Here is a 72,089-nt window from a genome sequence, read left to right on the forward strand (position 1 = left end):
ATAGGTTGACCCGTGATCTTATAGCATAATGCTGTGCCATTTTAAGCATCGAATGGGCATTAAAACTTACAAGTTTGGTTTAATATTTATCTCCCAATAACTTAGAATTATCATCTGTACTATACCACTATGTCAATAAGACATTTAAAAATAAGCCTGGAATGTGACAAAAAGAACTGCAAGATAATCTCTCTTGGGAGCAACAGAAAAAGCCCAAAGCCAAGAAGGAACACAAAATAAGGCATCACTAGAGGAATTTAAAGTCAGTATTGGCCATAGGAAAAACAAAGTTTAACTCTGGAAAGCAGAAGAACAACAAACTTTAAATATATTCAAACATCAGACTATATGAAAGCAAATCCCTACAGACAAGACATAGCAGAAGGAAATGCTAGGTCTTCTCCAAACAACACAATGTTTATCTTGGTTTGGTATATACTGCTGTAAAAAACAGGCCCAGGTTTCAACCAAAAATTATAATGCCTACTAAAAGGCAGGAATAACTGTGTCAGGGAAGGTAACAAAAACCCAGAACCAGACTCAAATATGATACGAATATTGGATATATTAGACAGAAAAGTTTTTAAAATAGCAATGGTGAAAAATTTAAAGGTTCTAACAAAAAAGGTAGGCAATATGCAAGATCGAATAGGTAACATCAGTAGAGAGATGGACACTACAAGAAAGAATAAAATGGAAATGTTTCAGAGGGCAGAATTATGAGACACAGAAGCTTAATTTTAGGCATTGAAATTGAATGGAGTTTTCTGGGTTTCAAAATTGCTGAGGACTACTGCCTCTTTTTTTTTTTTTCCCCTTTCATTTTCTTCCTTTTTGAACCAAAACGCCTAAAACCACTATCCTATACTAGTCCCTCCATTTTATTTTTTGGGGAACAGATAATTTTATTTTATTTTTTTAGTTCACAGGTCTACAGATGGAAAAGATTTTGGCCCCAGAATGGATCATACCCAGAGTCCTACCTATATCTATTTTACATGATTTAGAGATAAGATATGACTTTTGACCTTAAAAAATTTTGATAAGAATTTGGACTTTGTGTTGATGGTATGATTGGTTGATAATTAGGGGGTCTGTGGGATGAATGAATGCATTTTACATGAGGGATACAGATGTACTTTTGGGGGCCAGAAGGCAGACCGTGATAGGCAGATTAATGGCCCTAGAATTATATCGATTTCCCAATCCCTGGAACTTCTGCATGTACTTTATATGGCAAAGGTGAATTAAAGCTTCAGATAAAATTAAGGTGCTAATCAGCTGGCATTCATATAGACAGATTATTCTGGATTACTCAGGTGGACCCAATGTAATCATTAAAAATGGAAAGAGGACACAGATGAGAAAGCAAGAGTGAGATAAAATGCGAGAAGGATTGGGCCCACTATTGCTGGTTTTGAAGTTGGGGAAAGGGGATCATGAACCAAGGAATATAATCAGTGTCATGCAGGGACTCTGGTCCCGCTCCCTACACCAGAACACAGGATATGGTGAGGCCAAAAAGGAACACCAACGGAGCTATAAATAGAGGAGTCATACCATTATAGTCTTGCTGGTGGCTGGGTTGGAGACACAGGAAGGCTCCACACGATCTGTAATCTGCCGTCCACTTCTCTGCCAACCAAACAACTAACGTAGCCACGCTGTTGTATCAGTGGCTAATGGCTAACCAGTAACAACTGATGGCCACCTAGTCACAGCTGATGGCCATCTACTACCCGAGCCAGCACCTTTCCACGCAAGTCTGAGAGCCTGGAAACTGTTCTCTGGGCCTCTGTCCCCAAAATCAGCTTCTGCAAGTTGGAAAAGACAAGGAAACATATTTTTGAGGCTCCAGAAAGAAACACAAACCTGCTGATGCCTTGACTTCAGCTGACGCTTATCTTACACCACTCACAGAAATTAACTCAAAATGGATTAAAGACTTAAACAAGAGACCTGAAACCATAACACTAGAAGAACATAGGAAAAATGCTCCTTTACATTCGTCTTGGCAACAACTTTTGGGATATGACATCAAAAGAACAAACAACAAAAGCCAAAAATAATAAGGAGGACTACATCAAACTAAAAGCCTTCTCCAGAACAAAAGAAATGATCCCTGCAAAAAAAAAAAAAAAAAAAAAAAAAAAAAAAAAAAAAAAAAAAAGAAAAGACAACCTACAGAATAGGAGAAAATATTTGCAAATCATGTATTTGATAAGGGGTTGTCGTGCGGGGCGGCTTGCGGGGTCTCTGCTCCCGCTCCCCACATAAGAATGCAGGACATGGTGAGGTCAAAAAGCAACACCCACAGAGCCATAGATAGGGGAGTCATACCACTATAGTCTCACTGGTGGCTGGATTGGAGACACATGAAGCAGGAGCCACATGATCCGCAACCTGCCGTCCACTTCTCTGCCAACCAACCTCACTTGCTAGCTGCAATCCGCCTCTGTGCAATCCGCAATCCACACTCCGCGGCTTGCTAGCTCAGCCACTATCTTCTTGCTAGCCCCCATTTTTCGTAGCCACAGCAGTTATATTAGTGGCCAATGGCTCACTGGTTACAGCTGATGGCCAACTAGCCACAGCCGATGGCCATCCAATCACAGTTGATGGCCATTTACTACCCGAGTGAGCACCTTTCCACATGAGGGCGAGAGCCTGGAAACTGCACTCCTGGCTCTGTGCCAACAGAGTTTAATATACAAAATATATAGAGAACTCATGCAACTCAATAGCAAAACAAACAAACAAACAATATGATTAAAAAATAAGCAGAGAAATTAATAGACATTTTTTCTAAAGAAGACATCTAAATAGTTAACAGGTATGTAAATAGATATCCAATATCACGAACCATCAGGGGAATGCAAATCAAAACCACAGTGAGATATCACCTCACACCTGTTATAATGGCAATTAATAATAATAATAATAATAATAATAATAATAATAATAGATAACAAGGGCTGGGGAGGATGTGGAGAAAAGGGAACCCTTGTGCACTGGAGGTAGGAATGTAAATGAGTGCAGTTACAATGAAAAACAGTATGCAGATTTTTTAAAAAAAAATTAGAACTATCATATGATCCAGCAATCCCAGCTCTGGATATTTGCACCACTACGTTCATTGCAGTATTGTTCACAATAGCTAAGACATAGAAACAACTTAAGTCTAAGTCAACAGATGAATGGATAAAGAAGATGTGATATGTATGTGTGTGTGTATGAGTGTGTGTGTGCGCATGTGCATCAAAGAAGGAAATCCTGCCGTATGTGATAACATGGATGAACCTGAAAGACAGTATATAATTATAATAAGCCAGAGGCAGAAAGACGAATACTTGTGGAATATAAAAACGTTAAACTCATAGAACCAGAGGGTAGAACAGTGATTGTCAAGAGTTGGGGGTTAGGGGAAATCAGGAAATGTTGGTCAAAGTGTACAAACTTTCAGTTATAAGATTAATAAGTTCTGGGGGTCTAATAAGTAATATGGTGATTATAGTTAATAAAGTATATTATATCTGAAATTTGCTACTATAGTAGATCGTATGTGTTCTTACCACACAAGAAAAGATAACTATGAGGTGAGTGATGTGTTAATTAACCTGACTATGGTAATCATTTCACCATGTATACAGATATTAAATCATCATATGATGCATATTTAAAAGACCATCATATTGTTAAACATGTATATTTTATTCAGAAATCATGTCTCAATAAAGATGGAAAAATAAAAAAAACAGATAATAAAATAATTGTAACTAAAAAAATAAATAAACATTTATTTAAACTGATAATTATCATAATAAGTTTTGGTTGCATCATTCAAAATCATGAATATAACTAAGAACAATATAAATGAGTATAACATAGTTCACCAAAATTGGTAGTTAAAGGAAAGGGGAAAAGTAGTTTGTGATAGAGAAGTTATGATCATTTCTTCAACTAGAGAGTGACTTGATAGTACATATAGTTGTATCAAGAGATAATACCTAACATATAATTTAATTTATTAAGGTAACCATTATAATAACTGAAAATAATACATTTTCCAATTTAGGAGCCAGAATTATCCCAATGAACATACAAACAAAACAATAAACAACAAAATATTTTTTAAAAGGACAATAGAGAGAGATCCAAGGTGGCGTAGTAGATAAATGCTGTGTTTGCCTCCTCCCATGACCATATTAAAGTTACAACTAAATTATAGAACAATCAATCTGGAGAACCATCTGAAGTCTAGCTGAACAGAAGTTTTATAACTAAGGATATAAAGAAGAAGCCATTTCAAAACTTGTAGGCAGGGTGGAAATGCAGAACAGGCCAGCCCCATACCTGCAGGTGGCAGTTGAGAATCAGGATAAATATTTTGGCTGTGGAGGTCCCCCATAGAGGACCCTACTCCCCCACAGAGCTCCCTAGTTTGGAATACCGGTACTGGTACCAACTTCAATATCTGGCTGTGAAAAACAGTGGGGATTCTGACAGTCTGAATGGGATGGGAAGTGGCGGGAAACCCAGACATCCTCTTAAAGGGCGGTGTAGCCTGCGTACAGACTCACTTACTTGACGGCACACAGCCTGGGCTCCAGTGGAGGAATGGTGACTTGGGAGGAATCTGAGACACAGGGAGAGACTGAGCTGTGTGGTTACAGGGCAAGGGCTGAGGTAGAGTCACCATTTTCTCTTTGTTGAATCTTCCTCCTGGGTATCCAACAAGCAGGCACCATCTTTCCTGTGTTGAACACACCCCCACATGACCAATTCTGAATCTGCATTGGCCTGGTGAATCCTGTTCACTCCACCTTTGTGACTCCTTGGCACCCTGCCTCACCCAAGTTGCATACTGCATGAGGATCTATTAGCAGTTGAGTCTTGTGGGAGCTAGCAGGTGGTAACAGGCCTCTAGTAACCCTGGGCTTTTTGTGGAGATACACTAGACTTGTTACTGGTGGCAGCCATCCTTAGTTCACAGCATGGCCTCTCCCACTGGCCTCCAGGTCCAGCACAAGCAGCAACCAACCATGGATCCCTTTGTAGCTCCTACCAGGTAGTGTCTGGCCAATCACAGGCGGTGGCTAAACTGGGCCTACATCAGAGCCCCTCCCAAGAGGCCCCAGAAAAACAGTAGGGCACATCCCAATTAGCCCTACAAACTGCACACCTAAAGGGCAATCTCAATAGGCATCAAAGCCTGCTGGAGCAAATCCTGCACTGCTGGGTAAGCCCCCTTAAACCAGCCCTTAAACTATGGACATGATCAAACCCCACAGACAATCAGCCTGAGGATCAATAGCACCCACTGACATGGCAACAGTAATCAAATCTCAACTAATACAGGAGGGCACACACAACACACACAAGTGACACTCCCAGAGCACCTGGTAGAGGAGACCAGGGAGACTGTACCACTGGGCCTCACAGGGCACCTACTACATAAGACCAGCTGGCCAAGACTGAAAGACACAGCAGATCTACCTAATAAATAGAAACAAACAGAGAGGTAGCCCAAATGAAGAAACAAAGAAATATGTCCTAAATGAAACAACAGGAGAAAACTCCAGAGGAAGAACTAAATGAAAAGAAGGAAAGTAACCAACCAGATGCAAGTTCAAAACAGTGGTTATAAGGCTGCTCAAGGAACTAAAGGAGAACTTCAACAAAGAGATAGCAAACATAGAAAAGGACACAGAAACCATTATAAAGAACCAGTCAGAAGTGAAGAACACAATAACTGAAATGAAAAATGCACCAAAAGGAAACACAAGCAGACTAGATGAAGTGAAGGACCCAATCAGAACAGCTAAAATAAAAAAAATTAAAAAAAAAAGAATTTTTAAAAAGGAAATTAGTTTAGAGAACACTGGGACAACATCAAGCATACCAACATTCACATCATAGAGGTACAGGAGGGAGAAGAGAGAGAGAAAACAATGGATTAAAAACATATTTGAAGAAATAATGACTAAAAACTTTCCTAACCTGGTGAAGGAAATAGATGTTCAAGTTCAGGAAGCACAGAGTCCCAAACAAGATGAACCTAAATAGGCCCACACCAAGACAAATCATAATTAAAATTCCAAAGTTTAAAGACAAAGAAAGAATCTTAAAAGCTGCAAGAGAAAAGCAGTTAGTTATCTAGAAGGGAGCTCCCATAGGACTGTAAGCTGATTTCTCAGCAGAAACTTTGCAGAACAGAATGGAGTGGCATGAAATATTCAAAGTAATGAAAAGCGAGGACCTACAATCCAGAGTATTTTACCTATCAAGGCTAGCATTTAAAATTGAAGAAGAAGAGATAAAGAGCTTTCCACAGAAGAAAAAGCTAAAGGAGTTTATCACCACCAAACAAGTATTACAAGAAATGTTAAAGGAACTTCTTCAAGAAGAAGAGGGAAAAATATAAAGAACATACAGATGAATGATAAGATGGCAATGACTATGAATCTACTAATAATCACTTTTAATTAAATGGATTACATGCTCCAATGAAAACACATAGGGTAGCTGAATGGATAACAAAAAAAAAACCAAAAAAAAAAACCCATACATTTACTGTCTACAAGAGACCCACATCAGATCAAAAGACACACACAGACTGAAAGTACAGGGATAGAAAAAGATATTTCATGCAAATGGAAATGAAAAGAAGCTTTAGTAGCAATGCTTACATCAGACAAAAGACTTCAAAACAAAGGCTGTAATAAAGGACAAAGAAGGACATTATATAATAATAATCCAACACGATGATATCACTCTTTCACTCTTATAAACATTTATGCACCTAACATAGGAGCACCTGAATATATAAAGCAAATATTGACTTACATAAAGGGAGAGACCGACGGTAATACAATAACAGTAGGGGACTTTAACACTCCATTGACACCAATGGACAGATCTTCCAAACAGAAAATCAACAAGGAAACAGCAGCCTTAAGTGACACACTACACCAGAAAGATTTAATTAATATTTTTCGAGTAGTTCACCCCAAAGCAGCAGAATACATGTTCTTTTCAAAATGTACATGAAACATTTTCTAAAATAGATCACGTTATGCCACAGAAAAAGTCTCAATACATTTAAGAAGATTGAAATCATATCAAGCATCTTCTCTGACCACAATGGTATGAAACTAGTAGTCGATTATAAGAAAGAAAAAAAAAGAAAGGGGCAACCCAGTTGTGACCCCCTCTCATTCTGAGAGCTGCGACTCTTTACTCTTTACTTTGAATAAACTATCAAAAAAAAGAAAGAAAGAAAGAAAGAAAGAAAAGCACACAAACACATGGAGGCTAAATGACACGTTACTAAATAATAAATGGGTCAACAATGAGATCAAGGATAAAATAAAAAGATACCTTGAGACAAATGAAAATGAAAACACAAAGACCCCAAATCTATGGGACAAGTGAAAACAGTCCTAAAATATAAATCATAGCAATACAGGCCTTCCTCAGGAAACAAAAAAAAAAATCTCAAATAAACAATCTAACCTTGCATTTAAAGGAATTAGAAAAAGAAGAGCAAACAAAGCCCAAAGTAAATAAAAGGAAAGAAATAATAAATATCAGTGTGGATATAAACAAAATAGAGTAAAAAAAAAATAAAACATCAATGAAACTGTGAGCTGGTTCTTTGACAAGATAAACAAAATTGATAAACCTTGGGCCAGAGAAGAAGAAGAAAGAAGAAAGAAGAAAGAAGAATGAAGAAAGAAGAAATAAGAAAGAAGAAGAAGAAAAAGAAGAAGAAGAAGAAGAAGAAGATCCAAATAAATATAATCAGAAATAAAAGAGATGTGAAAACTGACACCACAGAAATGCAAAGGATTATGTTACAATTATAAGCTAACAAATAGGACAATCTAGAAGAAATGGATAAATTTGTAGAAACATACATTCTTCCAAAACTGAATCAAGATGTAACAAGAAATCTGAACTGACCAATTACTACTAACAAAATTGAGTTAGTAATCAAAAACAAACAAACAAACAAACAAACAAACAAAAAACCACAACATAATAATCCTGGACCCGATGGCTTTACAGGTGAATTTTACCAAACATTCAAATAGATCTAACACTTATTTTTCTCAAACTATTCAAAAAAATTTCAAAGTACAATAAAGCTCTCAAGCTCATTCTACAAGGCCAGCATTACCCTGATTCCAAAACCAGACAAAGACATTACAAAAAAAGAAAACTACAGGTTGATTTTCCTGATGAACATAGATGCAAAAATCCTCAACAAAATATTAGCAAACTAAATTCAGCAATACATTAAAATGATCATACATCATCATCAAGTGGGATTTATTCCCGGGATGCAAGTTTGGTTCAATCAGTAAATCAGTTAACATGATACACCACATAAAGAGAATGAAAGGTAAAAATCATATATTCATATCAATAGATGCAGAAAAAGCATTTGACAAAATCCAGCATCAATTTATGATAAAAACTCTCAGCAAAGTGGGAATAAATGGAACATAACTCAACATAATAAAGGCCATATACATCAAGTCCACAGCTAGCATCATACTCCACAGTGAAAAAGTTAAAAGCATTTTCCTTAAAATCAGGGAGAAGACAAGGATGCCCACTTTCACCACTTTTATTTAACATAATCTTGGAAGTCCTATCCACAGCAATCAGAGAAGAAAAAGACATAAAAGACATCCCAATTGGAGACAAAGAAGTAAAATTGTCATTATTTGCAGATGACATGATACTATATGTAGAGAAACCCAAAGTTTTCCCCAAAAAAGTTATTAGAACAGATAAATGAACTCAGTAAAGTAGCAGGACAAAATTAATATTCAGAAATCAGTTGTCTTTTTATGCACCAATAATAAACTGTCAGAAATAGAAAGTAAGAAAACAATCCCATTTATAATACATCAAAAAATAAAATAAAATACTTAGGAATAAATATAACAAAGAAGGTAATAGACCTGTACTCAGAAAAGTATAAGACATTGAAGAAATAAATTGAAGAAGATACAAATAAATGGAAGCATATATTATGCTCATGGACAGGAAGAATTGACGTCATTAAAATGTCCATACTACCCAAAGCAATCTATAGATTCAATACAATCCCTATCAAAATTCCAATGGCATTTTTCACAGAACTAGAACAAATAATCTGAAAATTTATACAGAACTACAAAAGACCCTGAATAGCCACAGCAATCTTGACAAATAAGAACAAAATAGACGTGTCATGCTACCTGATGTCAAATTATACTATAAGACTATAGTAATCAAAACAGCATGGTACGGGCATAAAAACAGACACATAGATCAATGGGACAGAATAGAGAGCCCAGAAATAAACCCAGGCCTATATGGTCATTAAATCTATGAAAAAGGAGGCAAGAACATACAGTGGGGTAAAGACAGTCTATTCAATAAATGTTATTGGGAAACCTGGACAGATAAATGCAAAAAAAAAGAAGAAAAAGAAAAAGAAAAAAGAAAATGGATCACCTTCTTTCATCATATACAAGTATAAACTCAAAATGAGCTAAAGACTTAAATGTAAGACCAGAAACCATAAAACTCCTAGAAGAAAACATAAACAGTAAATTCTCTGACATTGTTCTTAGTGATATTTTTTCTGATCTCTCTCCTTGGCCAAGGGAAATAAAAGAAAAAGTAAACAAATGGGGCAACATCCAACTAAATAGTTTTTGCACAGCAAAGGAAACCATGAACAAAATGAAAAGACAACCTGCTGAATGGGAGAAGATAATCACCAATGATATATCTGATAAGGCACTAATATCCAAAATTTATAAAGAACTCCCACAACTCAACACCAAAAAAGACCAGAAAACAAAACAAAACAAAAAAAACACCCTACAAACAATCCAATTAAAAAATGGCCAGAGGACCTGAATAGACATTTCTTCAAAGAGGACATTCACATGGCCAATAAATATATGAAAGGATGCTCAACATCACTAATCATCAGAGAAATGCAAATTAAAACCACAATGAGATACCACCTCACTCCAATCAGAATGGTTATCATCAATAAATCAACGAACAACAAGTGCTGCCAAAGAATAGTAGAGAAAAGGGGACCCGCATGCACTGTTAGTGGGATTGCAAATTGGTGCAACCACTATGGAAAATGGTTTAGAGTTTTCTCAAAAAATTAAAAATGGAACTACCTTATGATCCAGCAATTCCACTTCTGCTTATTTATTCCAAGAAATCCAAAACACCAATTGAAAAAGATATATGCACCCCTATGTTCACTGCAGCACTTTTTATAATATTCAAGACATGGAAGCCACTCACGTGCTTGTCAACAGATGAATTGATAAGGAGAGGTGGTACATATATACAATGGGATATTACTTGGCCACAAAGAAGAATGAAATTTTACCATTTGCGACAACACTGATGTACCTAGAGGGTATTATTCTAAGTGAAATAAGTCAGACTGAGAAAGACAAATACCATATGATCTCACTTATATGTGAAATCTAAAGAACAAAGTTAATGAACAGGACAGAAACACGCTTATAGATATGTAAAATATTTTTGTAATTCTCAGATGGGAAGGGTTTGGAGTGCTGGGTGAAAAATGTGGAGGGATGAAGAAATACAGCTAGTAGTTACAAAATAGCCATGGGGATGCAAAATACAGAGCAGAGAACATAGTCAATAATGTTGTAACAATTATGTATAATGCCAGGTGGGTACCAGACTAATCGGGGGGTGGGGGCGTTCTGCATAAATTACATAAATGTCTAACTACTATACTGTGCTATACACCTGAAACTAATATAAAATGATATTGAATGTCAACCGTAACTGAAAAAAAATGTAAAAAGACAACAGAGAGTATAATTAGTTAAGACCAAATATTACTCTCACAAAACAGGAGTCACTGAATTAAAAAAAAAAAAAGAGTATCAAATAGGATTAAAAAACATCCAAATACCTGCAGTTTAAAAAGAAAAGAGGTAACTACAATTAAATTAACTAGAATGATAAAAAAAAATTTAAATGAGAAAACTCATGTAAGATCAATTTGAGAACAAAAATATCAGGGTTTGTTGTATTAATATGAAATAAGGTTGAATTAAAAGGAAAATAATAACATTCACGCAAAAAGAAATGTTGTTTATAATACTAAATTATATAATCAAAATGATTATTAAATTGTAATAAATATATATGCAACCAAAAAAATACTTCAAAGATCATAAGGGAAAACCTGCAGGATCCATAAGGATGATTAGGTTGAAATACAAACAAAGTAGGCCAAAGAACATATTAAAGAATTGAAATTCATTCTTAATGAAAAAAGTCCAAAACCACATTTTTATATAACATGTCACTCATTATATTGACATATTCAAAGCTTAAAAACATTGTCTGGGGGCGGACAGGTGGCTCAGTTGGATAGAGCATGAGCTCTGGGCAACAGGGCTGCTGATTGGATTCCCACATGGGCCAGCGAACTGCGCCCTCCGCAAATAGAATGAAGTCAATGAGCTGCCGATGAGCTCCCGGGTGGCCAGAAGCTCAGTTGGTTGGAGCGCCGGCTCTCAACCACAGGTTTCCGCAAGGGATGGTGGGCTGCGCCCCCTGCAATTAGCAACGGCGACTGGACCTGGAGCTGGAGCTGGAGCTGAGCTGCGCCCTCCACAACTAAGATTGAAAGGATAACAACTTGACTTGGTTGGAGCTGATGAGTCCTGGGAAAAACATACTACTGTTCCCCAATAAAAAGTCCTGGAAATACACACTATTCCCCAATAGAAGTCCTGTTCCCCTTCCCCAATAAAATCTTAAAAAAAAAACCCGAAAACAAAGAAAAACGTCATCTGTTATGAGTGTTTGAGGAAATGTGTACTATTTGTATGCCTGTATGTTGACAAGTCCTTTGAAAGACAGTTTTGCAACATTTAAAAAGTGCATAGTGTTTGATACGGCAATTCATACATGCGAATTTGTCCTAAAGATGCAAGCACACATATGCAATATATAATTTTATAATTGCATTTTATGGATCATTTCTTATACTTGATAAAACTCAGGGGAAAGCCTAACTATCTCTTAATAGGAGGATGATTAGTCAACTCTAGCAAATGCATACAGGAAAATATTATGCACCTATTAACAAAAAGTACATAGATTTGTGTGTTTTGTTATATTGTGAAAGTGAAACATTTCTAAAATAAGTTGTTTGGTGAAAATAAAAGTTATAAAAAGAATTAGTAGTACATAAAATTGTGATTTGTGTGAAGGAAACTATTAGGCCTGACATTTTAAAATGTCAGTGCATCTTAATCATGAGGGTTGATACTAGCAATGCTGACACTACATCATAATCTCTGATTATAATTATTGATGGTCATGTTCCTCAGGCAGAAGGTAGATAAAGAGGTGGATGAATTATCCAATAGCCTAAATTCAATCAAAGTCTGCACACTCCAAAAAATACCACTTTGTTATCATATTAAATAACAAGTTTAGCTGAACTGACATATATATGGACCATGAGGATTCCTACTCAGATATTTCAGGAGCATGGCTCAATAGACTGAGTCAATTTAATGAAAGTAATAAAATTGCTAAATAATCCCAAATGAATGATCTTTTCTCTAATCATTGGTAGCATCAAATAAACCAGAGAGTAAGGGATGCTTCTGAGAAAATAAATACATTTAAATTTTCCCTACCTTGAATTTACCAATAATAGAAAAGAACTGATAATAGTGATTAGCCCTTAGGCACACATATATTTTCCTATTTTAACATTTATGTCTTGATATACTTTAAAGAAAGCTATGTTGAAGCATTATCATATATGGCAATTGTTGAGTTTTAAAATAGTAGTAATTTCACATTATTCCAATTATTAGGTAAGGGTGTTGTCAACAGCACACAGTAAAATAATTTTAAATGGTACTTGATTAAAAACTGAGAACCAGAAAAATAAACAAACAAAAACAAAGCTCTGGACAAATTTAGTATTTAGTCTTTTGGTCTGTGGTTGTTTTATGATTGTCTATGCAAGAAACACTAATTGTTTCATGCATTGACTGAGACAATATTTTAGCTAATAAATAGAAATGAATTAAATTTGTATTTTGACTAAATTAGTATTTTAAACTCTTTTAATGTAATGGCTTGTGGGAAACAAATGTGAAATGTCATTTCTTCAGTCTATCACATTAATTTAGACATATGTTGTGGAATATTTTTAATTCAGAAAAAATGCAGAAATAACTTATTTACATTATATTAGTTTCTTGAGGCTAGAAATTTAAAATATGGAAAAGTTTAATATAAGGAATTAAAGTGAATAGGTGGTACTCTCCATCAAAATCTACTAGGACAAAAAATGCATCGAAAGTGCCATTTGCGACAACATGGATGGATCTTGAGATTATTATGCTAAGAGAAATAAGTCACACAGAAAATGTTGAGAACCATATGATTTCACTGATATGTGGGATACAAAACTGAAAGTAACAAAGGAACAAGACAAGCAAAGAAACAAAAACTCAAAGACACAGATAATAGATTAGTGGTTACCAGAGGGTAAGGCGGGAGAGAGGTGGGAGATGAGGATAAAGGGGATCAAATATATGGTGATGGAAGGAGAACTGACTCTGGGTGGTGAACACATAATGTGATATATAGGTGATGTATTACAGAATTGTACACTTGAAAGCTATGTAACTTTATTAACGATTGTCACCCCAATAAACTTTAATTAAAAAAAAGAAAGAAAGAAAGAAAGTTGGACTGGTTGCAGCAGATGGTATAGCTTTTGCAGCACTTTAATGATGGCTGTGTTCAATCTTCCTACTGGGGTTTGTTGAACATTTTCATTTATGCCCTTAAATGGAAATGAAAAAGAAAAGCAAACTATGATTGCATGCCACATTGGTAAAATAAGATATCTACATGTGAAAGTTTCCAGTTGTCTTTATCTCACATCTAATATACAGAGTGAATAAGCCCCGCAGTGTCATGAAGTAAGGCCGGTGGTAATGGAATCATCTACTGGACAGACAGTCCGATGTGTGAGATCACTTCCAGAACGATGAATGGGGCAAAAGTGTACCACAGCAATCTTTAACATACTCAATGTTCATATTAAAAACAAAATAAATTGTATCTGTTATTTTTTCAGAGTAGTATTCTACTCAAAGATTCAGTGAGGGGAAAAAAAAAAGGCCATCTAACCTAACATATCATCTGCAAGATATATTCTTGACAAATTCCCTCTTCCATTTTTATACTAATGTCAATTCCTATGCCTAAACATCAAGTCCAGTATGAGATTAAAGATAAAGAAAAAGGTTTAAAAAAGGAAAACTTCTGCTGTTCAATATCAGAAAAGCAACTTCAGGATTTGAAACACAGGGGAGTGAAATGCCATTAATTCATAAACATTTGAAAATTTAAATTAGGTTTGTTTAGCCAGTACTATGCAAGAATTAGAGGCCATGTATGAGTGATGAAGGAAGCTAGTTTCGAAAAGGAAAATTTAGAAAAGACTTTCCAAAGACATACAATAGCACAGATTGTCCTTATACTATAAACCACTGAAAATTGTAGCTGAAAGGCAACCCTGATGATTGTCCATAGGTATTGTTGGCCAATATAACCAGAAATGTTCTGCATTCTGAGAGGTAAAGTGAGGTCAGCCCAGTTCTTTAACTATAAACAATAGACTTTGACATTTCGTTGCAAGTTCAGATCATAGGTCAGCAAGTATAACCATGTTTGTTCTGAAGAGGGCTCAAAATAATGCTTTAAATGAATAAAGAGAGCATCTAGGAAATGGTTTTGAGCTGTGGCCATTGACCTCAAACAAAAAGTGTTCATAATTTGCAATGTAGAAAAGGAAAATGTGACCAGCTCAGTGAAAAATAGGAACTTGTTTGGAAGTTTTTTTTTTCTTTAATGAATCAACTTTATTTATCCTAAAAAAAAAAAAAAAAAAAGAGAATGCCAAAGGATCAGTAAGAGATATTGAGTTACATATGTGTGAAAATTGGTGAGAATATTTATGAGTTAATCTCTTTGTTTATGAAATAATAAACATGCAGAAATGAGCTAAGGGAACTTTGGTTTCATTTGTCATTTGAAGAAGAATTTTTAGCTACCAGTGGGACCAACATCTGAATGATACTTTGGAATCTTCATATTTGAAAATCTTCAAAGAAAGAATACACAGCTACTTAATATACAGGCATATTAACCTGACATGGGCCAGTTTACTACAGAAATACTGTCCATTTTCATTAATCCAAGCTTGGAAAACCTAAGCCTGCGTGGAAAGTTTTCTGTATGTCCTTGCCTAAAGTAAATGCTGTACATATAATAACTACAAAAATACTTTTACTTTTGAATATTTTAATGCATTTATATCTTAACACAAATTATTCACAATAGAGTCAGTCAAATAAATACTGCATCTAACGTACGAGTACAGCATCTTTCAAAGTGTTTTTATCAGAAAACAAGGTGAAAGAGGTGATAATAGGTGCTCCTTAATGTCCAGTGAAAGTATATTTTATGCTTCATTTCACCCCAAAATTGTTTGACCACTAAAATCTTTTCTTTCAGAAAGCATTTCTCCAATGACTATTCCACCACAAATTTCTGGTAGTAGATATCACAAGTGCTGGGGAATTTGCAGAAATGATCCCTGATGGGCGATACCTTCTTGTGTATCTCACCTGAGTGAGGTGGTTCTATGGACATGGGATCATATTTTGTTCACAGGGAAGGAGGAAGTGCCAAAGAGTTAAAGATCTGAAAGTACTCCGCAACAAATAAAAGATGGTAGTTGATGGATAAATAACCAGTTTTGGTCATACAAGTATGAGTCAAGTTTAACATTGTTTCTCAGAATGTCTCCAGCAAAACTGAGTGGATCAGTGATAACTCACTCTTTATCTCATGCTTCATTGGCTTTCCTCTTCCCATATCTCAATTCCCCGTTCCCCCATAGTGGTTTTTTTTCGATCACTTCCTAAGTACTGGCACCCAAATTCTTGTCTTAGAGACACTTATGAGAAAGTTCAAACCAAGATAACTCTTTAGTAATAGTTTCCAAAGGCTGTCTCTGCTTACAGCAGAGATAAACATACTTCCACAAAATAAAATTAAACCCCAAACCCGGCCATAGTTACTACAGGATTATTGGTTACCTCTAACCCTTACAGAGCATTTTCTCTTCTCATTGTCTCTTCTCTTTCCAACTCTGCTGTTTCTCCTTCCTTATATCACCTTGTATCCTCTTGTCACTGGCCTGATTTTGTATCTTCATCTTTCCTTTCAATATTTCTCTCACGGCCTCTGTTCCTGGTTCTCTGAGGTGTTGAGAGCTCATAAAATTTTTTCAGAGTCTGGAGGACTTAGTATATTTCAATACATTATAATATTTAATGTTTCATAAATTACTAGACTATTATGTTCAAATGTATGCTCTATAACAATTGAAAACTAAGGGTTGTAATAAATCATCTGCTTGTGGCTGTTTTGTAAATGCTGAGATAATGTTAAACTTATCAATAGCAAGATTTCTCAGAATTTTTAGTAGTATTATCTGAAATGTGAATCTCCAAGATAAGCATAGAATAAGCAGTATTACCAAACATTTTATACTCCAACCCCTTTTACCTGCATCACATTTGATTAGAGTAAAACTGAACTGGTATGGAAAAAGCACAGATAAAAAGCATGCTAATAGAGAAAAATTTAAGTCCATACTTATATACTGAGCTGTATCCAGTTCTGAAACATGACAGAATTATTCTTTCATCTTTATATATATGAGTATACACTCTCAACTACCTAGGTTTTTTGTTTTAATTAAATAAATAACAGGTCTAACTGTGATAAATACATTATAAACACGTGCATGTGTTTACCCTATGCATCTTTACCCTATGAAGAATAAAGCCACAGAAAAGAATTTTAATTGTATAACTGAAATTTTGGTGGACTTTGACCACTTTTTGAAGATTTTCCAAGTAATTCCATTGAGATTAAGCACTCCTTCTTTAGTACAAAACTATAGCACAAAACTATAACAACAATGAAGTTTTAAAAAAAAATTCAGATTAGTTATAGGTGGTATTGCTTTAAGATCTCACACCTCCCGTTATTACCAATGATTTCCAAGTATGTGCGGAAATTTTTGTTCCATGTATGTTTCTTTTAAACTTTATAGATACTAAGTCTGCTTACTAAAGATGAGGTTCGTAAAAAGGGACATTTTAAATATTTGTTGAATAAAAGTAAATTTACAATGGTAAAAATACTTTTATTATATTTACTACTCTAAGTCATTGTTATGAAGACAGTATTTTGTCAAATAAATGGGGCATGAATGAGGGAAAAAAATCATAGATATATTAATGATTTACTGAAAAAGTCAGGTGAAAAACAAACATGAGGGTTTGTAGAATGACCTGGTCCCTTAAAAATGTAATATTGCTCAAATTTAAAATCAATATTTCAAATTTAATATTTCAATCACATTTTGTATACTGTCTGGTACTGCCTGGGTTGAGTTTTAAGATAGTTGTTTCTTACTGTACACCTAATTCTACCAAACTTTGTGACAGCTATACATATCCAAATCACACACACACACAAAAATCAAGTATTAGAAGGCTGTACACTTCCATTGGGAAGTAAAAATATTATTTTATACAAAATTCCCTTTCACATATCAATTTCCACCTTAGTAAATGCAATATGTGAATTGGAAACAGGATCATTTGCAAGTTATAGAATTATTGAAATATTTCTGCAATCCAATTAAAACAATTTCAAGTTCTCTGATATGAATTTGTTTATTTGTCAAAACATAGATCAGGGCTAGATGTAGACATTTTTTGTTATAAACTAAAAGAAATATTCATGATCATCATATATTGGTGTGCTTATTATTAGTATGACAGCTAAAATTAACATCATTATCCAACAATATAAGGTTTTGGAAATAAAGTATTGATATGGAATACAGATAAGAATATAGTATTTTTTGTGATGGGACTTTATTAAGAAAGTTCTAAGCAGTATACATATTAAATTATCCCATATTTTAGTACACTTATTTTTCCAAAATAGCTATAAAAATAACACTTTAGGAGATTTGGCCCTTTTAGTCTAAGTTTCTTTTTTTTATTATTAGTTTCAGGTGTACAAAACAATGTAATATTTAGACATATAAACTCCTCACAAAATGATAACACTCCTCCCCCAATCTACTTACTACCCCTCTGACATCATATATAGCTGTTACAATTCCACTGACTCTATTCTCTATGCTGTACTCCACATCCTGTGACCATATATATATATTAAATTATAGTTGACATTCAGTATTATTCAGCTGCAGCTTCAGGTGTACAGTTCAGGCATCTACACCGTCCCTGAAGTGGTATCCCTAATAATGCAAGTACCCATCTGACACCCTGTAAAATCATTACATTATTGATTATATTCCCCCAAGCTGTCTTTAGTATCCCCATGGCAATCTTGTGGTTAACAATTTGTGCTTTCTAATCCCCTCACCTCTCATCCCAACTCCCCTCCTATCCAACAACCCTCAGTTTTTTCTCTATATCTCTGAGACTGTTTCTGATTAGTTTGCTCATTTATTCTGTTCTTTAGATTCCACATATAAGTGAGATCATATGGTATTTGCCTTTCTCTGTCTGACTTATTTCACTTAGCATAATGTTCTCTAGGTCCATACATGTTGCTGCAAATGGTAAGATTTCTTTCTTCTTTATGGCTGCGTAATACTCCATTGTATAAATGTACCACAGTTTCTTAATCCAGTCATCTACCAATGGGCATTTCAGTTGTTTCTATGTCTTGGCTATTGAGAATAGCGCTGCAATAAACATCAGGGTGCATATATTTTTTTTTCAAATTAGCATTTTGGATTTCTCTATATAGTTACCTAAGAGTGGAATTACTGGGTCATAAGGTAGTTCCATTTCCAGTTTTTTGAGATACCTCCATATTGATTTCCATAGTGGCTCCACCGTCTGCAATCCCACCAACTGTGCACAGCTGTTCCCCTTTTTCGACATCCTTGCCAGCGCTTGTTGTTTGTTGATTTATCGATGATAGCCATTTTGACTGGAGTGAGGTGGTATCTCAGTTTTTGTTGTTGTTGTTGTTTTTTATCATTTAGCATCAATCACTGCGCTAATTTTCCCCCCCTTCTTCTGCCTCTCCCCGTCCCACTCCAGTTCAAGCCATTGTTTCTCAGTCTAGTTGTGTAGAACACAGCTCCCTGGCCCATGCTGGTGTTATGAGCCTCGCGCTCCTCCTGGCAGTCGGTCGCCTGTCGTTGGTCGGCCGCTCACAGCAGCTCACAGCAGCTCACAGCAGCTCACAGCAGCTCTCGCCAGCTGCCGACTGCTCACACTGGCCACCGGCCGCTCATGGTGGCACACAGTAGCCCACGGCAGCCCACGGCAGCTCACACAGACCTACAGATGCTCATGGCAGCCCAGCTCCAGGAAGAGCTGTTGTTCACAATCTTAGCTGTAGAGAGCACAGCGCACTGGTCCATGTGGGAATCAAACTGGCCACCTCGGCGTTAGGAGCACGGCACTCCAACTAACTGAGCCACCAGGCCAGCCCACATTGTGGTGTTTATTTGCATTTCTCTAATGATTAGTGAGGTTGAGCATTTTTTCATATGTCTATTGGCCATCTGTATGACTCTTCATGTCCTCTGCCCATTTTCTAATTGCATTCTTTGTTCTTTTGGTGTTGAGTTGAATAAGTGTTTTATAAATTGTGGATATTAATCTCTTATCAGATGTGTCATTGACAAATATCTTCTCCCATTGAGTAGGATGCCTTTTTGTTTTCTTGCTGGTTTCCTTTGTTGTGAAAAATCTTTTTAGTTTGATGTAATCCCATAAGTTTATTTTTTTTTCTTTTACTTCCCTTGCCTGAGAGGATATATCAGTAAAAATATTACTAAGGGTAATGTCTGCAAACGTACTTCCTATATTTTCTTCTAGGAGTTTTATGGTTTTAGATCTTATATTTAAGTCTTTAATCCATTTTGAATTTATTCTCATATATGGCATAAGGAGGTGGTCCAGCTTCAGTTTTGCATATGTCTGTCTGATTTTCCCAGCACCATTTATTGAATAGACTGTCTTTACCCCAATGTAAATTCTTGCTTCCATTGTCGTAGATTAAATGACCATATAGGCATGGATTTATTTCTGGGCTCTTTATTCTGTCCCATTGATTTATGTGTCTGTTTTTATGACAGTACCATGCTATTTTGATTACTATAGACTTGTGGCATGATTCGATGTCAGGTATTGTGATACCTCCCTCCTACTTTGTTCTTATTTCTCAAGATTGCCCTGGCTATTCAGGGTCTTTTATGGTTCCATATAAATTTTAAAATTATATGTTCTATTTCTGCAAAAAATTGGTAGTTTGATAGGAATTGCATTGAATCTATATATTGCATTTAGTAGCATGGACACTTTAACTATATTAATTCTTCCTATCCACGGGCATGGTATGTGTTTCCATTTATTTGTATCCTCTTTAATATCTCTCTTCAGACCAAGTTTCTCTAGTTTAGTTTACAATTTTGAAGTGTATTCTAAAGTCATTGATTCAATCAATTTCAAAAATAATATTTTAATGTCATTTTAATAACAGTGGATGCTTGTATATAAGTAAAAATTGTTATACATTTATTCCATTTATTATAATCAACAATCTTTTTATAACATTGACTTACAGAAGGCAATACAGCATAGTGTTTAAAGTTTTGGGCTGATAAATTATACTGCCAATGTTTGAATTCTAACTTCTCTACTTTCCAGATGTTTGATTTTGAGAAGATTTCCTACTTCAACGTTCTTAAAATAGTGGTTACAACTGTCTGAAAACTTCTAGTATGTTTAAATACCTCAATATTTATGTTCCTGGTCATGCTCTATAAAATTCATCATGCATATCTCTAAATCAAAAGTCTAGTTAAACTAAGCTAGCTCATATAGAAATGAATGTAGGCTCTGGTGGAGTCATGGGTTGATAGGCCTCTCTCTTATGTAATAAAATGAGATAGAATCTTTTCTCATCCTCTGCCATTGCTGTGACACCAACAAGAACTCACTAAGAAAATTATGTTTCTCCCGTTAAGATAATAATGACTGAAAGTCCTTTGGTTGCTCATAAGTAATTAGATAAAATTAACATAATCTCTATTTCCATTGTCTGTTATACACATGCATCAACCATACTTTGTTGGAGTGGAAGAAAAATGAAACTCTCCATTCCACTCTTGGCCTAAGAACCCTTCCCTTCTTCTTCCTGTCAGGGCTAAAGAGGTTACAAGGTGATATTGCAAATTGTTTGTAGTTTATTTACACTTTGGGATTTTGAGTGTCCATGTAGAAGTTGACAAATCTACATGGAAAAAAATACATCCTCTTCTAAGTTGTTCTTTTGGAACTTGATGATTAACCTTTACTTAACAAAATTTGCTCTGTTAGAAACTAGGGAACTGGATGGAAAAGAAATCCCCTCTGTTCTCAAGGAACATACTTTACTTGAAAATACAGACTAGGAAATCTAAGACTACAATTAAAAGGACTACAAGTACCAATATTTGATAAAGTTGAGCACAGATCTGGAGAACTGAAACAAAGTGTAACTGAAAGAAAACTAAAGTGCATGTATATCCTTAAAGAGAAAAAGAACATGGAAGAGTTATACCAAGGTGAATTTGCATATGGATTGCTGGTAGATGAGTGGGTTGAAATTGTCATGCGGGGTGTCAGGCGGTGTCTCTGGTCCCGCTCCCCGCATAAGAACGCAGGATATAGTGAGGCCAAAAAGGAACACCCACGGAGCCATAGGTAGGGGAGTCATACCACTATAGTCTCGCTGGCGGCTGGGTTGGAGACACAGGAAGCAGGAGCCACACTATCCACAAACTGCCGTCCACTTCTCTGCAATCCGCAACCCGCACTCCTCTGTGCTAACTGCAATCCGCACTTGCCAGCCACTATCTTCTTGCTACCCCCCATTTTCTGCTAGCGAAGCCACAGCAGTTATACTAGTGGCCAATGGATCACTGGTTACAGCTGCCGGCCAACTAGCCACAGCTGATGGCCATCCAATCACAGTTGATGGCCCTTTACTACCCGAGTGAGCACCTTTCCACGTGAGGGCGAGAACCTGGAAACTGTACTCCTGGCTCTGTCCCCACAAAATAGCTACATGAAGAATGGGGCATAGAAATCCCAACTATTTGGCAACTAGGTATTTAGAAAGGTATGTGAAAATATTCTTTTTTAAAGGGCACAATCATTATGACTATAATAGGAATGGGATGTTTCTTCCCCTCCACAGTTCTAATAGAGAAGATGATAAAGAGAAAGCTAGAGAGAATGACTTACATTTCCAAAAACAAAATGTTGTAGTGGATAACCTTTCCTTCAGTCTAAAGGGATTTAAGTGTATACCTATCTCTTAATTATCTAAACAGGTGGGAACTGCTTCATTAGGACAACAGGCTTTTTCAAATTTGTAACAGTGAAGGAGATTAACTGTCACCATCTAAGGTCCACAAGCAGTTGAAATTTCTGCTCTTCTAGCAAGGATTTTGAAAGGAATACTCTGAAAATCTTCAGAGTCCAGTGCTCTGTGATAAAATAATGTAGTCTAAAAGTGTAACACAAATTAGCCACACACACAAAAAAGTGAGCCTTGAATGTGGAAATAAATGTGGAAATTTATTACTTAGGAATTCAAAGATTTTTAATTCTAAGAAAGTTAAAAGTATATTTTTAAAAATAAATTATAAAACTGAGATTTATAGTATATTTAATACATAAGAGGCACTGTGTTAACACTTTAATACCTCACTTACCCTTCATAGCAACCCTGTGATATTGTTGTTGTTGTTGTTGTTGTTATTATTATTATTATTATTATTATTATTATTACTATTATTCTAAGTTTATAGATGAGATCAGTGAAGTAAAGATAATTTAAGTAATTTGCCCTGGTTCTCATAGCTAATATGCTGCTGCATTTTAATCACTCTGTTACACAGATAAACTTTAAACTTATGAAATTGATATCATTATATTCAAAGCTAAATAAGGAATATGATACTTTATATGTTCTTTCCTTCCAATTTACCCATCCAGTCTAACAGAGAAGTCACTATAGAATATATATCCCTGAAAATATTTACTATTCTGTTTTGGAAAATGATTCATAACTTAAACAGTTACATTTAAAACAATGCTTAGGAAATTGTTTTAGTCTTAACAGACTGCAATAATAAAGATGTACCACAAACATAAATAACCAGGTCCATATTATACTAAAATAAAACAAAATAATTTGGCATACATCTGGAAATCTAACCCAAGTATTAAATTTAGTTGTCCAATATTCGGGTGCAGTTTTTAGTCATACTTAAGGGGAATATAAGTCTTAGCTGTAAAAGTTCTGCCACTTCCTTTCTGTCAATCTCTATGCAGATCACATAATGTCTCATTGACTAAATTTCAGATGTTCAAAAAGGAAAAACAATTTCTCATTCACACTTTATAAGAATGTTATAAACATTAAGAGATATGTAAAAATTATATTTTTCAGTGATTTTGAGAGCACGATGACACATGCATAATGGACTTTATATTAACAATTTCTGTATTACAATAACAATTATCAAAATGATTCATATTATACTATTACTTTGAAGAAAATAAAAATTAATTCCTACCTCCTATTGTATTTAATTTTTCATCAAAATATTTCCTATCTTATGTGGGGTAGAGAATCTAGAAATCTCAATCACTGAGAAATCTTAAACCACTTGAATGCAGATCTCTGTAAATTTGTGATAATAAAGACATCATTACAAAAGAGGTACAACAGACTTTTAGAATATTATTAGATTTTCAGTATTTATTTTTTTTACACACAAACATACTGTAAAATGTTTGGTTTCTTTGTTTCCTTTTTCACTGAATATAGAAAATACTTAGCTAAATGATTGTCAAGACCGAATGAATTTTTTAGGATAGAAATGTATTTTCTTTTGAATTAGCCAATAAGGAAGAGGGTGTGGTGGTTAAAAATCAGGGGGGATAGCTCAGCTGTGGAGGTCCTCTCTGAGGAGCTAGGGTTCCCAGCCCAACACCAAGCTCCCAAGCCCAGGGTTCTAATGCTGGAAAGAGAAGTCCCACAACTGTCTGTCAAAACCAACGGAGATTGTGGCTGCGTGAGACAGAGGACTGCTGAAGTCCCAGGTACTCCTCTTAAAGGGCATGTGCATGGACTTACTCGCTGATGAACTCACTTACTCTGAACTCCAGCACTAAGACAGCAGCTTGAGAGGTGCCAAGGACATACGGGGAGGAATTGTCTGGCTTCAGGGAAAGTGTTACAGGGGTAGCTTTCTCCCAGACAGAAGTGCTGGCAGAAGCAACTGTTCCTTTTTTGAGCCTTCCCTTTACCCCACCTGCAGATCAAGCAGGCCCTATATCTGAGTCAACATCAACCTAGCTAATACAATTTGCCCCACCTTGGTGATTCACTGTGACTTTGCCCCACCCAACTGGTGGGCCCACCCAAGCTACTTCCAATCACTTTTGAATACAATCAACCAGTCTTGGCTCATGCGTTGGACATTCCTAAAGTCTCTCAAATGTTCACAAACCCCAAACAAACAGTATCTGGCCTCGGTGTGCCCCATACCTCTTGCTAAGAAACCCTAAGCCTGGAACTAAGCCTCGGTTCACAGCTTAGTCTCTCCCAGGTACCTCCAAGCCCAGGAGAAGTGGCAACTATTTGCAGATCATTTGTAGCTCATACCAAATGGCCCTAGGTAGGGCACAGGCAGCAGATGACCTTGGTCTGCAATAGATCCCCTCCCAAGTAGCCCCAGAAACAACACACCTAGTGGACAGCTTGAGACAACACCAGAACACCACCCAACTTCCTACACAAAAGACACACCCAAAGGGCAGACTGGGCAGGCATCCAAGCCCTGCTAAAATAAATCCTGCTCCACAGGGTTGGCTCCTGCATAACAGGTCCTCTACTGTAGTCATGGCCAGTCCCTACAACCAATCAGCCTGAAGGTCAATCCTTCCCACTGACATGCAAACAGCAACCAAGGCTTAAAACTACAACCCACTCACACAAGCGATGCACCTGGAGCACTCAGCTCAGGTGACCAGGGAGATTGTGCCACTGGGCCCCACAGAACACCTACTATATAAGACCAGTCTACCAAATACATAGAAACAAACACAAGGAGGCAGCCAAAATAGGGAGACAAAGAAACGTGTACCAAATGAAGAAGAGAACAAAGTTCCAGAAAAAGAACTAAATAAAATGGTGACAAGCAATCTAACAGAGGCAGAGTTTAAAATACTGGTTATAAGAATGCTCAATGATCTCAGTGAAAAATTTTTAAAAATAGATAGGAAACATAGAAAAGGAGATAGAAAACATGAAAAAGACCAATCATAAATGGAGAATACAAATAAGTGAAATAAATAATACATTAGAGACGATCAATAAAAGATGAAGCAGACGGTTGAATCAATGATTTGGCAGATAAGGTAGCAGAAAACACTCAATCAGAAGAGCAAACAGAAAAAAGAATCCAAAAAATGAGGATAGTTTAAGGGGCTTCTGGGATAACATCAAGCATATTAACATTTGAATAGGGGTACCAGAAGCAGAGGAGCGAGAGCAAGGAATTAAATACCAATTTGAAGAAATAATGATAGAAAACTTCCCTAACCTGGTGAAGGAAACAGAATTGCAAGTCCAGGAAGTGCAGAGAGTCCCTAATAAGATGAACCCAAAGAGGCTCACACCAAGACACATAATAATTAAAATGCCAGAGGTTAAAGACAAAGAGAAAATCTTAGAAGCAGCAACAGAAAAGCAGTTAGTTACCTACAGGGGAGGACTCATAAGACAGTCAGCTGATTTCTCAACAGAAACTTTGCAGGCCAGAAGGGATTGGCATGAAATATTCAAAGTGATGAAAAGTTAGGACCTATGACCGAGATTATTCTACCTAGCGAAGCTATCATTTAGAGTTGAAGGACAGTTAAGTACATCCCAGACAAGAAAAAGCTGAAGGAGTTCATAACCACCAAAATGTATTACAAGAAATGTTAAAGATACTTCTTTAAGAAAACAAAATAGAAAAGATAAAAAATATAAATAATAAAATGGCAGTAACTACATACAGATCAATAATACTTTGAATGTAAATGGATTAAATGCTCTAATCACAAGACATAGGGAGGCTGAATGGCTAAGAAACCAAGACCCATACATATGCTGCCTATAAAAGACCCACTTTAGATCAAAAGACACACAGACTGAAAGTCAAGGGATAGGAAATGATATTTCATGCAAACGGAAACAAAAAAAAAGCAGAAGTAACAATGCTTATATCACATAAAGCAGACTTTAAAACAAAGGCTATAACAAAGAAGGACCCAGTAATTCCACTTTTGGGTATATATCTGAAGAAACCCAAAACACAACTTCAAAGGGACATGTGCATTCATACGTTCATTGCAGCATTGTTTACAATAGCCAAGATATGGAGGAAACTTGGGTGTCTGTCTATGGATGAATGGATGAAGAACAGGTGGTACATATATACAATGGAGTATTACTCAGCCAGAAAAAGAAGGAAATCTTGCCACCTGCGACGACATGGATGGACCTAGAGGGTATTGTACTGAGTGGAGTAAGTCAGACAGAGAAAGGAAAATGTCATATGATTTCACTTATGTGAAATCTCAAGAACAAAATTAATTAACAAACAAAAATAAACTCACAGATACAAAACACATTTTGAAGTTTGCCAGATGGGTGGGCGGTTGGGGATGGGTGAATAAGGAGAAGGGATTAAGAAGTACAAATTGGTAGTTACAAAATAGTCATGGGGATGTAAAGTACAACATAATGAATATAGTCAATAATATTGTAATGACTATGAATAGTGCCAGATGGGTAATAGACTAATTGGGGGGGTTAACCTCATAAGTTATATAATGTCTAATCATCATATTGTACATTGAAAGCAATATAATATTTAAGTCAACTGCAATTGCAAAATAAATAATTATTAAAAAAATAATCGCTCAATTAATAAAGCTTTTATTGTGGTATAAAATAACATTAAATTTACCATCTAAACCATTTTTAAGTGTATACTTCAGTAGTGTTAAGTATATTCATTGTTGTGCAATGCATCTCTAGAACTTTTTCACCATGTAGTTGAAACTGTATATCCATTAAACTATAATTCTACACCCCTATCCCCACCTTTTGAAAACCACATATCTGCTTATACTTTCTATGATTTTGACTACTTTAGATACTTCATATAAGTGGAGTCATACAGTATTTGTCCTTTTGTGATTGCCTTATTTTGCTTAGCCTAATGTCCCTTAGGTTTGTCCATGTTGTATGTATAACAGAGTTTCACTGTTTTTTGCTTTTTTTTTTTTTTTTTTAAGATTTTATTGGGGAAGGGAAACAGGACTTTTATTGGGGAACAGTGTGTACTTCCAGGACTTTTCCAAGTCAAGTTGTTGTCCTTTCAATCTTAGTTGTGGGGAGAGCAGCTCAGTTCCAGGTTTAGTTCCTGTTGTTAGTGGCAGGGGGTGCAGCCCACCATCCCTTGTGGGAGTCGAACTGGAAAACTTGTGGTTGAGAACCGCATTCCAACCAATTGAGCCATGTGGCACTGGCCCATGTGGGAATCGAACCGGCAGCCTTGGGCATTGGAACACGGAGCTCCAACTGCCTGAGCCACTGGGCCGGCCTCACTGTTTTTTAAGGCTGAATAATATCCCATTGTACATATATGCCACATTTTCTTTATTCACTCATTAGTTAATGACATTTGGTTTGCTTCTACCTTATGGCTACCGTGAATAATGCTGTTATAAACATGAGTGTGAAAAATATCTCTTTGAGATTCTGTCTTAGATTCTTTCAAATATATGCTCAGAAGTGGAATTACTGTATCATGAGGTAGTTCTACTTTTAATTTTTGCAGAAACTTCCATACAGTTTGCATAACAGCTGTACACTTTACATTTCCTCCAATGGTGCACGAGAGTTCCAACTTATCTGCATCTTCACTAACACTTGTTATTTTCTGTTCTTTCGATACTGACCATCCTAATGGATGTAAGGTGAGATGTCATTGTGGTTTTGATTTGTAGTCCCTTAATATTTAGTGATGTTGTGCATTTTTTTCCTGTGCTTATCTGCCATTTGTATATTATCTTTGGAAAAATGTCTATTAAAGTCACTTGTTCATTTTTAATTGGGTTATTTTGTTTATTTGTTTTTGAGTTATTGAAGTCCCTTATATTCTGAATATTAACCACTTATCAGATGGATGATTTGCAATTATTTTCTCCCATTCCATATGTTGTCTATTCACTATGTTGGTTATTTGTTTTGCTGTGTAGAAGATTTTAAGTTTTATGTTGTCCCATTTTCTATTTTTGCTTAATTTATAGTTGCCAAATATTACAGGTATATGTGAAACCTATGTGTATTTTGTATTTTAAGATTGCTTAGAATTCTTCTTGGTATCATAGAATCGTGATAGCTTGTTAGAGCACCTATAATTATATTTTCAACCATATATTTCTGTCAGCAATCCATCTCTAAGCATATATGTTTGATTGTGCCTGTCTATCATTGAGGATTAACTAAATCCATATGGAATATTTGCTCTGGTAATTATAAGGAGATACATGTGTACACAGCTTCATGTAGTGGCATAGCATTTTGAATGATGTGATAGTTTTAATCAAAATTGGAAGGATGATTTGGATATAACAGTGTTTACCAAAATTAGACTACTGGGATATTTAGTGATCTGTTTATCAAGAAGCAAGTTAACAGGCAGCATTTTAATCCAGTATTCATGAGAATTTTTAAAATTTCATTTCATCATTCAACAAACATTTATATAAGACTCTTCAAATACAGATGTTGATAATAATATGTAAAGCTGGATAACATATAACAGCTATCCTCCCAAAACACATTTTAGTGAAGACGAATGCATATAAGCACATACATTACAATGCCAACTTATGTACATTGATTCCTATAGTTAAAGACTCAGCTCGTGGTATCTCCTCTGGAAGCCTTCTCTCACTGCTCAGTCTTATGTATATGCCCCTGCTCTAGTCTCCGATTTCACCTTTATCCATATATAGGAGTCAACAAATGGTGAATGTCTATCGCCTCACATGTTTCTCACCATTATAATTCCTGTTCAAAACAAAGGCGTGCATATTAATCATATCTATATATCCAGTGTAAATATAGAAAAATGGAAAATAATCTCAAGTAATAAGTTTGGATCATGTACTAGGGGTTCATTAAATAGAATGCCCAAAACTTTTTCATTTGATGCTTTCTGGAATAATGAGTCAACTATTTAGTCCATATGCCACCTGTCTAAATTCTAATGGCTTCTGAAATAGTCATGTACCCGTGAGATATTTCTCTGACACTTTTTCATGGGCTTGTGCTAAAGGTCCTCTTATATTAATCTTCAAATCTTCTGGATTCTGTGACTCAAAGGGGAGTGGAAGGAATGAGGAAATATAGGGCAAAAAACTCCCTGATGGTCTCAATAGTTTCTCAGTGTGTACTTAATAACTTCTCAATTTTGGCAAGGATTCATGAGCCACTCTCAGAGAAGCAATACAAAGTATTGCAGACTCTGTCTATGTTGGATCATAGATAATACGATTCCCTCAAGGAGAGAATTTGTGATAAAATCTTATTGCATCCCCCTAATATTTCTCTAAAATAGCAAGAACATAATATTGGAATACATACACATAAATTATTTTATGTTTGTTTGTTATTTTCATGTTATCTAAAACAATTATATTGAGTTAAAATTTATATAATGTACAAAGCACAGATTGTTATTGCACAATTTGATGAGTTTTTCAATTTATATACGATGTAACCAACACCCCATTGAATATATCTATTATTTTAAGCTTCTAGAAAGATTGCTTGTTTCATCTTCTAGTCATTCCAACATGCCATAGGTAATGGCTATACTGATCTATATCAAAAAAGACTAGTTTTGCTTATTCTTACAATTCAACTAAATGAATAGTGCAGTGCATCCTATTTATTGTATTTATTCTCTCAGAGGCAATGTTTTGGAGATTCATCCACGCTACTACATATATCAGTAGTTAATTCTGTCTTATTGCTGAGTAGTGTCCCCTTGTACTATGGATATACCACAGTTTGTTTATCCAATCACTTCTCTATGGGTTATTTCTAGTTTTTTACTATCGTCAGAGCACTTTTGTGGACATATAGTTTCATTTCTCTTGAGTATGTGTTTAGCAGTGGAATTACTAAATAAAGCTGCATATTCATTATTTTAAAAAATTTATTATGTGTACATACAATGAAATATTTATTGTTACCAAGGGGTGAAAATGGGGAATTATTTCTTAATGAATACAGAATTTTTGTTGGGAATGATGAAAAAGCTTTGTGTATAGAGATAGTGGAGTATGTTACACAGCATTGTGAATGTATTTAATGCAGCTAAATTTACAATTATAAATAGTTAAAATGATAAATATTATGTTATGTATGTTTTGCTACAATAAAAAAGTTTACACGGCAGTTCCTCTGAAAGGGATATACTCAAGCGAAATAAAAATATATTTCCACAGAAGAGTTCTGATAGTAGCTAAAAGCTAGAAATAAGCCACAAAGAAGTTAATGGATAAACAAATTGGTAAATTCATACAAGGAGCCACCACTCAGAAACAAGAAGAAATGAATGCCAATACATGCAAAAGCATAAATGACTACAGCAGCTTTATTGATAATAGTCAAAAACTGCAGTTTTGGCCACTACACTTGTTGTCTAGTAAAGAGACAGATTGTGCACTTCCTACTCTACCATCTTCCTTAATGTCACTCTCAAAAATACTTACCATGATAAAAAGAACAAATTGATTTCCTATATTCAAAGCTTCCAGTGGAAAAAATAACATGTATTATTGTCCTGACCAAAATATACTTTCATTGCAATTGAATGTGTGAAATAAGTAGAAATGTTCAGAGCTGCAAAAATTGCTTAAATGAATGAGTAATGTAGAAATACTTCAAAGGAAAATCTGTAGAATTAGAACTCAATTTCTCATATCGTCCCTTCAAAAATCTTATCATAGAATAGCACACACAAATACAGCCCTTGTTCCATTTACTATATTCTAGGTATTTTGTGCTGACATAAAAGCTATGTTCAGAAATATTGTGCCCTGAAATTGATTACTGTAAACATATATCGCTATAAATATCTATGAAGTCTGACAATTAAGTTAGCAAACTTGCCACCATGCACTTACAATGGCAGCACTATACAAACACCTCCGTAAGGTTTCATAACCTTGGTATATCAGTGTCTCACATCTGTGTTTGTGTCGACATGTGGTGGTATCTTGCTGAGTGGTGTTCATTATTGTTTTTGAGTATTTTTGTGTGCTGTCACGAGAATGTCTGTGCTTGAATTAGAGCAACAACCAAACATTAAATTTCTTGTTAAACTTGGCAAGAGTGGAAGTGAAATCAGGGACATGTTAGTCTAAGTTTATGGGATAATGCCATGAAGAAAACGGCAGTGTACAAATGGATTAAATGTTTTTCTGAGGGGAGAGAATGCATCACTGATGAAGAGAGGTTAGGGTGTCCAGTAATGAGCAGAACTGACGAAAACATTGCAAAAATTCATCGAATTGTGCGTCAAAACCGTCATCTGACTGTGAAAAGCATAGCAGACCAAGTAAATGTTGATAGAGAAACCGTTAGGAAACTCTTAACTGAAAATCTTGGCATGAGAAAGTGTAAAAATGGTCGGTCCCAAAGGAGCTCATCTATGAACAAAAGCAAAGAGAGTCAAAGTTTGCCAAGACCTTTTGGAGAGACAAGATGGTGTTTTGGGCCATGTTATCACTGGTGATGAAACATGGGTGTACCGATTCGACCCTGAAACAAAGCATCAAAGTGCACAGTGGAAGTCAGCCAATTTTCCACGACTAAAAATATTCCATCAGCCCAAATCAAGAATCAAAATTATGTTGCTAACCTCGGATATCAGAGAGATTATTCATTATGAATCTGTACCAATTGGACAAACAGTTAACCAAATTTACTACTTGGAAGTGCTGAAAAAGCTGCATGAAAAAATTAAATGACCTGAACTTTTCGCCAATTCCTGGCTCTTGCATCACAACAATGCACCAGCTCACATGGCAATGTGTGTGAGGGAGTTTTTAGCCAACAAACAAATAACTGTATCGGAACACCCTCCTTATGCACCTGACCTGGCCCCCAATGACTTCTTTCTTTACCCAAAGATAAAGGAAATATTGAAAATAAAGACATTTTGATTACATTCAGGACATCAAGGGTAACACGATGACAGCTCTGATGCTATTCCAGAAAAAGAATTCCAAATTGCTTTGAAGGGTGGACTAGGTGCTGGTGTTGGTGCATAACATGGAATGTAGGCTTTTAACGTACTTTGAACGTGACCGTAGTGATATTCAGCAGTGAGGTATGTAGCACTTTTTCTAGGATGAGTTCGCTCCCTAATTGTCAGACCTCTTATGTCCTCCACTCTGAAGAGCTATCTGAAACAATTGCTCACAAAGGTCTACATATCTGCTTCATTGTTTTACAAAACAATTTCTTTTTATCTTACTGGAATCATAATATGTGATTAATACCCAATAATTAATTACTGGAAATTAAACTGAAAACTAATGAAGAGCAGCTGTTATTCCTGTGAGTCATGCTATTCATAAATATTAGCCTGCACATTTACCATGTATAATGCAATTAAGAACTAAACCAGCAAAGCAAGGAATGTTTCTTAACTTATCTAAAATCTCTTAAGCTATAACCCATGTAACCTCAATTTTCCACATCCCAAGCTACAATATCATTTATAATGGTTTTTTAATCATAACACATCTATTCTTTCAAAAGAAAACAAGCTCATTTTTAACGAACAAGATTTATATTAGAGATTTTTTTCTCTGTATGACATATATGCTATAATAATCAAAGTCTTATTCAGGAGAATGTTGGATGACAAAGTATATCAAAATGAAATGAATAAAGGTAGTGATCTGAGATTACTGTATCATTTATTAAAATTATGTTGATTTCCTAATTCTGCAATATGTGCTTTCAGCTTCAATCCTTGTTTGATTGGAATAGCCACATCTCAATGAAACCTTGAAAAGACATTTTGCAATCATCAACATAAATTTTACTAACTAGTGAAGAGGGTAAATACTTTTGAAATTAAAGAAGAACAATATTACCAGTCTACCTTTATTGTTTGTGGGACGGTGCTTATATCAGAACTATATACCATTTTACTTAGAAGTTCAATCAGTATGCAGGGGTGTGAACTGGATCGATATTTTATTTTTCATAAAGTTTGAATATATTAATTAAAGTTAACATAGATATTAGCCTTAAAATATGTTATTAGTATACAATTATTAATTATTGGATGTCTAGTAACTAAATGGGATATAAAGTTTGAGTATATATATATATATATATATATATATATATATATATATATATATACACATTAACGAGGTGTTTATTTTCACATATTTTAATAAATATACAATTAATATTTTTCTTAAAATCCTTTTTTTATTTGAGATAAAAGTTGAATAGACTGACGTATAATGTCACTTCTTTCCTCATTTACTTATTTTTCTTCAAACAATTGTTGTGTTACCAAATATTAAATATTTCCTTCCTCTAAGTTTTGGACAATGCTAGATTTGTCAGAATAGTGCCATATTATTTAGATGTTTATGTATTTCCCAATGAGGCTCACATAATGATATTAAAGTCAAAATGGCATGTTTTGCTTAACATTCTTCTTGCTGTGTGTAGCTGACATAGTATACGAGTGAATGCTGTATAGAGAAGAAAGTAGTAATTTTCTGTTTAAATTTGGATATGGTTTGACTAATTCTGTCATTCAAGTTTTTTGATGGAACTCTACCTGGCAAGATTGTAACTAACTAAAAATATATATTCATTCATTTTAGTGAAAATGTTTGATACAAGTTTTTATCCTATCAAGGACAAATTCCATTCTTGTTTTATAAAAGTAAATCTATTAGTATTATGCTCATTTATTTTAGTTTAAAAGACATTTATTGAACCAGACACTACTAACTGATGAAGAATAAGTGTGAAGAGAACATAATTTTTTGCCTTGAGGAACATTCAGTCTAGTAAAGAGAAGAAAACAACAAAACATATCAATTAAATATAATAACAGCATTAATAGAAAAATGAAAGATTAGGGAAAGGTGACTATAATTTGAGCATGGGGTGGTTAGGAAAGATGTGTATGTGATTTTTCCTTTTATTTTTCTTCTAGCTTTATTGAGGTATAATTGACAAATAAAAATTGAATATATTTAAGGTGCACAACTTGATGTTTTGATATGCATATACATTGTGAAATAACCCCCACAATCAAATTAACATACCCATCACCTCACAAAGCTAACATTTCCTTTTTTGTAGTGAGAACTTTAAAGGTCTACTCATTTAGCAATTTCAAGTATACAATAGAGTATTGTTACCTATAGTCTCATTGCTGTTTGATCTCCAGAACTTATTCATCTTGGATAAATGAAATTTTATACTCCTTGACCAACATCTCCCAATTTTCTTATTCTCCGGTACCTGGTAACCACCATTCTACTACTGTGTTTCCCAAAAAATAAGACCTAACTGGACAATCAGCTCTACTGTGTCTTTTGGAGCAAAAATTATTATAAGACCCGGTCTTATTTTACTATAACATAATACCCGGTCTTATATAGTATAATATAATATAATATAATATAATATAATATAATATAATATAATATACAATAATATACAATAATATACAATAATATACAATAATGTAATATAATTAATATAATATAATATAATTAATCTAATACCAGGTCTTACATTAATTTTTGCTCCAAAAGATACATTAGAGCTGATTGTCTGGCTAGGTCTTCTTTTTGGGGAAATTTCCTTAAGTTTGACTATTATAGATTTCACATCTGAGTGAGCTCATGCAGTGTGTCTTTCTGTGTCTGGCATATTTCACTTAGCATAATGTCCTTCAGGTTCATCCATGTTGCAAATGTCAGGATTACCTTCTTTTTTTAAGCCTGGATACTATAAGGGGTGTGTGTGTGTGTGTGTGTGTGTGTGTGTGTGTGTGTGTGTACGCAGATTGGTATATCTATAGGTATCGATCTAAGATATCTAGCTATTGACTTATAGATATAGATATACACCGACATAGACAAAGAGATGATAAATAGATGATAGATAGATACATAGATGGTAGATAGATACATAGATAGATAGATAGATAGATAGATAGATAGATAGATAGATAGTCATTGACTATTGTAAATAATAATGCAATGATTATGGGATTGAAGATATTTATTGGAGATACAGACATTTCCATCATATTAATCCCAGAAGTGGGATTACTGGATGATAAGTAGATCTAGTTTTAATTTTTTGCGCAACCTAATTCCTGTTTTTCATAAAGGAGGTACCAATTGACATTCCTGCCAACATTATACAAGGGTTCACTTTTCTCCATATCCTTGCCAACACTTGTTCTCTTCTTTCCTTTTTGATAATAGCCATCCTAACAGGTGTTAAGTGATAGCTCATTGCAGTTTTAATTTGCATTTTCCTGGTGATTAGTTATGTGTGTACCTTTATATATACCTATTGGTCATTTGTATGTTTTCTTTGAAAAATACTGATTTAGGTACTTTGCCCATTTTTTAAATGTTTTTTTTTTTTTTTTGGTTTTGGTTTTTTGTTTTACAATTGCATTATAAAATTTCTTACATATTTTGAATATTAGCCCCTTATCAGTTATATATTTTTCAAATAGTTTCTCCCATTCTGTAGATTGCCTTCTCACTCTGTTGTTTCCTTTGCTGTACAGAAGCTTTTCAGTTTGATTGATGCCATCCAATGTGTCTATTTTTGCTATTGTTGCCTGAGCTTTTGGCATCATATCCAAATATATATATTACCCAGACCAACGTCAAGAAGACTTTTCTCTGTTTTCTTATAGCAGTTTTAATGTCCCTGGTCTTTACATAATTGATCCGTTTTGAGTTGATTTTTGTATATATGTTATCAGGGTCCAACTGAATTCTTTTGCATGTGGATATTTAGTTTTTCCAACACCATTTATTGAAGAGACTACCCTTTCCCCATTGTGTGTTCTTGGAACCCTTTTCAAAGATCCATTGACTGTCAATGTGTGGATTTATTTCTGGGCTCTCTATTCTGTTCCATTGGTCAATATGTCTGTTTTTATGCCAATACCCTACTGTTTTGATGACCATAGCTTTGTAGTATAGTCAGAAATCAGGAAGTATGATGCGTTTAACTTTGTTCTTCTTTCTCAAGATTGCTTTGGCCCTTTGGGGCCTTATGGGGTTCCATATAAATTTTAAGATTTATTTATATTTCTGTAAAGAATGCCATTGGGATTTTGATGGGGTTGTGATTAGTGATTCAGTCTTCTCATTTTTATTTGACTGTTCCGCTTTCTACTTCTTGATTTAGTTTTGGGAGTTTGTGCGTTTCTAAAAATTTATCCATTTTTCTAGGTTATCTAATCTGTGGATATATAGTTGATATATAGTTATCATGCTTTTAATTTTCTGAAGCATCCAATGCAATGTCTCAACTTTTATTTCTGATTTTATTTCTTTGAGTCTTCTTGCTTTCTTTTTTCAGCTCAGCTAAAGTTTTGTGGGTTTTGTTTATCTTTTCAAAACACAAATTCTTAGTTTTGTTGATTTTTTTACTGCTGTTCTTTTTAATTATCTAATTTATTTCTGCTCTAATGTTTATTATTTCATTACTTCTGGTAACTTTGAGCTTAGTTTTATCTCTCTTTTTCTAAATTTAAGTTGTTTATTTGAGATATTTCTTCTTTTATAATACAGGTATTGATCATGATAAACTACATTTGTAGTGCTTTTGCTGGATCCCAAAATTTTTGATATGCTTTATTTTTGTTTCCTTGTGTCTCAAGATACTGTTCAACTTTCCTTTTGATTTCCTCTTTGATCCAGTGTTTGTTTAAGAATGTATTTATTTGCAAATTTTCATATTTTTTTTTACTGTATTGATTTCCCATTTCATTCCACTGTGGTCTGAAAAGTGACTTGGAATGATTTTGATCTTCAGTTTGTCAAGTCTTATTTTGTTACCTAACATGGGATGTATATTGGAGAATATTCCTGTGCACTTAAGAAAAATTAATATTCTTCTGCTGTTGGGTGGACAGTTCTGAATATCTCTGTTAGGTACATTTGGTCTATAGTGTTGCAGGGTCAGCTGTTTCTTTATTGATTTTCTATCTGGATATTCTATCCATTATTGAAAGTGTCATATTCATGTGTCTTACTACTATAGTGTTGATGTCAATTTTTTCCTGTAGATCTGTCAATATTTGCTTTATATAGTTAGGTGCTCTAATATTGGGTTCATATATATTTGTAATTGTTATATCTTTCTATTGAATTGACTCTTTTAGCATTACATAATGACCTTCATTGTACCTAGACAGTTTTTAACTTAAAGTTTATTTTGTCTGATATATGTATAACCACTCGTGCTTTCCTTTGGTTATTATATGCATGGGATATCTCTTTCCATCTTTACTTTCAGCCTATGTGTGTCCTTAAGTGTAATGTAATTCTGTTATAGACAACATATAGTTAAATCTTTTTTATGCATTCAACCACTCTATTTATTTTGATTGGGGAGTTTAATCCATTTACATTTGAAGTAATTTTTGATAGGTGAGCACTTATTATTGCCATTTTGTTAATTGTTTTTTCTAGATTTTGCAGTTATTTTATTCTTCTCTTCATTGCTTTACGTTTTCCTTTAGTATTCGATGATTTATTGTAGTAATTTGCTTTGTTGTTTTGTCTTTATCTTTTGTGTATCGGTTGTTGGTTTTTCTTTCTTTTTGGGTTACCTATTAGTCTTACATAAATTATCTTATACTCATAACCATCTATTTTAAATGGATAACAGATTAACTTTAATCATATCCAAAAGCTCTACACTTTTACTCCCCCTCCACCACTAATCAAAGTTTGAGAACAGGCACTCAGGTGCACCTAATCTTCATATTTCTGGGAGGAGCTCTCCTTGTGACCACTGACAATGCCACTTCACTCATGACCAACCCCAAACTCATCATGTGGTCTCATGTGTTTTGTAATGACATTGCCTGGAACTTTGAGAAGTTCCTGGTGGGCCTGGGTGGTTTCCAACAATCCAGCCTTCAACGTGGAGCCCAACATCAAAGTCTTGCTATTCTAGAGGTCCAGTTGTACCTAGAGTGATCGTCCTACTCCTGTTGTTTGACACTCACAGAGCTGCCCTCTCGGTATTTCCTCCATGAGGGTGTTTCCTTTAAACCTATATGGAGGAATATCTGATGAGCAGGAAAATCCCCAGAGATGGGAGCTCTTTTCCACCTCAGGTTCTCCTTTCTCAGAAATGGCTCCTCACTGATAAAATGTGAGCATCAGCTGAAAAAAGAAAAGTGAAACACAAAGAGATAGAAATTTATGTACATTAGAATGGGTATTATCAAAAATACCAACAACAAAAAATAACAAGTATTGGTTAGAAAATGGATAAATTGGAATCCTTGTGCACTTTTGGTAGGGATATAAAATGGTGCAGTCACTGTGGGAAACAGTATGGAAGTTCCTCAAAAAAAAAATAAAAAATAGAATTACCATATTATCCTAGAATCTCACTTCTGAATGAAATGTAATTGAAATCAGTATCTTAAAGAGATTTTTGTACACTCATATTCTTTGTAGCAACAACCTTAGTGTCCACCCACAATTAAATAGATAAAGAAAATGTGGATATATACACATACAATGGAATATTATTCATCTTTAAAGAAGAGGGAAATCCTGCTGTATTGTACAACACTGAGGAACATTGAGGGTATTACCCTAAGTGAAATAAGGCCATCACAAAAAGACAAATCCTGTGTGATTCAACTTATATGAAATATCTAATGTTGTCTATTGCTTAGAAATAGAAAGTTAATTGGTAGTTTTCAGGTGCTAGAGGGAAGAGTAAAAGGTGATTTGTTATTCAACGGGTATAGAGCTTAAGCTTTGTAAGATGAAAAGTTTCCAGGTATCTTTTGCCCAAGAAGATGCTTATAGTTAACACAACTGTATTGTACACTTAAAGACTGCTAAGATGGTCGATGGTATGTTTTTGTTGTTGTTGTTTTGTTTTTTTAACCACAGTAAAAATATAGAAACACAATTATCAAGGTTTAGGAAACACAAATTATGTAAAACCATCAATTTTACTTTACATAAATTTCACTTTCCAGAATTAGCATATTCTTAATAAATCTAACCTTATCAAGTACTTAAAGAGCTTTCCTAAGGCATGCATTAGTATTTATTGAGCATTTATTATGTGTCAGGGACTGAGTGAAACATTATACATATTTTATTTAATAGCCATTACAACCTTGTAAAGTAAGCATTCTTATCCCCATTTTATATGTGGAAAATGAGGCTCAGTGAAATCAAGTGACGTCCCTAAGGTCACACAACTTGCAGTTGATGGAAGAACCATGAAATACTGAGAAAGGACACACATCTCAGAAATTGAAAATCTGAGTTAAGATAATGGCTCCACTCATTAACATCTGTAAGTGCCTCTGTAATTCACTTAATTCCTGAGTCTTGGTTTTCTTCATCTAAATATTATAGGTAATATAGCATAATGGTTAGACCATAAACTCAAGCCAGAATGCTTAAGTCTGACTCCAACTGCTACCATTTACCAGCTGTGTTACTTTAGACAAGCTGTTATACTTAAGTCCATACTTGAATTTCCTCACTTGTAAAATGGGGATGATGACGATCATGATATTAAGAACCACCATGTTTCCCCGAAAATAAGACGGGGTCTTATATTAATTTTTGTTCCATAAGACACATTAGGGCTTATGTTCAGGGGGTGTCATCCTGAAAAATCATGCTAGGGCTTATTTTCTGGTTAGGTCTCATTTTCAGGGAAACTCAATAGCTCATAGGCCATGTCTATGGAGTAAATGAGCTAATAAAATGCTTAGAACTGTGCCTGTCACATGGTAGTATATATTTGTTAGCTATTAAAATAATTATTATATATCTCCCATGGTTGTTGCAAAAACAGAAAATAAACGTGGAAGCACCAAAAAAATATGATGGGTATGAATTCGGGAAAGGAAATTGAAGACATTGAAGTCTCATTGTTACACTGAGGCTTCGTTAAAGAAATTTTATCTAAATGGAATTATAATCCTTTCTTTACATAGAATGGGGATAAAACAATGATATAAAATTCATTAAGAAAGTGATCACAAAGAAGATCAGTATATCAAAAATTTGTACGATATTGTTTAATAAATATATACTGGTCATCAACTATATGCCAAGCACACTGAAGGTTTGGTGGTTTAAAACGTAGGCAAAAGTTCTTTGCCATCATGGAACTTACATTCCTGTGAGGGAAGACAGATAGTGAATCATTTAAATAAGTACCATACGAGGTCTTACAACTAAGTTCGCAAACTCATCCTAGAAAAAGTGATACATGCCTCATTGCAAGATATCACTGTGGTCACCTTCAAGGTACTTCCCTCAGGAAGCTGTGCACCAATGCCAGCGCCTAGTCCACCCTTCAAAGCAATTTTGGAACTCTTTTTCTGGAATGGCCATCAGAGCTGTCATTGTATTACCCTTGATGTCCTGAATGTCATCAAAATGTCTTCCTTTCAATATTTCCTTTACTTTGGGTAAAGAAAGAAGTCATTGGGGGCCAGATCAGGTGAGTAGGGAGCGTGTTCCAATACAGTTATTTGTTTACTGGCTAAAAACACCCTCACAGACAGTACCCTGTGAGCTGGTGCATTGTAGTGATGCAAGAGGCATGAATTGTTGGTAAAAAGTTCAGGTTGTCTAACTTTTACCTGCAGCCTTTTCAGCACTTCCAAATAGTAAACTCAGTTAACTGTTTTTCCAGCTGGTACAAATTCATAACAAATAATCCCTCTGATATCAAAAAAGGTTAGCAACATCGTTGCAACAAGTTCACTAACCTAATTGTCAGACCTCATATATGCTATCTTAGATAATGATAAGCGCTAAGGAGGAAGAAAAGCAGTGGAGAAACGTAAACGTCACTGATTGAGGAGAGGTGAAATTTTATATAGCAATATAGAGCATCCAGGAAAGAACTCAATAAAGAGGTGACCTTAAGTAAGTGAAGGAGTTAATTATAGATTATCATAAGTATTCCAGGAATTGGAACCAAGAGTGTAGATGCTGAGACAGTACAGTACTTGAAATCACATAGTAGCAGATAATAAAATTTTAATTATATACTTAGTTTGATGCTTAGTGAAATAATGAAATATTAAAATAATTGTCATATTCTATGGAAATATTTTGACTTTGTTTTCCCTTGATGTTCTCTTGATGCTTATCTCCCATGTTGCTTTTGATAACTCAGATAGAATTCTTTACTTTGGATATATTAGAACTAACCACTTGCCATTCATTTATTCACATTTATTTTTCAGGACACTAACTTCCAAGATTAATATTAGGAATTCCATTAAAAGCATGCAGGTTAATAAAGTAATTGATGAAAATGTATGAAATCATTAAGATTTCACTATACTTATTCATTTAAACTTTTAAAGTGGCCTCCTGGAGATAAATTGCCTTAAAGCAAAGGAACATGTGCAATGGTTGAATTTCAGGGGAAATGATTCAAGAATATATTTTGAGGAAAGACATACTTTAACTATATTTAAAATGATATTACCCCAATGTCTTCCTTCATTTAACTTATGCTCTGCTAGTGCATCTGGGCAGTTATATGGAAACTATTTTCCATATGATTTTTCTTGAGTGAAATCTTGGTCATTTTGAGGAAATGATCATCTTTCAAGCAACAGACAAATTTTTGTATTGCTACATAAAAGGAAGGACAGGAAAAAAGAGGCAATGAGCCTCCTTGGAAGAGCAATATGAGGACCGATGAAATTATGCTGGACAACGGCTCTGCTTCCTGCAAGTCACCTTGTTTAAATTTCTTCCAATCATACATTAGAAATATCCATTATATTAAAAACCAAACCAATCTTCCTGGCCATATTGATTGGATTGATCTATTTCTGAATATTTCCCAAGCTATAAAGTAAGGATTATATATTTGGCAAATTCATGGCCAAACATACTTTTATATTCAGGTATTTATAGAATGCTTTTATGAAAACATAGATAATCAATATGACTATATCTTAGTAATTATATCATAATAGGTATATTAACAGAAGGAACAGTTCTGTTCTTTCAATGAGAAACAGAATATCACCAATGACCTATTAATTATTTTAATAAAAACTTATTGTGCCTCTAATGTTGCATCCAATACTATACTAGAAACTCTGGTGTATAAAAAGGCAGAATGCACTCCTACCTTTTCTTAAACAATCAAGTTTAGAGAAGAAACAGATACATAAAATTTGGAGCAATATGTAAGCAACTACAGTTGCTTACATATAAGCACATACCTTCCTAACTTTTTCCTACTAATGTTCCATACACCTAGAAAGCTATCCTCACTCTATATTCCTTTCATCAGAATCTTACCCAGCCTTTAGGACTTTACCCTAATGTCACCAGCAAGATGTTATCTATACTTCTTATGGATTTTCCTTTATTTTTTTCATGTTGTTGCCTCTGCTATCCTCAATGTATCAAAAGCCTTAAGGGAAGAAAGAATAGATGTTCCATAAATAAATGCACAATGAATCAATGAATAAATTAATTATACGAAATGGATGAGTGAATACAATATTGATATACAACTATGTACAGTCAGATGTGGCCAAAAGATTTAAATATTGTAACTCACTGAATCTCAATGAAAGCTCCATGACTGGAGACATTTAGACTACTGGATTCGATCCTTACTATGGCCATGAAAAATTACATGAACCTTATATTTTGGTGATATCCATTTCACAGATTGTATCAATTCTACAAATACTGTTGAGTCTGAGAATCTGGACATTTAATAATATAACCAAGTGTAAAGGGCCAAAGAGTTTCAGGGATATTTTGCTCTTCACCAAATATTTCCATGTTCCCTTTTTCAGTAACATGAAAATATTACAACTGCAGTTGCCCCTTGTGATAGGGTGAGATCATGCATATAGTTGTGAGCAGAATTGGTGTTTGTTATTTACTAGCCAGAGTATTTAATTGTCAGTTCAAGATTCTACAAAGGTCTAATTTTCTTTATATAGAAACTTTGGGGATGGTAACTAATCTGTAATCCTGAGTACCTGAGTGACTACAGTGAGTAGAGACCCCTGCTGACTCATGTTGGATAAGTAGCAGAAGGAAGAAACAAGTATTATTGCTACAAGCCATTGAGATTTTGTTACAACCACAATATAACCTCGTATATACTGTCTGTCTGTTATAGCTAATGACATGTCTCCAAAGTCACCAAAATCTCTATCACAAGCAGCATCAATACCAACTGTGGGAATAATGTTAATATGTGCCAGAAATGTGCGACCTTGGGAAATGTACATAATCTCCATGAACCTGCTTTTAACTTTTGTGAAATCATAGGACTGCCTACCTCAGAGAGCAATGCTAACAAAGGAGATGCAATTTGAGTGTGATACTAGTACCTTAGCATCAGATATGAGATTAAAACACAGCATTTCTAGAGTGGTCCCCAGTTCTGGTACGGACTAAGCATGAAATTAGCTCTATATAATGGGACTGAAACATAGGAAGGTGTTTCTATCATGACTAAAGTTGCTCACCATTGGCTAGAAAAATGGAGGGTAAATAGTGAAAAAAATTTATGAATGTTTCATATCAAGTACAACACATACTGATTACAAATTGTATCCATTCATCTTCGTTGACGAAGGTAGAAGCAGTCTTCAGAATGATAATCTGACAAATGCTTACATGTCAGAAACAGGCAGAGACTATACACAGTTGATGAAACATGGTAAAAAATAATAACAATAGTGATAATGATAATTCATCACTAAATATCATGTATTTGTACTGTGGACAGTGACTAAGATACCCTTCGAACAACCTTACATTTTCAGATGCAGAACTTGTGATATAGAGAGGGTAAATACTTCAGTTTTACACATTTGTTTATGTAAAATAGGACTCAAACCCAGATAGTCTGATTTCTAAAATCTAGAGCTGAATGGATATAACCTATGTCGTATTTGTCAGTGAAATCATATAGAGGACCTTATGAGATGCCTCAAAAGCAATGCTCAGAGTGAAATTTATAGCTGTAAACACATACATTATGAGAGATGAAATATAATATATTAAATAATCTAAAGTTATACCTTAGGAACCTAGAAATGAAAAAGCACACTAATTTAAAACCTAGCACATTATTACTATTCTTGAAACATCTTATTTCTAAAATTTTTCAAAATAAAAGGTGAGCAAATTTTAAATGAAAAACTAAAGTTTTAATTGGTGCAGTGGCTGTACTTGTTTTGACTTTGTTTGAAAATATACATTGCAGAAAATAAGAGAAATTGATCTAGTTTTAAGTTAGAACTATTAAGAATAGACAGTTACTAAAACAGTAGAGCCAGAAAACTGTGGTAATTGGAAAGAAACAATATTTATAGAGTGCCTACTCCATATCAATTATTGTTCTATGCACTGAAGTTCAGCCAGTGAACAAAAGAAACAGGAATATTTATCTTCGTGGAACATCCATTCATTCTAATGTAAATAAATAAATAAGGTCAATAGTTAACTGCATAGCATATTCAAAATTATGAAGTACTAAGAAGTAAAAAAAAGCAAGGGAAGATGATATAAAATGACTATTTAAGGATAAATCATTTAGGCAGAGGGAACAGTAATTTTAAAGACCCTTAATAGCAGCAGCAGTGCCGTATTTAAGCATAGTTGGAGTGGATGAATTAGTAATAAGAAATCGGTTATAGGGTTACAAAGTTGCAGAGCAAAGCAGTAGCCAGATTAAGTTATTAAAAGTCATTGTAGTGACCCTGGATTTTAGTCTTTGTATAATAAAAAGCCATTGGATATTTCAAGCCATTGGATATTTCAACCATTTCATATGATATGGTTGATGCATTAAAGGAATGCCTTTAACATATGTTTTAGGAACAGACCAAAAAGAAGCAAGGACACAATTAGAAAGAGCAGGTAGGAGGCTACTGCAGTAAGTCAGACAATAGATGACGATGTCTTGATCTAGGGAAGTAGTAATGGAGATGGTGAGAGGTAGTCAGAGGCTCCAAAATATTTGAGCCTAAAACAGGTTTTGCTCCTTGTCCAGGTGTGGAGTGTAAGAAAAGAGAGGAGTCAAGAATTCTGGGCTGACCAACTAGAAGAATGGGGTTTCCATTTATCGATATTAAGAAGACTGCAAAAGAAGCTGTGTATGAAGAGATATCATGAGCTAAATTTTGGACACAATAACTTTTGGGTATCGTGGATATCCAACTGGAGATATGAAATTGTATATAAGGTTCTAGATTTCCATGGAAATGTCATGGTGGGCGATATAAATTTAAGAATCATCAGTGTCTCTGTGAAGCTACTCTGAAGTTTCTGTTGGCCACTGATCTTGAAGTAATGTGAAGTTGTTGAAGAATTTGGTGATCCCATAGATTACTATTGACATTTTTAGAAGTTATTTAAATACCTGTACTTCTTTGCATATGATAATACTTAATAAATCTCAGAAATGAATAGAGGAAAACAGAAATTCTAGTCATAATGCCAGATTCTAGCATTCAAAATCCAACTCACCTGTCAATTGGAGAACAAAACTTTCCACCAGCATATTTGGAGCTGGGGACTCCCAGCGACAGATCCAGATCCAGAAGGAAGGCACTTAATATTATATACATATTTCAAAGACCAGATCCATCAATGGCATTGCAATGGTAAGCTTTGATTCTATATTCCAAGATGCTTCTCTTTCCACTGGCACCTAGCTCCACACTCTCAGAAGTACTTTGTTTCTTATTATCCCCATTCTTGATTTTCTGAGCTCTGAGAAGATGTATTCCCCCTGGGCTGCATGGACAGATTTGTGAATTGACTGTTACAGTCATTTCTTAGAAAAACTTCCCCCAAAATCTTAGTAGCTTTCTCATCCATTTTATTCTAATCAGTTCCATGTGTCAATAACTATATAGAAAAGTTTCCCTGGATATAAATCTCAAGCCCAATTAATTTTGTGGCTTTCCTGTTCCCTTGCCATTCTTTCAACTTGATGACTCGTACCTTAATGTCATCTGAAGTAATAGATCAGAATAGAAAGAAAACATCTTAATATGATCTTTCTTTACCCAGATGACTGAGTTCTTTTGTTTAAATAAAAATTCTTAATAGATCTTTGTTTCTCAAAGCCTTTTTCAATTTACCTCCTACTCTTTGAGGTGCAGGTTTTCTAATCCAGTGAGGCCCCAAATTTATGCAGTGTTTTCTGTTACCTTTGCTATATCCACAAGTCAGCTAAAAGTAATATTTCAGGGCCATAGCTAAATAGAATTTTATTTTTATATATAAAATTCAATGTATTTATTCAAAATAGATGGACAGCTATACTGAATGCATTGTTTTAGGGATCCAGTCTTGTTCCATGTTGCATCTTTTGTGTTCCTTTAGGCCTTTCGAGTCCTTTCTAGCTGGCTTATTTGAAGAGAGAGGCAAGATGGAGACACACTGACCTCCTAAGTGCCTTTGCCCTGAAGTGACACTTATCACTTCTGTTCATATTCTAGATGCAAGAAGTAATTACATTGACTTAGGTAGATTCACAAGCATCTGAGAAGTGTTGTTCATGATTAGGCAGTCACTTCACAGTGACAATTTTATTGTATGGAAGTATCGTGGATTTTGGTAGATAGCTGCCTCTGCAACAATGGATATCAAGGATATGCACTCTATTTTTCTCTAGGTCAAGGTGTACTGATAATTTGAGTTAATTAATAGAATGTGAACTCTAGGACTCAAGTCTCTAGGTCTCAGGAGTTAGTGAGAAGACTTTTACCTCTGACTATAGAGTGGACTCCTGATACTCAAGTAGCAACTGGCCTGACCAGGATATTCCTTAAATGACAGAGTGGATTGTCTACATGGGTTACTATCCAAGTACAAGTGCAAAGTGTGCTAACAGCAATGGTTTCACCGGGTCACATGTATAGTCACCACTCGTACACAAAACTATCCCCAAATTCAGGATCAGGATTGATTGAGATATTAAGGAACTCACGGGACTAAATCTTCCTGCCTTTGTCCCCCTGATCCTTGGACTATTGTCTGTACCTTTTATCTCTTAAAGCCAAAAATTCTGGTTATACTCTCCTCCTGGAAAATTCAGGCTAATACCCATCCTCCTAAGAGAAATTTCTCTGATTGGTTTTGAAATCTTTACAGTGAAAATTGTGTATGTCTAAGTTGGAGATGTCTAGGATCTAGGAAAAAAGTATTCCAACGTGAGAGACTCCCTTTTTCCAATCTCTTTACACAAGAAATCTATGCTTGGAACTTTTACAGAAAACAAACATTCTATAATGATTTTTATTATACATAAACATGAAGTGAACACTATCATATATTTTAATTAAGGACACGTTCATTATAAACGTTTTAAGTAACATCAGGATGTTGTAAAATAATTGCCCACTGATCTTATTTTCAGTTATCGCTAACAGATGTATGAAAACAAGTTGACCATCTCCCCTGAGAATGTATTTTATAACACAAATATTACTGAGAATGCTAATATTTTGACTGATAGCATTTTATTGCACTTATGAGTTGCTTATTGTTGGAGTAGAGGGGAAGTGAACAAGATCAGCAAATGATGAATGGTTTATAGATATGGGTAAAAGAGAAAGTAAAATCACTAAAATTATCACCTGTAAATGTTTAAGAATATATGAAAAAATACATTACACTAAAAGAGAAAGGAATTGTGAGATATGTAACTCAGAATATTCCTTTATAGTTATATAAGAAATCAAGTCTATAAAATAATGTGAATATATGTCTACATATGTTGACATTATCATAGTAGATCTTTTTAATCGAAACAAAAACATTTCTTTGCAAATGGAGATTCTAGTGTCAGTTAAATTCAGAGTCGCATATAAATTTGTTTCTAAAGGACTGTAATCCTAAAAACAGACCTATCTACCAATTTACTCCTGCATATTTTCTTTCTGTAGAAACAACAAAAAATATTTATCACATTTTTTTAAAGTCTATTCCTAAGATACCTATCGGCAAAACATTTTTTTCACCTTTGAAGCTTTAACAATAAAACTGCTTTAGTATTTATATTGACATTAGGTTATAAGTGCTGTTATACTAAACAATGACACCCCCCCCACACACACACACACAGACACAAATGAATCCCTTTACTGAAACGAAAAGATCTTTCTGAGCGCAATTAATATCTACATGGGGAAACTTCTCTCAGTAGAAATGGATGGCTTTCCTCTCATTATGCCACATCGAAATAGCCAGAAAATAAAGAAACTTTATTCTGGATAGGATGGACAATAATGGGAGTGGTGAAACACAGCAATGGTAGAGGTAATGTCCTTCAATAATAAAGGATTTTCAAGGGCAACATACAAGGAAACATACATAAGGGAGCACGCAAGGCAGAGATTGGTGTAATATATGTGAAAATATTTTCAGAGATTATACCCTCAGTTAAACAAGCCAGCTAAAAATTTCCTAAGCAGCAAATCTTGATATGTGGGGAGCGGAGAATATGTGACAGAAAGGGCCATGTGATTGCTGATGAACCTATCTCACAGACAGTACCACAGTGGGTGTTCTACACAATCCACATAGGATAGCGGAAATTGTCCCATGCAACAGACACCTCTCTGAGGAAAAAAAAAAATTATGAGGAAAAAAAGCAAACATATTTCACATATTAAGGCACCAAACTTTCTCTGTTGAGTTTTTATGAAATAAATGCATTTTTCTGAATGGTAGCAGCAAATTAAATTCTTCACCAAAAACAATACTCTTGCTTTGGTGGATAACCTCTATATGCCAGCAAGTTATGTTTCAGCAATTGGATGCAATCCTAGTGGATTCAGTAATGTAGTTTTATGAATCGTGAATGTGCCATTTCTTTATGAAGTGCCACCAAAGTTAATGCCTCAGATAAAACACAAAATAAATTAAAGAGAAAAAGATGAAAAAAATCATTAACTTTTAAAATGTGATTTACTAGCATGAAAATCATAGAACAGCGTCTCTCACTTTCTAATCTCCATTTCAGTACACACTGTGGCTTATAGGAACTCTTCCACCTTGTGACTATAATATTTTAAAAATATTTTATTCTCATAATATTTTGTGAAACAGGTTCTTATCATCTAAACTGAGCATTATATATTTTAAAAGTTGGCCTTTGTGTGAAATATAAGTGGACACTTTAAATTATAATTGAATAATTTGAAAACCTTCAGCAGGAAATTAATTACTTTGTTCAGAAGCATCTTGAAATAAACAATATCAGATAATATTGTTTAGCTATATTTGTATTTCTTCTCTCAATTCATGTTTTAAAATTAAATGTAATTTTAACTATCCCCTACCAATTTAACTTATTGATGGAAACTTTCTTTCTTGAAAATAGAATTGATATTTAAAATTTATGATAAAGCACCCTATCTTATAATCAATAAAATTTACTGATTATTGATCTTGGGTCAAAGTGAATATATGGCATTAACATTGTATCTTAAAAGCCATTGTAGAAAGTAGTACTTGTGTACTCTATAACAGGATTAATAGAGAAAATGTTAGAAATTTTGTTGAGAAATTGTGATTTGATAAAAAAAAAAAATGAGGCTTTTGAACCAAATAGATTCATATTTAAATGTTGCTTCCAACATGTTCTACATGAAATCAAGATAATCCAGTGGCAAAATAGACAATAGGTGCCTTCTCCATTGTTTATGTTATTGCACTTTCAGTTTCATTGTTGCAATGGCGTTTGTGGTTAATCTTTTATATTGTGGCACAAAATTATTTTACAAATAAAGGCATTTGAATTTCCTGATTTACTGAATGTCTAGAGCAGGTTTCGGAAAACTTGATACACAGGCCAGCTTTGGCCCACTGTCTGTTTTTGTAAATATAGTTTTATTGGAATATAGCCAGGCCTATTAGTTCATGAATTATCTGTGGCTGCTTTCATATTACAAGAGGAGAGTTAAGTAGTTAAGACAAAGAGCATCTGCTCACCAAGCTAAAATTATTTCCATTCTGAGTCTTTACAGAATGAGTTTGCTGACCTGTTATCTAGAGGGAGAATGTTGGGCTTGTAAGAACCATAAATATTGTCTGGTTTACCCACTTAATTTTTAAGTGGTAAAACTGAGGTCCAAATATGTCAGAAAACTTAGGTTATAATCATAACAACAATGGTAAAACAACATGACAAAAACAAATACTTCTTAAGATTCTATTCTGTGCCAAGTATTACACAAAATGGTTAATAATATACCGATTACAAATGTGGAATTAGTTTCACAAATTAGTTTTACAAAATAACCATTACTATTGAAAACTAGTAGTTAGCTATGTGTTCATATTTCTTAGTGTAATTCATATGGGTCACTGGCTGAATTTGGTTATCTAACATTAAAGAAAAAAAAGTTTGATTCATTCACATTTTTTCTTCTGCACATTGCAATCTAATTTTAATAAAATATAAAAATACCCGAATAACAATAAAAACTGTCATAGGACACAGCATAATATTTACGTAGAGATTTTATAGCCTGAAAGATTTGTATAAAAGAAGGAAGTATAAAAATAAATAATACAATCTTACAACTTCAAGTTTTGAGAAACAAACAATAGATAAAATCAAGTAGAAAGAAAGGCATAATAAAGAACATAGAAGAATTTAATGAAAAATAAAGCAGAAGCTCAAGGTAGGATTGTAAAGAAAATATTTTTGTTTCTGCCTACCAGGACTTTTTGAACGAATTTTCCTGAAACTTAAAACCTGAGCTACAGACAAGTCTAGAAGTTAAATTATGACTGATTACACAGTGAGAGAATATTTGGAAAGATTTACCTTGCAAAGACATTTTTATGTTGCAAAGGGTGATAAGACTTTGGGCCATTAAGATAGTTCCTGGGTTGTAAAGTTGGAGACACTAGTCTTATCTTTCCCCTGAAGAAATTTATTTGCACTCCAAAGTGTAAGAGTCAGAATTCAGGACAATTTATAAAAAGCAAAGGTATTTCTCTTTTTCTTTCAGGAGGAAACGGGTAAAATTGTCTCTCTCCTATATAAATAAATATGGTGCCTTGTATGTGGGAGCAGACTGTGAGGGGAACTTGTGGTTAGGCCTTTTGCAACACCCTTGATTTCACCAGAAGTCAAGACAGCTGCATAATACTGGACTTCCACCGCAATTGACCCCTGGATGCCTTGATATCAATTTAAACTTTGGTAATGACTGGAATTTTTAGGGAGTAGGAAAATTGCCTTCCTGGGAAAAAAAGTAAGCATTTGAACAGGAAGAAAAGGGCCATATAGTGAGTTGGACATCAAAAGCATGAATTTTAGAGTCGTCTCCCTTTATGACCAATAAAGGCAGTTGAGGGACTTGTCTTTATCTAATCTTGCCTGGTGGGGACATTCTGGGTGGTTATAGAGAGAGTTTCAGAACGATGTGGGTCTCCCTGCCTCACTGGAGCCCATCTTCTTCCTCCAAGGATTTCAGGCAATCACCCTGGAATTGGGGTTCATATCTAGTAAGATCGTTTTGTCTATGGCCCAGGTGGGGGCCATCAAGTCTCTTGATTGCAAAATGAGCCCTTCGGTTTTCTGATAAGCAGAAGCACTGAGCAAAGCCCAGGTGCCTGGGTTAGTGGTTTTGTGTTGGGAGAGAAAATGGGCAATGGAAGCATCAGCACAGAAAATGGACAAGGTTATTACTCTTGCCTGAATAACAATCACTCTTGTTAGGCAACCAGGGTGCCATATTTAATTCTCCTCAGGGTGGTGGTCTCCTTCCTTTCCGTAAACCTCACAGAGGTTTGTCCTCAGGTTTATCCCACATGTGCACAATTACAACAATGTTCACAATGTCTGGCAGCCAATGATAGTCACAAGGCTAGACACATTTGAAGAGAGAGCTCTAGTCTGACCCTTACTAAGCAGGTCTCAATCAACAACAAATTAAGGTGATGCGTTATAGCCACCTTTACAGATGAGGGACTCAGGGATCATCTTCCAAACATAGATCAAAACCAACAGCATATCACACTGGTTATTGTTAATTATTAATGATTCTTGTCTTGGGGATGACAGCATTTTAGGATTGCACAGACAGACAACAAAGCACCTTACAAGCCAGAGTGCAAGACTGACAGCAATGGGCACTTTCATCCAAGCAGCCTTCACTTACCTTGGAACCAGTGAGCCAGAAGCACATAATTAAAACTGACCAGGTGTCTTCAATAATGGTTGGATTATTCTATTCATGATGACAATTATTATAATCACCTCTTATTCACTCCATTGGTTAGAAAAAAGATTTCTATCTTTTATTTATTGGGATGGCTGAACACACAATATCTGTCACTGAAAAGATGAGTTTATTAACCACATAAGCTGACAGCCCAGAATAAGAAGATACGATCTACCATGTACTGCCACACAGAAGTTGCTCTTGGGAATAAACAAGGAGTGGCTATGAGAGGTAGGAATTGTTAATAACAGGAGGATAAAATTCCCCCTGATTACCATATAAAGATGCGATTGGCTCGTTTGAATAATTCTGTGGGCAGGCAATGAACTGAAACTCCCTACTAAGCCATAAGCAGGAATTGCGCCTCGTCCATCTAAAAACGGAGGATTTTGTCTTGGATACCTTCTCCTCAGGAATAGAGTGAAGAGGGAAACTTGCAGTTAGGTCACTAGAGGCTTTCCCTATGTCACCAGATGTCAAGGCAGCACCTAATATTGGACCTTATTTTTATGATATCTTATATGATATCTTTGTATTTTCTTGATGGTATCATTTGAAAAATAAGTTTTTAATTTTGATGTAGTACCATTTGTGCATTTTTTCTTTTGTCACTTGTACTTTTAGTGTCATATCTAAGAAACCATTGCCTAACACAAGGTAATAAATTTACTCCTATATTTCTAATAGCTTTACAGTGTTAGCTCTTATTTTTAGGTCTTTGATCCATGTGGAGTAAATTTTTGTATATGTGTGAGGTAGGGGTCCAGGTTCACTCTTTGCCTGTGGATATCTGTGGATATCTAGTTGTCCCTGCACCATTTGTGGGGGGGGGGAAAAAAAAAAAAAACTTTCCCCATTGAATTGTCTTGCAATCTATTTTAGAACAATTTAGTATAAATGTATGGGTTTATTTCTGGACTCTCCATTCTGTTCCACTGAATGCTATCTCTCCTTAAGCCAGTACCACACAGTCTTAACTATTGTAGATTTGTAGTAAATTTTGAAATCAAGAAGTAAGTACTTCAATTTTATTCTTCTTTTTCAAAACATTTTTGTCTTGGTCCCTCACATTTCCATTTGAATTTTAGGATCATCTTAACAATTTCTAACACACACACACAAAGCTAGGTTTTTATAAATAATGGTGTTGATGTGTCTTGGTGTGGGCCTCTTTAGGTTCATCTTGTTTGGGATTTTCTGTGCTTTCTGAGCTTGTCTATCTATTTCTATGCCAGGTTAGGGAAATTTTCTGTCATTATTTCTTCAAAGAGGTTTTCAATTCCTTGCTCTCATTCATCCCCTTCTGGTACCCCTAAGATGTGAATGTTGTTATACTTGATGTTTTCCCAGAGGCCCTTTAAACTATCCTCATTATTTTTTTCTGTTCTGATTGGGTGTTTTATGCTACCTTGTCTTTCAAATATCTGATTTGATCCTCTGCTTTACCTAATCTGCTGTTGATTCCGTCTAGTGTATTCTTCATTTCAGTTATTGTGTTCTTTATGTCCTTTTTTATTCTACTATTGCTTTGCTGAAGTTCTCACTAAGTTCCTTGGGCACCCTTTTAATCAGTGTTTTGAACTCTGTACCTGATAGATTGCTTGCCTCCATTTCATTGAGTTCTTCTTCTGAAATTTTTTTCCTGTTATTTTATTTGGAATATGTTTCTTGTTTTCCTTATTTTGCCTGCCTCTTTGTGTTTGTTCCTGTGTATTAGGTAGATCTGCTACATCTACCAGTCTTGGCGGGGAAGAGAGGGTCCTTATGTAGTAAGTGTCCTGTGGGGCACAGTGGCATGGTCTCCCTGGTCATCTGAGCCAGGTTCTCCAGGAGTGTCTCTTGTGTGGGTTGTGCATGCCCTCCTGCTGTAGTTGAGCCTTGATTGCCTTTGGCATGTCAGTTGGTGGGATTGACCCTCAGGTTGACTGGCTGTGAGGAATGGCCATGCCAGCAGTGTATGAGCTGCTGTGTAGGGGTTGACTCCATGGAACAGGATTCGCCTCAGTGGGCTCTGGTGCCTGCTGAGACATCCCTTTTTGTGTGTGACTTGTGGGGCTAATTGGATGGTGCTCTGCTTTGGTCTGAAGCCAACCACCAGATAAGTTGGTTCTGGGGCCTCTTGGGAGGGGCTCCAGTGCAGGCCAAGGTCAATTGCTGCCTGTGACCAGCTTGGGGCTACCTGGTTGGAGCTATAAAGCAATGCCTGTGCTTGACCTGGAGTTGTATGAGAGATGCCATGCTGTGAACCTAGGCTGGCTGCCAGTATGGACACCAGTATGGGGTCCAGGACAGTTTAGCCAAAGGCCCAGGGAACTCCAAAGCCTGCTGCAGCCTGCCCATAAGGCTAAGTCAATGAAAGCCCCTTGGGCAGTATGCAAGTTGGGTTGGCAGGGTTTCAGGGAGTCACCAGGGTGTGAGAAGTGGTGTTCGTCAGGTTAATGCAGATTCCGATTTGGTGTCAGTGCTGAGCCTGGGGCACTCAGCAAAATGCTCAGGGAACACTAATGACTGCCATCTGGGGCCTGGAGCCTGTGGACCCCCGAGAGTTATTCAGGAAAGACTGAAATATGGGCCAATGTTGGCTGCCTACTACTGAATTTGCTTCAGGCATTTCATAAGTTGGGTGGGGTGGGGCCCCAGGGAGTCATCAGGGTGGAGTAAGCAGAGCTCACCAGGCCAACACAGATTCAGATTTGGCCATGTGGGAGGAGGGTTCAACACGGGGACAATGGAAGCTGTCCCTTCAGTCCTCTCTCTGAAGTCACACAACTCAGTCTCTCCCTGTATTTCTCTGGCAGCTCTCAAACCGCTATTCCCGTGCCTGAGCCCAGGGTGAGTGTCTGGGAGTGAGAGAGTCTGTACATGGGCCTTTTAAGAGGATATCTGGGTTTTCACCAGCCTTCCTCTCACCTGGATGGATGGAATCCCTGCTGATTTTCACAGCCAGATGTTGGGCTCTACTTCCTGGTACTGGTGCTCTGGTCTGGGGAGCCTAGTGTGGATATGGGTCCACTCACTCCTCAGTTGTAATTTAGTTGTAATTTTAATGTGGTCATGGGAGGAGGCAAACACAGCATTTCCCTGCTTTGCCTGAAACTCAGTTGGATAGTATTTTATTGAGGAATTTTGTGTATATATTCATAAAGCATATTAGTCTATAGTTTTCTTACTGTGTATTTGTCTAGTTATGGTATCAGGATAATACTGGCCTCATACAATGTGCTAAAACATTTCTCTCCTCTTGTATTTTTTGGAAGAGTTTGTGAATACTTGGTTTTAATTATATTTTTTTCCACGTTTGGTAGAATTCATCAGTAGAGGCATCTGGGGCTGTGCCTTCTTTGTGGTATGTTTTCAAATGGCTAATTAAATCTTTTAAAATATAATAGCTTTATTCCTATTTTCTGTTTCTTCTTCACACGGTTATATAGTTTGCTTCTTCTCGGAATTTGTTCATTTTATCTAGATAATCTAATATTTGGGATACATTTCTTTATACTATTCTCTATAATCACTTTTTTATTTCTGTAATGTCAGTGATGATATCCCCATTTTATTTCTGATTTTAGTAATTTGGTCTTCTCATTTTTTTTTTTAATTTTTTTTTTTGTCAATCAAGATAAAAGTTTGTCAAATGTGTTGATTTTTCAAAGAAACAACTTTGGTTTATTTGATTGTCTCTATTGCTTTTCTATTCTCTATTTTGTTTTTTGCACTCTAGTTTTTAATATTTTGTTCCTTCTGTTTGGTTTGGGCTCAGGCTTTTTCTTTCTTTCTTTCTTTCTTTCATTTATTTTCTTAATACAGAAAAGTTAGGTTTGAATAGGTGAAGTAGAGGTGATTTTCTAGGGTGGTGAAACTATTATGTATGCTATTATAATGGTGAATTTAAAACATTAAGCATTTGTCAAAACCCATAGAATTTTTACAGTACAAATAATAAACCTGAATTACACAAATTTAAATATATATATATGAAATTGAGGTCCCAGGGATAAAATTTAGAATATGACAAGATAATCTAAATGTATTACAAATGTATGAAATTGCATTACTGGAAAAGGTAGGGAGAAAAATAAAAGATGTTGACATAAGTAACCTTGGAAATGACTGGAGTCTGTAAGGCTAAAGATAAGAGGAACTGTGCATAAACAACTTATAAGTGGAAAAAAATGTTTCCATAACAATTAAGGGCTAACAATTCTGAAAGCACTATTCATGTATACTAAAATTGAGTCATTAAGTAAGTAGGTGATAAAGTATAAGACTAGATTTTTTGCTATTAGAGTAGAGGATACATATAAACAATCAGAGGAGGCTAGAATTATGTATGTAGTAATAGATTAAAGTTGGAGACATTAATACAAATTCATTTATTTTAATAGAGATGAATACATATGGAAATATTTATAGATATGTGTATGTACACAGGTTAATATTAACAATTTTATCTTCTTGCTCTGTCTGATAAGAGAGGCTAGAAGCAATGACACTCTAGTAGCAAGGAGCACACCAAGTACCCATATCTTGGTTTCTAATATGATTCTCCAGTAAAAGGAATCATGGCTCCTTAAAGAAATGGCTCATTTAGGGGTGGAGCAGAAAATACACAAAATGAGCCTGGTGCATCTTGAAGCACCAGAAAGCACGAAAGAGTTTTAAAAATTGACAAAGTGCAGGGTTTATCAAAGGGGTATTGCATCCAGTGGAAAAGAACCCAATGGCCTGAGTTAAAAAAAAAATTGAGTAATAAAATAAGTGAACTAGTATTGGATTATAAACCAAAGTATAAAATAAATACTTATGAGTTCATACTAATTAAATAAATAGTTGAATAAATAAATGAATGGGGAAGACTAGAAAAACCTTCCATGCAAAAAAGAAAAAAATCTAAATAATTTATGTAGATAACCTATACTTAAGGTGGTGGTGCCTAACTCTCTGTTCTGTAAATGTGAGCTGCACATAGTAATGATTTTCTAAAGAGTACAGTATAGAAAGAAAAAAGAGAATAATTTTACAGTGGAGAAAACTAAAAACATCACCTAAGGCAGATGACAAAGTTAACTAAAACAGTGATGGGTCATGTTGAGAATATGTATCCTTGATATGATATGATATGAATGATGTTTTACCGCTGTAGTTTTCAACATATTACTACAATCTAATCATGAGAAAAACTCTAACTGAAGAACATTCAGCAAAATACCTGACCAGTTCTCCACAAAACTTTCAAGGCCACTGAAAACAAAGAATGTCTGAGAAAGTGTCACAGCTCAGAAGATCCTAAGCAAACATGATGACTACACATAATGTGGTATCTTGAATGAAATCCTGGAATAACAGCAACAACAACAAGACAGCAGAAAAAAAATGGAGAAAAATTGAATATAACATGGACTTCAGTTAATAGTGTATTTATATTGGTTTATTAATTGTGACAAGTGTGTCATACTAATGTAAGATGTTAAGAATAGGACAAACTGGATGTGTGGTATACAGGAACCCTCTATTATCTTTACAATAATTTTGTAAAACTAAAACCTATAAATGTTAATTTTTAAGTCCCATTATGTAAAAGAAAATATAGAAACATTCTTTTACTTCTCTAAAGCATAAAGAGATATGAACCTACCTTCTTCTCTCATATGTGACAACATCATTCCTTCTTTACATATTCTTATGTCTATGAATTAATAATGAATTGAGCTCCAATCTAAGAACAGGAGATTTTTAACTTTTAAATACGTGTGTGTGTGTGTGTGTGTGTGTGTATATATATATATATATATATATATATATATATATATATATATATATATATATATATATGAAGTTGAGACAACCTAGAATATATTATCCTAACTCTGGAATTTTGTGTGTGTGTGTGGTTTGTGTATACAAGGTATGATTAAATAATACAGATAATGTTTACATAAAAGCGTGTATTATAATAAAAGACACACTGCCATTAATCCCCCTCAAAATACTCCCCCTCTTCGAACACACTTATCCCATCATTCCTGTCACTTTCTGAAGCAGTTCTGGAAGTCTTCTTTCATGTTTTTAGTTGCACTGTCATGGCTGCGTCGATGTCCTGAATCATTTTCACTTTGGGGAAGAGCCAGAAGTCGCACCATGCTAGATCTCGGTGAATAAGGTAAATAAGAACACACTACAATGTTTTTAGTCTACAGAAATTGCCGTATACACGAAGCGATGTGTGACATGGAGTGTTGCCATGATGGATGATGATTTACAGCACACTTTAAAAGACACATTCTCTCAATCGTAGCCCACACCCGACTGACTGCACTGAACAAGTTGAAACTTGTCACACACTGTTACTAAGGTTCAATGCGCCGTTTCCCATATTGAAGATCTCTGCCTTTCTGTTGGATGGCACTCGGCAGCAGGAGTCACTGTATTTTGTGATTGCAAAGGCTCCATGTCACACATCACTTCTGGTATATGGCAATTTCTGTAAAATAAAAACATTACGGTGTGTCTTCATCCACCTTATTCACCATATCTGGCACTGTGAGACTTCTGGTTCTTCCCCAAAGTCAAAATGACCGTGAAAGGTAAACGTTTTGAATCAATTAAGGACACTGAGGCAGCCACAACAGTGCAACTGAAGACATTCACAAAAGAGGACTTCCAGAATGGCTTCAGTAAGTGTCAAGAACGATGGAATAAATGTGCTTGAAGTGAGGAGGAGTATTTTGAGGGGGATTAATGGCAATCTGTCTTTTACCATAATAATATTTTTTAATTTAAATATTCACTATACATGTATGATATATATATATATATATATATATATATATATATATACACACATACACATATATATGATATATATGTATATATATGTGTATATATAATATCAGAAAATATCTATCTTTTACCTCAAGGGTAACATTATAGATTCTGTTACTGATGGAAGATGGCACTGAGTGTCAACATTCTAAAATATGTCAACATTTGTATATTCCTTTTAAAGAGATAATAAATCTGTGTGGTTTTCCGTCATTACATTTTCCAACACAGAAGATACATTATTTTGAATCCTCAATACATGTTTTGCTATTCCAAAGCACTACTTTAGTTCTTATTTTTTCCTTTCCTTTTTTTTATCTTCATATTTTCCATAATTAAAAGTTGATGGATTTTTCCACCTATTTTATTAAGATTTTCTTTATAGAATTTTTCTTGTTACACACAGCTTTCTTCTACTCTATTAAAACAGAGACTGGGTTTTACTTTCCATGCTGGAATCAACAATTATAGGACTGAATAATCTTAGCTCATGCAGATTAATTTTTAGCACTGTAATCCAGGCTTAATCTTCTATCTACTTTTATTATCACCATTAAATTGCTGTTAACAATGCAAAGTGAGTGGTACTGCTAGGTTCCACATTATGTATTGAGTAAATCTATATATTCTTTGTGCAGATTGATGGTATACAAATAAAACTACTTTATGGTTGTTATCTCACTAATGGTAATACTAATGGTTGTTATCCTACGGTGGCTTTCTAATCACAGTAATGTAAACATTCAAGAAATTACTTAGTTGTTTTCAACAATTTATTGCAGAGAAATGCAGCTTACCTACATTAAAAAAAAATCTATCCTATCCAAACATATCAAGTTGATGAAAAATTTCATTTAAAATTGTGTGGATGTCTTGTGAACAGAATGGTTTCATATATTTTCTTTTAAACTGATTTTTCTGGCATTGTGTAGATATATGTGTTTCTATTTTACTTTGCATCTAAAGACATTTAATAACAAAACATGTCAGGAGAAAAGGAATTGAATAAATGTCAAACAGATAGTGTAGGGAGAGAGGGATTTATGATAAGCAAAGGTAATTTATCAAAAGGTAGCTTGTATTTAAAATCAAACAAAAAGATATGCCAAATATAATTTTTAAATGTTAGTCCTGGAATAATCTCTTCAATTGAAAATAAAATTTAAAATGTTGATAATACCCCAGGAGGTTTAACAAAAAAACACATCTGAAACCTCTTGTGTATTTAACTTCACATTATAAAACTCAATTTTCCAAATCAATTAATTAGGGTTTCCATAGTTTCAAACAGAAATATAGATTAAAAACATGCTGCATTGGACTCCTTAACAATTATTCTCTTTCTATTCTCTTTCTAGAAAGCATAGATAAGTGGAGTCAATAAAGTGAGTTTCTATTTGAACTGAATCATTGAAGTTTCAATAGAATGTACTTCTGAAATAGAACTTTCCCTGTTTTTCCTCCTTCCCAATTAAAAGAGCTAAGAATCAATACTTTCTTTTCTTGTTCACAGAGGCTTTTGATTGTACCAGCAAAGGCTTTCAACATATGGAATGGAATTTTATAAACTAAAATAACTAGCACATAACTCTTATGCACCAAAATTTTTACAGATATTTTAAGCCATAGCATACACTTAATTTTTATAATATTATTAATAAAAGCAGTATGTTTTTATACTCTTGCATGAATGAGTAAACAGAGATTTTTACCTAAACTAACTTGATAACAGATCATTACATAGAATATGTAGCTTTATTCATGTCATAGGATGTCAAATTGTATGGGAAAATGAAAGATACACTTACTGGTAAGCCAAGACTTTAAACCAGGGGTGTCCAAACTTTTTTCAACAATTTTCACCAAGGGCCATATGTGGTAAAATACACAAACGGCAGGGTCACTCATTCGAGGTGAAGTACTATTGCCTCACCTGGTTTATTTAAGTAAACTAAATATATTTTTGAATTTGCTGCAGGCCAATTAACAATAGATTGTGAGCCGTAGTTGGCCCGCGGGCCGCAGTTTGGACACCCCTGTTTTAAACAAACAGCTTATATGAACTCGTCTTGCTTAATAAACTTGTTGAATATCTGATTCTTCATAATTAAAATGCTTATCCATTGTGGTTATTTCCTTCCAGTAAGAAAACCAGTAATGAGTATCATCCAGGTAATCATTTTAAAGGCATTCCTTAGCGATATGATTGCTCTAGATCCAAAACTGATGAAGTCAGTCAATAAACAAACAAACCCAAAGCATATACTTGACATTTGGCCCCTTTAAACAGCATCTTTTCTGCATTTTTTCTACATAAGTATACCTTCACTTATATAGTTAAACTTTCATACTCCTCCACATTTCATATAGTGGCATTATGACACCAGAATGTACCTCTTGAACATAACTATATTATCCAAAATATAAGTCATTGAGATATTATTGCATGATATTATGGGAGCACAAAAGTAATTTTCTTTTCAACTTTCTAAGTTCTGTCTGGACTAATAATCAAATTAACATGAAACACATTAACAGCAGAAAATATCCAAACTTCATTACATATGTACACATGAAAGTGTCATAATAATATGAAACATGATGATACATTAGGCAATTGAGACTTATATACCATTCTGGACTAAGGAAAGGGAGGCAGGAGTCTGGGATTTCCCAGGGAAATTAGGCAATTCACAGGTGGATGAGAAAGAGCAAAAACATGGTAAAAAAAAATTCTTGCTGGGCCACCCAGAAACAATGGGACACAAGAAGGTTCCAACAAAAAGATTTTGCTAGATTTCTCTCTGTCTGCCACACTTAATTCATTTATGCTAAAATGAATAGCTACTTTTGTTTAAGCAGCTTTTCTATCTGAATTCCTTTAGGCAAGTAAGGGGGAGGGTAAATGTTCTTTCTGTCTTTTGTTTCTTAAAAATAACCAGTTGAATCAATATCCAAAAAAGCATATTTGGGGGTGGCAAACTCTGGTCTCCCTCAATATTAAGTCAGTTTATCAGTGTATATCAAAATTCAGAAGAAAAGCCACAAAATGCTAATTAAATTTCATATGATGGTATCAGAAAAATGATTAGAAAGTTTTAAGTTATGGACTTTAACACAGCACATTGAAAATTCAGGGCAACAGTGGAGAATCAGAAAGAATGGAGTGGAGAATGAAGTTGACTCATGGAGTAGTGACTATAAAGTTCATTCTCATTTAAATTTGATCAAGAAATGATCTGCTTATGTCTCACAAAATTTTGATTTTAAAACACTGTAGTATATATACATAGATGTATGCACTTTTCTGTTAATGGATGCATATGTATATGGTTGTTAAACAAACAACAACAAAAAATTATGGCTAAATGATTTTCTGAAAGGAAAAGGTTTATTGAGTCAAAGCCAGGCAGAAAAGGACCAGTCCTGAGGCATGAAATCAACCACCAGCAGCAGAGCTAGATGGAGCAGGCAACATGTCTGCTGTCCTGGAGTTGATGGACCCTTTTATACATTATGTTTTGAGGAAGAAGAGTGTAAGTTGTTTTGAAAGAATTTACACTGGCTACAAATAAGGGGGGAGCAGAAGAAAGTGAGATGGGGCAGTTCTAGAATAGATGCATAGTCCATAAGAAAAAAAAATTACTAATTTTGATTGATGATGGGCAACAGTCCTGAAAGTTCATGCATAAGCAGTATGTGGTGGCATCTGGTAGTCACTACAGAAGTTGATTCAAAGCTCCAACATAGATTCAGGCATGTGAGCAGTTTTTGTTAGTTGGCCCATGGCTATTAACTGCTTAATTACTTTTTTTTTAATTTCTCTCACACTCCACTCCACTGTAATTCAATGTAGGACATTTCAGAATTTTTCTTTTTTATTATTTTCAGCTAACATTTTATTTATGTATTTATTTATTTATTTATTTAATTTATGGGGGTGACATTGAATAATAAAATTATATAGATTTTCATTGTACAATTTTATAATACATCATCTATATATAGCATTGTGTGTTCACCACCCAAAGTCAAATCTCCTTCCATCACCATATATTTGACCCCCTTTACTCTCTTCTACTTTCCTGCCTCCCTCTTACCCTCTGGTAACCAGTAAACTGTTATCTGTGTCTATAAGAATTTTCTTGTTTGTTTGTCTTGTTCCTTTGTTGCTTTCAGTTTTATATCCCACATATGAGTAAAGTCATATGGTTCTTAACTTTTTCTGTCGTATTTATTTTGCTTAGCATGAAAATTTCAATATCTATCCAGATGGCTTCACTAGTGAATTCTACCTAACATTCAAAAATGATTTAATACCCGTCTCTCTCAAACTCTTCCAAACAATTGATGAAGAGGCAATACTTCCTAACTCATTTTATGAGACCAACATTATCCTGATACTAAAACCTGGTAAGGATAACACTAAAAAAGAAAACTACAAACCAGTATCTCTGATGAACACAGATGCAAAAATCTTCTCAATATGATCAGTTTGCTTTCAGCTTTATTAAAAACAAACAAAGGCAAAAACACCTAGACAAAGCAAATAAAAATATCTAATTGAATAGATTGGAGAGCTAGCTGTTAAGGTAACTTGAGCTTGTGAAACCAAAATGCTAGGAAAAGTGCAATCAGGCAGACAATAAATATTATTATACAATCAGATATTTAACTCAGAATTTTCAACTTTATTAATGTTCACCATGCCTTTTATTGTTCCCTTCCTTCTGTTTGTTTTATAATTAATTTGTTTTCCTCATTTTATATTTTTGTAGTGGAAGTTTGCATCTTTGATTTTAAACTTTTCTTACTTTCTAATATAAGCATTTATTGATGTCCATTTTCTTCCAGGTACTGCTTTAACTTCCTCTAATATTTTGATAAGCTGTTGCTTTCATTATTATTCAGTACAAAAGTACTTATAATTTTTCTGTGATTTCTATTGGAAACATGTTATTTAAAATATTTTATTCCAGATTACATCATAAAAATTGTGGCATGAGGTGAAACTCTTGAAATCTCCCCTGGAATTTACAACAAATTGAACAACTGTAATTCCACAAAGGACTCCCTATGCAGCAGACAGGCAAGACTAAAAGAGGCTAAACTGAAATCATCTAAAGGTGGACAAATTGGGCAAGCGGGGGAGGAGGGAAGTGGGAAGTGCAAAAACACAAAAACACGGGTCACGAGGGTATAGGACGCTGACTGGAGCTTGGAGCTCACTGCATTCAGGAGCTACCACAGCCATGGAGAGGGAAGAATTCAGACTGCTAGCGCTCTCCTTATGGCCCACAGTCCCACCTGAGGGATCAGCATATAATATGGCTGAACCCAACACTCACAGGAGAGACCTCGGAACAAAGACTGAGGGAAGAAACGTGAAAACAGCAGTTTAAGCCCTCATTGCCAAGCAGAGAACAGAAGGCATAAGAACTGAGACTAGCCACCTCCTCCCGACCCGCCCAAAGCTCGCTCCACCGCAACTCTCCCAGTTCTAGAAGCAGAATGGTGGCAGTATCAGATCAAAAGAACAGAATATTTGCAGTTCTCAGAACTGCGGCCTGCAGCCACTTGTAGCCCAAATAGTTCCAGTGAAGGGGAGGGAGCCTTGGGTGCAGGACTGGCTGTGGTGGTGGTTGCTGCCATTGCTCTGGGCCACCTCTCACAACCCACCCTGCCCCTGTACTCACCTATCTGGGTGGATCCCTGCAGCACTAAACAGAGCCGCTGAAACACAGAGGCTCTGAATCTGGTGCAGCAAGAGCTTTGGAAGTTCAGAAGCTCTCCACATCCCCCCATGGCATGATGCGGTGCTCTGTGACCCAGGTGAACTGTTCAGAGGAGAAGCCCACCTTCCAGGGAATCTCCCCATTGTGTGAGAAGCAGGAACAGTGCAGAGAAAATATAACATTACAGTGTGAGAGAGAATAAAAGGCTGCAGTCAGAGAGAAAGTAAAACATTCTACCAACATTTACAGGCAAACAAAAGAAAGACCACTTTCTATCAATCTGTTGTAGAACCCACTCCTGTAGATGCGGAGGAAGAGAAATAATAATTCACTAATTGCCATGGATAACCAAGGTAACAAGACAACTCAGAAAGAAAAAGAAAAATCTCCAGACACTTATGTTAAGGACATGGAAATATGTAACTAAAATGACAGAGAATTCAACATTGCAGTTCTGGAAAAACTCAATGAGATACAAGAAAACACAGACAAGCAGTTTAATGAACTCAGAAACACAATCAAAGAACAAATTGAACATTTTACCAAAGAGATTGAAATTTTTAAAAAGAGCCAAACAGAATTTCTTTAGATTAAGACCTCAATAAAAGAAATGAAATAGCCAGCTTAGGTAGAAGAGTTGGCGAGATGGAGGAAAGAAACAGTGACATCGAAGATAGAAATCTGGAAATGACACAGATGAAAGAAGAGAGAGACTTGAGACTTAAAAGAATTGAAGAACTCTACAAGAACTTTCTGACTCCATCAAAAAGAGCAATATAAGAATAATGGGCATACCAGAAGGAGAAGAAAGGGAGAAGGGAATAGAGAGTACATTCAAACAAATAGTCGATGAGAACTTCCCAAACTTGTGGAAAGAACTGGATCCTCAAATCCAAGAAAAAAAATAGAATACCTAATTACCTCAATCTCAACATGCCTTCTCCAAGACACACTGTATTGAAGCTATCAAAAATTAATGACAAAGAAAGAATCCTCAAGGTATCCAGGGAAAAGAAGACAGTAATCCACAAAGGAAACCCCATTAGATTATCATCAGATTTTTCAGCAGAAACTGTATACGCCAGAAGGGAGTGGAATCAAATATTCAAACTATTGAAACAGAGAAATTATAAGCTAAGAATAATATATCCTGCAAAGATATCCTTTAGATATGAAGGAGGAATAAAGACCTTCCCAGACATACAGAAGCTGAGGGAATTTTCTAACACATCACCTGCACGACAAGAAATACTGAAGGAGGCTATTTGACCAGCACAAATAAGGATAATTTGTGACAACAAACATAAAAGGGGTGAGTGTAAAGGCCTGAACCAGAATTCGGGAATGGAGAAAGCAAGAATGCTGAAGAAAATGGAATATCATGTTTCCCCAAAAATAAGACCTAGCAGGACGATCATTTCTCATATGTCTTCTGGAGCAAAAATTAATACAATCCCCGGGCCTTATTTTAATATAATATAAGACCTAGTCTTTAATATCATATCATATTATATCATTAATATGATATAATATAATATAATACTGGATCTTATATAATATACTATAATATAAGTCTGGATCTTATATTAATTTTTGCTCCAAAAGACCCATTAGAGCTGATGGTCCAGATAGGTCTTATTTTCGGGGTAACACGGTACTCTAAATATGAAACATTCTTTTACATAATCTTAATGGTAATCACTTAAAAAAAATTCGGAACTGAAATATATAACATAATAAAAGAAGAAACAGAGGGAAAAATCGTAGAATACCACCACACTGAAATAATAGACAGCAACAAAAAGGCAAAGAAACAATGGAGGCATAGTCTTACCAGAAAACAAAAGATAGAATGATAGGAAATCCTCGTATATTAGCAATCACCCTAAATGGATATAGACTAAAATAACCAATAAAAAGGGACAGAGTAGCAGATTGGATCAAAAAACTAAACCCAACCATATGCTGCCTCCAAGAGACACATCTCAGCCACAAGGACAAATATAGACTCAAAGTGAAAGGGTAGAATTTCTTTTTATTAGTTTTAGGTACATAAAACAAAGTAATAGTTAGACATTTATCATTTATATCCCTCACACTGTGTCAACACCCCTCCCCCATCCACTATCCATCTGACATCGCACACAGCCAATACATTTCCACTGTCACTATTCCTAATGCTATACTCCGCTTCTTGAAAATATATATGTGTATATATTTATAAACTTGTAGTTGACATTCATTATTGTTCAGCTTCAGCTTCAAGTGTACAGTGCAGTGATCAGACACCTACATCTTCCCTGAGGTGATCTCCCTAACGAGACAAATGTCAGTCGGATACCCTACAAAATCTTTACAACATTATTGATTACATTCCCCAAATTAACTTTTGTAACCCCATGGCAATCTTGTGGTTACTGACTGCTTTCTAAACCCCTCACCTACCCCCTTATCCCCATCCCACCTCCCATCTAGCAACCCTCAGTTTTTCCTTTATGTCTCCGAAACTGTTTCTGATTAGTTTATTCACTTATTCTTTTCTTTAGATTCCACAGATAAGTGAGAGCATATGGTATTTGTCTTTCTCTGTCTGACTTATTTCACTTAACAGAATGTTCTCTAGGTCCATCCACGTTGTTGCAAATGGTAAGATTTCTTTCTTCTTTATGGCTGCATAATACTCCATTGTATAAATGTACCAAGTTTCTTAATCCAGTCGTCTACTGATGGGCATTTTGGTTGTTTCCATGTCTTGGCTATTGTGTATAGTGCTGCAATAAACATAGGAGTGCATAAATTTTTTTGAATTAGAGTTTCGGATTTCTCCAGATAGATACCTAGGAGTGGAACTGCTGGATCATAAGATAGTTCCATTTTCAGATTTTTGAGATACCTCCAGACTGTTTTCGATAGTGGCTGCACCACTCTGCAATCCCACCAACAGTGCACAAAGTTTCCCTTGAAAGGGTAGAATTTGACAGTCCAAGCAAATGGTATCCAGAGAAGAGCAAGCATACTCATACTAATATCGATGAAACACACTTCAGGATAAAAAGGGTAACAAAGATGCACATTTCATAATGATAAAGGGGACTATACACCGTGAAGACATAACAGTCGTCAATATCTATGCCCCCAATCAGGGAGAATTGAAATATAGAAAGCAACTAGTAATAGAACTAAAGGGAGAATTTGACCAAAACACAATTACAACAGGGGACCTAAATACATCATTAACAGCTATGGATAGATCATCCAAACAGAAAATAAAGAAATATCAGTCCTAAATGACACATTAGATGAAATGGACATCATTGACATTAATAGGGCACTTCATCCTAGAACATCAGACTAAACATTCTTTTTTAGTGTACATGAAATATTCTCAAGAATAAACTATATATTGGGACAAAAAACTAGCCTCAGCAAATTTGAGAAGATTGAAATCATACCAAACATATTCTCTGATCGCAAGGCTCAGCAAATTTGAGAAGATTGAAATCATACCAAACATATTCTCTGATCGCAAGGCTTTGAAATTGGATATCAACTGCAAAAAGAAAGCAGAAAACACCATAAATAGGTGGAGATTAAACAACATACTTTTAAAGAACGACTGGGTCAAAGAAGAAATAAGAGGAGAGATCAAAAGATACATAGAAACAAATGAGAATGAAAATACATTCTACCAAAATTTTTGGAATGCAGCAAAAGCAGTTTTAAGAGGGAAATATATATCATTACAGGCGTTATCTCAAGAAACAAGAAAAATCCCATGTAAATAACCTCACGTTACACCTTAAAGAACTAGAAAAAGAAGAACAAATGATATCCAAAGTCAGCAGAAGGAAAGAAATAATAAAAATCAGAGCAACTCTAAATGAAACAGAGAACCAAAAGACAATAGAAAAAATTAATACAACAAAGAGATGGTTCTTTGAAAAGGTTAATAAAATAAAATTGAGATAAAAAGAGAAAAGACACAAATAAACAAAATCAGAAATGAAAGAGAGAAGTTATCACAGATGCAACAGAAATACAACAGATTATCCAACAATATTATCAAGAACTATATGCCACCAAATTCAATAAACTAGAAGAAATGGACAACTTCTTAGAAACATATAACCTTCCTAGGCTGAATCATGAAGAATTGGAAAATGTAAATAGACCGATCACCAGTAAGGAAATTGATTCAGTCATCAGAAACCTTCCCAAAAGCAAAAGTCCAGGACCACCTGGCTTCACTAGTGCATTTTACCAAACATTCAAAGAGTATCTAATGCCTGTCTTTTTCAAACTCTTCCAAAATATTGAAGAAGAGACAATACTCCCTAACTCATTTTATGAGGCCAACATTACCCTGATATCAAAACCTGGTAAGGAAATAGGAATGGCGGCAGCGGGGCGCACTTTCTGAGTTCTCCTCGGAATCTTATTACAAACGGGACCTATAACTCATCAAAGAACTCTTTGCTCATCACACAAAACAGGTAAGAGACTCGCGGAAGGATTAATTGAAGGTGCGCTAATTGGGCGAGCAGGGGAAGGAAGGAAGGGAGCGGAGAGAAAACGCGTGGGCTGGCGGCAGGGAAATCCCAGCCCGCGGAGGGGTCTCGGATGGCGGCGGCGACGAAAACTGCGGTGGCAGCCACAGTTCCAGGCACGCGCGGGATCCCAGGGCGGAACGGAGAGAACAGAGTCCAGGAGGTGGGCTCTTTCCCTGCATCCCACGGCTGATTTCTCCCGCCGGGAGGGCGGCTGGTGGGCCCTAGGGCGGACAAAGAACACAGACTCCATACCTGGGCCCCTCCCCCCGCTCTTCCAATCCTACCCCGCCCTTCCAGAGACTTCAACTGGCCCCTGAACTGAGGAGTGGTGTCCTCCTCACTACAGAGGAGCCGTAGTAGTGCTCAGGCTCTGGGAAGACTGACAGGCAGGCAGCCCTGACCCAGTGAAGAGGCTGGGAAGCGTGTGATTTTGGCTGGGCTAGGAGAGAAGAGACTCCTCCACCCCCAGCCACCACCTTTTCTGGCCTGCGGGAAGAGGGTGACATGGCTGGGCTGGGAGAGAGAGGACCCCTCCATCCCCAGCCCCCAGACTTTCTGGCCTGCGTAGGGCGGGGCAAGTGCAACTGCAGAGACACACCCAGAGATCAGCAGTAAGGCAGGCGCAGCTCTGGGCTTTCGGCAGCTCAGAAATCTCCCGCCCGCACCCCCCCATATACACACACACTGAAGAAGTGCCCTAAGACTCAGGAGTACTGGACACACGGCTGGTGGTGCTACTCTCAGTGTGCATATGTGCAGGCAAGGGCAGAAACTGCACTGACTTTGTAAAAACTATCATCCAGACCCCTCAGGCCCACGCATATAAATCTACAGTCCCAAAGTCACTCTGGACAACAGGTGACCGGCTCTGCCTGCGCAATAAGCAGGGGGCTCTTTGGTACGGCAGAGGACAACCTGGACATTACTTGGTGGGCTTAAGCCAAGACTGGCGCTGCTTTTTGTTTTGCTTTGTTTTGTTTTGTTTTGCTTTGTCCTTATATCTTTGATATCTTTGCCTGTGTCGAGTGGGGGTTATCAGGTGTTTTTACATGTGAATGTATTTGATTTTTTTCTTAGTTGTTGTTGTTGTTGTTGTTGTTGTGCTTGGTGATTTGCTTTGTTCTGAAACTGCCCTACCAGGGCCCAACTTAAGAGGCACAAGATTCAACATATCCAGAGGCCAACTCCAGACCAAACCAGAGTACTACTGGGTTTGACCTACAAGTCACACACCCAGAGGGAATTCTCTACAGGCACTAGAGCCCATAGAGGCCAAACCACATTTAACTGGTCAACCCTCACGCACCAGAACGCCCTGCGGTGGGCAGAGCCAAGTCTCACAACGAGTCAGCCTAGGAGTTAACCCCACCTACTCAAAAGCAAAAAGCAATTAAAGATCTTCTTGAACAGGACAATATACACAACACAAGAGTCACCTTTGGAGCACACGCAGAGGAGAAGAACGAAGTAGTGCAAGTCAAATATAAAGGACACATACTACAAAAGATAACCTAGCAAGAACTAAGAACTCTAGGGGATCTACCTAATACATCAAAGCAAACACAGAGAGTCAGCCAGAATGGGGAAACAAAGATACACGTCCCAAATAAAAGAACAGAAGAAACCTCCACAACTGGAACCAAATGAAGCAGAGGTAACCAACCTTTCAGAGACAGAGTTCAGAACACTGGTGATAAGAATGTTTAAGGAGCTTAGAGAAGACATAAAGAAGGATGTAGAAATCATATGAACAACCAGTTAGAACTAAAGAACACAATTACCAAAATTAAGAACTCACTTGAAGGAATTACCAGCAGGTTAGATGAAGCAGAGGATCGAATCAGCGACTTAGAAGACAAGGTAGCAGAGATCACCCAAACGGAACAACAGAAAGAAAAAAGAATAAAAAACAATGAGGATGGCTTAAGAGACCTCTGGGATAACATCAAGCACAACAACATGCGCATCATAGGAATACCAGAAGGTGAAGAGAGCAAGCAAGGGATTGAGAACATATTTGAAGTAATAATGTCCGAAAACTTCCCCAACCTGATGAAGGAAACCAACATACAAGCCCAGGAAGTACAG

Source organism: Rhinolophus ferrumequinum, chromosome X, assembly GCF_004115265.2.
Source record: "Rhinolophus ferrumequinum isolate MPI-CBG mRhiFer1 chromosome X, mRhiFer1_v1.p, whole genome shotgun sequence".
Lineage (NCBI taxonomy): Eukaryota > Metazoa > Chordata > Mammalia > Chiroptera > Rhinolophidae > Rhinolophus > Rhinolophus ferrumequinum.